This window comes from Coptis chinensis, chromosome 2 (genome assembly GCF_015680905.1).
Source record: "Coptis chinensis isolate HL-2020 chromosome 2, ASM1568090v1, whole genome shotgun sequence".
Taxonomy (NCBI): Eukaryota; Viridiplantae; Streptophyta; class Magnoliopsida; order Ranunculales; family Ranunculaceae; genus Coptis; species Coptis chinensis.
Window position 1 is genome coordinate 34782157 of NC_141457.1, and position 72089 is coordinate 34854245.

The 72089-nt window shown below is 37.2% G+C and overlaps 2 long non-coding RNA genes across 9 annotated transcripts; one reads left to right on the plus strand and one right to left on the minus strand.

Annotated features, from left to right (window-relative positions):
• Positions 1 to 19993: 19993 nt before the first annotated feature.
• LOC147515877 (uncharacterized) lies at positions 19994 to 22476 on the minus strand. Its single transcript, XR_015210820.1, has 2 exons — positions 22142 to 22476; positions 19994 to 20493 (listed from the first exon to the last, which is right to left on the minus strand). It is a non-coding gene; the product is annotated as an uncharacterized LOC147515877 (long non-coding RNA).
• Positions 22477 to 32543: 10067 nt separating this feature from the next.
• On the plus strand, positions 32544 to 36875 carry LOC147515878 (uncharacterized). 8 transcript variants are annotated; one of them, XR_015213542.1, is made up of 7 exons: positions 32544 to 32752; positions 34087 to 34143; positions 34251 to 34322; positions 34611 to 34703; positions 34935 to 35170; positions 36299 to 36398; positions 36656 to 36875. It is a non-coding gene; the product is annotated as an uncharacterized LOC147515878 (long non-coding RNA). The 8 variants fall into 8 exon arrangements; XR_015213541.1 differs by having other exon boundaries at positions 34938 to 35170; XR_015213544.1 differs by having other exon boundaries at positions 34087 to 34139; positions 34938 to 35170.
• Positions 36876 to 72089: the final 35214 nt, after the last annotated feature.

A 72089-nucleotide genomic window follows, 5' to 3' on the forward strand; every position in this document is an offset into this window, starting at 1 on the left:
TTTTAGATTTTTAACGTTTATTTGGCTATATCAATCCAAAAAGGGCCTAAATTCTCTCCTATGATATGGTGTGGTGATCAAGCAAGTGGGCGTGTTATCTTTTTATCTGAACATCCTTTGTGTCATCACTCAATAATCATTCAGATGAGGTTCTTGGCTAGATTCTCACAGGATATGGAACTTAATTGTTCTAACCTCGGTTTTCAAAACTTACTGCTATATACAATCAAATGTTGATGCATGCCATTCATGAAAAGATACATAAACTATTGTATGTATAGTATGAGCTCGAAGAACGAATCTTTACTCTATTGTTATAATGAGACTTCTAAACCATTTGTTCATCATAAGAAAAGGAAGACAATACTTTTAGTACTAAACAGAAAAATATTTTTGGTCTTTTCAAATTTTTTTTACTAAACAGAAAGAAAAAAATATAGAAATATACTTAATATATATAATATAAGAAATGCTATATAAAAAATGTCTAGTTTTTGCAAAATGTTACTATACCATCCCCAAACAGAAATATGTTTTGTCCTCAAAGTATGAAGAAAATGAAAGAGATTACCATAGAAATATGAACAAAAATGGCAGTAACATATACTCTGTTCTTCGTGTTGAGAATATAATACGCCCAAACAAGTTTGGAGCGTAGTTTTAATAGATATAGAACAAGAAATACATGGTTTATCTAAATAGTCAACTACGTAATTATTTTACCATGAAATATTTTGGGGGGGTTTTTTTTTTGGGAGACTTATTTTTCTCAAAAGGTATCTCTAACCATATAGAGGGTTTTTACAAGAAGATAAAATCATACGTTTATCCTGTATCATTTTGGTTACTTCGGGGCGTATAATATTTATTTTTATATCCTCAAGTTTTGAAAACTATGTAGAGATGTTAGTTTGAAAAAGCTGTGATTTTTATATCCTCAAGTTTTGAAAACTATGTACAAATCTTAGTTTACAAAAGATGTGATTTCTAAAGCTAAGTTTGAAAAACAAACCATAATAGGTGATCTTAGGAAACTTTAGTGTCGGCTTTTTATGAACCTAATCCAGTCAGACTGTGGTTTCAGTTATGTGTGTTGGAGGATTTACTGTTCAAGACATAAGATGTCTTGTACGAATATCATGGTGACATGGGCGACCCTTAGTAACACATAACTGATCCTCAAACCGCCCTTAGAAGAATGGAGATTGCGTACTTTTAAGGTTTGGTCTATGTGGAATCCATTGCGCGTTTTGTTTTTGGAAAATCATATAACTATTGATGTATCGAGAAACTCTATTATAAACACTGGAAAAACAAAAACTTTATTTTATGAAAGGGTGAGAGAAAGGTGTTTCTTTTTGGATTTTTGTTCCTAAATTACTTAAAACAGTAATAGAAAAAGAGAAAACTACCAAGAAAAATCACTATAAGGAGAGTGATCCACCCAATAGAAGGAAAAGATTTTGAAATTTGGTAACTCAAATTGCGAGCCATCCCATGGTTTGGCCTCTTTAGGTCTTCCACCTCTTGTTTTGCAAGTAGGCAAATCTAGGGAAGAGGACTAGCTCTATTTCTAGATAATCTAGTATCTCCTCTCCTACTCTCTAGTTAGCCCTAGTTAAAGCCATTCCAACTAGATTGTAAGACGAAACTCGAAAGAACTAGAATTCACCCACAGAAGGAAAAAAAAATTGAATTAAAAGGGCTACGTACAATTGCTAACCATCCCATGGTTTGACATGCCTATATAAGATGAAGCATGCTAAACAACCATGAAAACCAACAATAAGTCACCTTCACTCAATCACCATCTCACCTCTACTTTGTTTCATATCTCTTCTTTATAGAGGAAAGACTACTCAAGCATCAATAGTGAAGATTGAAAAAAAACTTATATAAGACAGAAAACTGGGAAATACAGAAAGCAGAAAATGTAAAGTAAATGACAGGAAAAGAAAACTATTTTAAAAATAATGTAAAATAAATAAATAAATAAATGTATACTTGCTCCATAGGGGTACACTACTCAAACTACGAGTAAAAGTGCTAACAAGGAATATACAAGGTATATGTGGACTCAAGGCTCCGGCACTTACAACCATACACTCCAAGTGGAGTGGTCCGGTTATCTTTTCTGATTTAGTCCATAGAAATAGATGTAAGGGAATGAATGGATTGGAAATACATCACGGAGCAGAGGATTTAATCCTCATAGATAGGATTGTCGAGAATGGTTTATTCTATATCTGTAAATCGTAACTCATGATAGTGTTTTAGGTGCTTGTAGCTTCCAAGGCTGAGTTTGCTTCTTTAGGATTAGGAACTACTTGTCCTGGGAACACACCTTTCTGGTCTTTCTCTTGAGTTAGGAGGTTTAAAGATTGTTGCATTAACACCAAGATTTGAGATTGTTGATGCATCAAAGATAAAATCATCTCTGATGTTTTATCTAATGGGACATTAGTAGGTTGGCAATTGGAACTAGGTCTCTTTGGTTGTTGATTGGTGGATTTTGGTAGTTCTGGTTAAAGTTGGATGGAACCATTGCTTTATTCTGATTGTTGTAGGTACCTTGTCCTTGTCTAAACTGATTGAATATATTTTGTGGTTTGACATGATTTATGAACCCTGGAGGTGGTTGGGTTTGTGGATTAGCATTGCATTGAAAATTTGGGTGTTGCCTCCATGGTGCATTTGGTACATGGAAAGCACAAACTTCTTCTGGTTGAAGTGATGTTATGTTGTTAAGCAAGGGATAATGGGTAGATACATGATTTAAATCGAGACAGAAAGTGCATGGTGCTATATCAATGTTCATGACTGGTTGGGGAGCATGGTCTTTTTGTTTTGTTGCAAGGGCATCTATCTTTCTTGTGAGGGTTTCGATTAATATTTTAATCTCTTGATCGGATTTTACCTCAAAGATACCATTGGCTTTAGAAGTACTGGGCTGGGATGTTCTGGAATTGTTTGTGTCGCCCCAATGAGTAATCTTTTCTGTCTTCAATAAAGGTTAAAGCTTCTTTAACACCTTTATCTAAAATGTTTCCATTATTCATGATATCCAGTATGACTTTGTGTTCTTGGAAAAGACCTTTGAAAAAACATTAGCCAAGAGTGGATTTTTCTAGTTTATGGTGAGGACATGAACGGAGCAAGTAAGAGAATCTATCCCATGCTTCATAGAAAGTCTCACTCAGACTCTGTCTGAATAACTGTATCTTGATTACTATCTCCTCTGTTTTCTTTGGTGGAAAGTACTTCATCATGAAGGAAAACACTACCTTTTCCATGTATCAAAATAATTGGGCTTCTGAGATAGAGGCCATGCGTGACTCTAGCTAGCTAGAGTGAAAGGAAACACTCTTAGTTTGACCTGAAAATCAGAAATGCCTGGATGATTGAAAGTACTGCATACTTCATGTATCCGACATATGTGTTCGTACGATAACTCATATTCGAAACCGTGAAAGATGGGTAAGAGATTGAACACGTTTGGTGGGATTCAGAAATCGCTAGTGAGCTGTGTGAGTCGTATACAAGATGGAGGGCCATCTTGTAACGGTGTGTAGAAACTAGAGAGAGGCTCTTCAGCTTGAAGTACTTCATGATCATAAGCCATCTTAGCAGTTGGGGGATGAAAAATAGATGTCTAGATCGACGTGCTCTCCTACGTGGGTTAGTTTTAAACGCGCTAAGCTTTATATAGCCTGAGCATAGTCTCATGCACGATTGCGAGACTATTTAGAATCTACTTAATCTATCTAAGACCCACAAGTCGGGTCGAAATGTGGCAAAGCCAATAAGATACAATTAGTTGCCTTCGTGGGCCTAAAATAAAGTTGCCTTCGTGGGCTTAAAACTATGAAAGCAGTAAATACGAAAAGTAACTATATTTAGCTAATTAACGATTCACTAATGATTAATTTAACAAAACATGTAAAAGCTTAGAAAGTGTTCATCAAAGATTGGAACCTCAACCTCCAAGTTGGGTTGAGATGCGCGAGCGTGATATTACACTACTCGCCTCGCACATCCAACCCGTCCAAGTTGGTTGAATCTCCAACTCTTGGTAAGTAAACTTAAACCAAAAGGCTAAACTTTCAAAATTAAACTATTTTGTATTTATCCTAATTAATTTTTTTTTTGTATTTTGACTTAACTATATGATATTATCTTAATCTAATCATGCATAAACAACAATAAATAGAAAATAAAATCTGAACATGCTACTAAACTAATTTTAATGTTTAACTTTACTGATGGATTACTAATTCATTTTAATTAATAAAAAAATTTAATTTTTAAATTCCTTTTTTTATTGAATTTTTGGTTTCGAAAACTCAAAACTTTGCAAATCTATCTACTTTTTATCTACTCACAGTTGAATTAAAATGACTAGGGGGAATTAAAGTTAACTTACACATGAAGATTCTGAGCCAACAAAATCTTCGTTGGAAAAAAACAAGGTACGGAGTGGGTTAACAAGGTGTGGGTGCAGGACGCACGCGGGCGCGTGTCTGATAGGTGCGGACGCGGCAAGCATGCGGGCACGTGGATATTGATAAGAGCCCAAAACTGTAGTTTTAACCCTGTAACAGTCATACTTTTAGACCAATTATGTGAGTAATAATTAAGAGTTAACACTGATTACGTGTTTTTATGCATTTCGGGTTTCAAAGTCCATTATAATGCGAAATGTGCCACTTTAGCGAGATAAAAGAGCAAGGGTCGGTTACTAAGGAGTTCCGTGATTAAAGGCCTAGATTCAAGAAGACAAAGCCTTCCTAAAGCCCGGTCAAAAGCTGAAAAGTCAACGCGGGAAACTTATAAAGACACAAGTTAGCAGAACTTCCGATGGCCGTATCTTTGGACTCAGACCTCGGAATGGGGCCTACCTTATGTCAAAACAACCGGCTCGGAAAGCGCTTTCCAATGGTCTAAGCCTTGACCCAATCAGAGGAGCAAAAGTGGACAAAAAGTCTGTTCAAGCCAACTACAGCTGAAGAGGCCTTTTTGAACTGAAAATATTGGGTTTTGGGCCTGATTCTCTGGCCCAAAACATGGCTCCAAGCCCATGCACGATTTTTGGATCTGGACATGTAAAAACAAAAGCTTAGCTCTTTGTTAATGGTAGCTAGTTAGACCTAAAATAATATAGAAAATTCTAGATCTAGTTTAATTAATAAAATTAAGTTTAGTCCTATTTTCAATTCTTGTTTTAGATTAAGTTTTTGAATCATTGTTCTTGATTGATTAGATAAATAAAATAGTTATTTTATCAATTTCGAATTGTGTTATTTCAATATATTAGATCTAGTTTTAATTATTGTTGGTTTCCATTTCTTAGTTGTTAATTAGAATTTAATCATTGTTTAATTAGATTAGTAAATTTCGAATCTTGATAATATGTTTAGTTTAGATTCATATGGGAATGATTGCGGAATGATTCAAGGCTAAAACCTCCATTAGAGGGGTTGATGAAAACTTAGTGGTATAGTGTAGAAGCATTGTAGAGTCTATTCCAATCTAGAAGGTCATGATTCGCCATGAGAATGGGTGGACGACCTCACATGCTAGTTAGTACTCGGTAGAAATGCCATGAACACTAGGGATTAGAACTCGAATTTCTTGCCGTAAGAACGTAAGAATCGAGATACAAGAATCTATGCTAGGCTATTAAGTTGGATTCGAGGTGGATTCAATTCCCCTCTAATCCTTTATCTAGATTCAAAACAATCATATTGCCATAGCATTCGCAGTTAGATTCAACATAATCAATTTCATATAGGTATCGTAGTATAACACACCTTCGTAAAGCTCTCATTGACTTAAAGACCGATTAATTAGATTAGAAAACAATTCCATGCTAGAGCACTAGGAGTGGAACGAACTTCCTACTCCACTATATCTCATAGGATTGAGAGTAGAGAAATCTTTGATAAGCATATAGGATCATAAGATAGTTTAGTTTACTTACGTTTTGAGTTTCATCATTCATTTCGTAGGTAGACTATTCAAAATTATCAATTATCAAATGGCGCCGCTGCCATCTTTAGTTGCACTTTAGCATTGTTTTCATAGTAGAATTAGTCATTTTTAAGTCCCATTAAACCCACCCACCCTTGTTTGATTCATACTGTGGTTATCCGTTTCAGCGTTGAAAAATACCGCGACAAATTTACACTGAGCGCGACCGCGCCTGTAAGGAGCGCACCTGCGCCCTATAGTCTGGAACACGAGCACGACCCGCCCTCAGATCGAGCGTGACCCGCCCTATTTTACTAGACCAGCGACCGACCGCCTTCACACCACCGGCGTGACCAGCTAAGTCATCGAACAAGGGAGCGACCGCTCCTATCCGGGGCACCCGCGCCACCGAAAAATTTTTCCGGATTTCTACTGAGGTTTGTTTGAACCCGATTTTTTAAGTTTTTCAGTGTTCTAACTTGTTATTTACACGAACACGCGTAAACAGGACGCTATTCATAAAGCGAAGCAAAAGACGCTATCAGGTATTCCTTTCTTCCATACCTCGTGATCTCCGGTTAGAGGTTCATACTAATATATCAAGATTGTTTGGATTGTTTTCGTGTTTAGACTTAGACTTGCATGAGATTAAGGTCTGGTCGGAAGAAAACAACCAACGTAAATAACCCTTCAACAAACAAACATATCGAGTATACCAATCACTACACCTCTAACTACTATCCCACCAACCATACCGACATAATGGCTGAAGAAAGAGAGACTCCTCTCCCGACTTCTACAAAGCTTTGGCGATGGCCCAAAATCTTGCATCGTTTAGCGGACCGATTGGGGATTTTCGAATTCCCCCAAACATATTTAATTTGTTACCCGTTTTCCATGGTTTAGGCCATGAAAAACCTTACCAACACATGCGTAGGATTGAACAAGTCCTTACAACATTCCATCATCCTACGGTTGGTGCGGAACAAATTAAACTGAGGGTATTTCCCTTCACCTTAGCCGATAAAGGCGTCTTGGTTAAGCGCCCAAAGCCTAATGCAATGGACTCGTGGGCTAAACTTGTTCAAATTTGTTTATGGAACATTTTACCCCCTTAAGACGGATGAGATGCTTTCCAAGATTCATTTTTTCCAACAGAATCCTCACGAATCATTTTCTGAGGCTTGGAATCGTTTCACCGATCTACTTATAGAGTGTCCACACCATAACCTAGCAAAAGACACGTTAGTTCGTGCCTTTTTCAAAGGACTTCAACATCACCATAAAGAAGTCCTTGACATAATGAATGGGGGTAGTTTCCTAAGTAAAGGAGCCTCGGAGGCTTACAAATTTTTAGAAGAACAAACTAAACGCAATAACAATTGGGGGTAGTGATGATATCCCCGCTCTCGCTAGTTCTTCTTCAACAGATTAAGGCCGCCCGGTATGTTTTAGATGAAACCCGATCCGAACTTAAAATTTAATCGAATCTCTAACTAAAAAGGTAGAGGCTATTTCTATTCAACACAATCCTATTCCCGTCATGAATGTCAACTCCAACCCATGTAATTTCTGTTTGAGTCCTGAGCACCCTGACTCCTATTGTCCTCTCGCCTATGAACAACAACAATTAGAGCAAGATAATGTTTGCTCCATTAATAACTATCCTATTCCTAATGCCCCATGGAGACAACATCCCAACTTTAGTTGGTGAAACAATCAACAAGTTTCACCTCCAGGGTCTAATAACCAAAATGTTAGGCAAGCAAACAACTATAATCAAGCTCCACCTAGGCAAGGCCAGGGACTAAGTCAGGGAAATTATAATAATTATAACAACCAAGCGCAACCACGACAAGGTTTAGCACAAGGTCAGGGTAATTATAATAGTTATAATACCAATAGAGGTATCGTTCCGGTTAACAATAGTAACTATCACAACCCACCCATAAATAATCAACGTGAGATAGTTCCAGTCACACCACCTGTGACTACTACACCTACACAACCGGACGATGATCGGCCTTTATCTGGTTACCCAACAACTTTTCCAATCAATGACTCAATCAAATCAACAGATCTTACAATCCATAAATCAGGGCATACAACAATTAGCCCAAGAGAAAGCCCAACCAAAAGGCGTGTTTCCAGGACAAGTGATACCAAACCCTAAAACAACCAACACAGCCTTTGAGGTAAACGGTAATACTAGTACGGAAACGACAATAGTAGGCGACCTAAATGCCATCACCACTCTCGGCCTCGGAAGAGTGGTTGATAACAAAGTAACTATGCCTATAGTTACCCCATCAAGATACTCCTACACCGGATATCGAAGTAGATATGCGAAATAGAAACTGAAGAGCCTACCAGCGTAGAGGTACCGGTTAAACCACAACCTAAGAAACGAAAGCCAAGGTAACACACCAAGTCGAGCCATACGCTAAATATAGAGCAAAACCACCATTCCCTCAGAAGTTAGCCATGCTAACCAGGGATACAAACTTTGAGGAGATTAGGAACGTTTTCAAGAATCTAACGATAAAACTTCCTTTTCTCGAAGCTATTAAAAAGCTCCCTAACCACGCTAAGTTTCTTAAAGAGTTGTGCACTACTAGGAGTAAGACTAAGATACCTAAAGACGCCTTTTTAACTGAACAGTTTCCAACTTTATCCGAAAAGAATGGAATCGTTAAGTACAAGGACCCTGGTCGTCCTACTGTAAAATGCACCTTAGGAGATTTCTACACGACGATCGCTTTATTAGACCTGGGGGCGAGTGTTAACTTACTCCCATATTATTTGTATAAGCAAATAGGTCTACAGGAAATGCAACCTACAAAAATAACGTTGCAATTAGCGGACAGGTCAATTAAGTATCCTAAGGGTGTAGTGGAAAACGTGCTTGTTAAGGTTCAGGATTTTTACTATCCTGCTGATTTTGTTATCCTCGATACAGAAGTTGCCAACGACTCTGTACCGATCATCTTAGGGCGGCCCTTCTTAGCAACTGCCAACGCACTTATAAATTGACGCGATGGTAAGATGTCCTTATCTTTTGGCCATCTTACAGTTGAGGTAAATGTTTTTAAAATGATGAAACAATTACCAGATTCGTCTATAGATGGGGAGGTTAGCATGATCGAGAGCTTAGCTCAAGATTATTTTAACAACACGTTTCCTGAAAACAATATGTACAAATTCCTTTCTTTTGGAACTTCAGATTTTGTAAATGACTCCTACTTAGAGGAAGTCAACACCATCCTTGAGTCCACCCCAATTGTAGACGCCGGTTGCTCCACATATTGAGTATGAAGACTTGCTACCTAAGCAAGTATTCATTATGCAAAATGAGGACCCGACGAAACATCTATTGATTTTCCTTCCACCCCAGTGCTTAAACCCCTTCCCCCAGAGTTAAAATATATTCAACTCGATCCGGATGGTAGTCATCCGGTAATTATATCTTCTCTGTTATCTAAGAATGAAGAGACAAGTTTAATCCGGGTGATTAAGGAACATCGGTCTGCGATTGGATGGTCCCTAGCCGACATTAAGGGAATTGACCCTAATATTTGCACTCATCGTATCCATTTGGAGGATAACGCGAAGACTTCTCGCGAACCTCAGCGTCGCTTGAACCCAGCCATGAAAGAGGTGGTTAGGGAAGAAGTCTTACGATTACTCGATGCGGGTATCATATACCCCATCTCTGATAGCGAATGGGTAAGCCCCATTCATGTAGTTCCTAAGAAATCGGGAGTTACTATGGTACGAAATGGGAAGGGTGACTATGTTGTCACACAAGGCCCTATGAAATGGAGGATCTGTATTGATTACAGACGTTTAAATGCTATGACAAGAAAGGATCACTTTCCCTTACCTTTTATAGATCAAATGCTCGAACGCCTAGCTGGTCATGCTTTTTATTGTTTTCTGGATGGCTACTCAGGCTATTTTCAGATTATTATTGATATTGATGACCAAGAAAAGACTACCTTCACATGTCCCTTTGGAACGTATGCCTATAAACGAATACCTTTTGGCCATTGTAATGCTCCTGGAACCTTCCCGGTGTATGCTTCATATATTTAGTGACATGGTAGAGCTTTTATGGAAGTTTTCATGGATGATTTTTCTATCTATGGAGACTCCTTCCGCGATTGTTTGTCTAACCTGTCTAAGGTTTTGACACGGTGTGAAGAAAAGAGCCTCGTTTTAAACTGGGAAAAGTGTCATTTCATGGTGCAAAAAGGGCATAGTACTAGGTCACATTGTATCTAGTGATGGCATCAAGTAGATAAGGCCAAACTAGATAAGATAGCGACTCTACCTAAACCCGGGTTGTCCGTGATATTAGAACCTTTCTAGGCCATGCAGGTTTTATAGGCAATTTATTAAAGACTTCTCGAAAATAGCTAGGCCTTTAACTAATCTGCTTTTGAAAGATGCAATCTTTGATTTTAATTTTAGCGTAAGTAGGCTTTTGAAACTTTAAAAGCCGCCTCTAACCTCTGCACCAGGTTATCTGACCTCCTCGATTGGTCTAAACCTTTCGAACTCATGTGTGGTGCTAGTGACTATGCGGTTAGTGCGATCTTGGGACAAAAACTAGATAATAAGTCCACTGTTATTTATTATGCTAGTAAAACATTAAACGATGCTCAACGGAATTATTCAACTAACGAAAAAGAATTCTTAGCCCGTCATTTATGCTTTAGATAAGTTTAGTCCTTATTTGGTTGGTTCTAAAACCTTAGTTTACCACGGACCATGCAGCCTTAAGTACCTTCTTGCGAAGAAGGATGCTAAGCGAGATTAATCCGATGGATCCTTCTCCCGCAAGAGTTCACATTAGAAATAAAAGACAAAAGAGGGTCGAAAACGAGTTGCCGACCACCTATCTAGACTCACAAAACGACGATCGATCGATTTCGAGTCCATACTAGACTCTTTTCCTGATGAGCATCTGTATGCCATTTTTTCAGCACCATGGTATGCTGACATTGTAAATTATTTAGCGGCTGATGTTATGCCTTATAATTGGTCAAGAAATGAACGTAAGAAGTTCTTGGCCAGAGTTAAGTTATACTACTGGGATGAGCCCTATCTTTTTAAGTATTGTGCGGATCAGATTATTCGTCGTTGTATTCCCCAGTGGGAATACAATGAAGTTCTATCGTTCTGCCATGACAGAGAGTGTGGTGGCCATTTTAGTGGGATGAAAACAGCCGCTAAAGTTCTTCAATGTGGATTTTATTGGCCTACCCTTTTTAAGGATGCCCAAGTGCATTGCAAGACGTGTATTCATTGCCAATAACTTGGACGAATCAGGAAGCGTAATATGATGCCATTAAATCCAATCTTGATAGTAGAAATTTTCGACATTTGGGGCATTAATTTCATGGGTCCTTTCCCAGTTTTCCACGGTTTCATTTATATTCTAGTTGCTGTGGACTACGTGTCTAAATGGATAGAGGCCCTAGCTTGCCGTAGCAATGACCATAAGACCGTTGTATTTTTTATTAAAGAATATATTTTCTGTCGGTTTGGCATTCCTAAAGCCATCATTAGTGATGGTGGAACACATATATGCAACAGAGTTGTTGCATCCCTAGTGAAAAAGTATGGAGTTACACACAAAGTAGTAACTCCTTATCATCCACAAACTAGCGGACAAGTAGAAGTTTCTAATAGGGAAATCAAAAGATTTTAGAAACAACTGTAAACCCCGATAGGAAAGATCTGGTCAAAGCGTCTATCGGATGCCTTATGGGGCGATAGAACTGCTTTCAAAACTCCTATAGGTATGTCTCCCTTTAGACTTGTATTTGGGAAACCATGTCATTTGACCGGATTGAATTAGAGCACCATGCTCGTGGGCTATAAAAGCCTTAACTTCAATATTGATGAGGCAGGTGTCAAACGCAAGTTACAATTGAATGAGCTTGAAGAAATCCGTGAGTGATTAGATGCGATCTCATGAAGGATTATAAAGCTAACATGAAAGCGTGTTCATGATAAGCATATCTTTGCGCAAAGAGTTTGTGGTCGGTCAAAAGGTCTTGCTTTACAACTCCCGCCTACATATTTTCCCGGAAAACTAAAACCCGTTGGTCCGGCCCCTTCTCGTTATGAAGTCACCCCTTACAGGGCAATCACCTTGGTAAATCCAAATGACAATAAAGTACCTTTCAAGTTAATGGTCAACGGTTAAAACATTTTCACTTAACTTCGTCCCCCTCGATGTAGAGGAAGTCCTTTTACAAGACCTGTCTATGAGGACTGACCTTGTCATTTGGTGTACTTCCTTTCACTACCATATAGTGGTAAGTGCACCATTCAGGTAACCGGGCCCTCCCTATGGAGTGTGTGGCTGTAAGTACCGGATCCTAAGTCCACGGTTAACATAATTTACGTTTTCCACCTTTGCATGTTTTCTCGGTTTTTGAGTCATGTTCCTCTATGGGGTGAATTATTTATTTATTGTTTTTTGTGTTTCTTATAATAAACTAATAAAAAATAAAATAAATAAAAATAAAAATAAAATAAAAATTCTAAAATCATAGAAATAGCAATCCAACAAGTCTTGGGAATCTGACTTTAAACGACCCACGTTTTAAACAAATTTTTTGGGTAGTCGATCTTTCCATTTGGATTGCTTGAACTTTCCATTTGTGTTGCTTAGGCCCATTACTTGTAGTTCAATTGGGTTGACGTAATCTAAACTTAGATTTCCTTCGTTCGCATAACTTACGTCACACACGCACTTCGAGGCGTTCTTCCACCCTCCCCCCGTCACCCATGGTTGGAATTGAATATTTTATGGATCATTGGATTGGAAATTCTCTACTGATCATTTCCATAACTCATTCGCCAAAATCGGGCCAGTAACGAAGCGGCAAATTGAATTTGAAGTTGCGCGAAAAATCGGAAAATTTCGGAATTCACATTGGGCTTAGGCCCAAACCGCACGCATAGTGCTTCCCTTTTGAATCCTGCCGGTTTCCAATTTTAAAGCAAACCTTGAACACCAAAATAAAAATAGAGATAGAGAAGAAAATCAAATCCACCTAAAATCTTCTCTAAACCATCATCCAAACCAACCCAACTCCGAAAAATAGCCACCAATTAAAGTCTCCACCACCGCTATCACCGCCACCAACGTTGTTTTTAGTTGTTTTCTTCAAACTCGCCTCCCCCACAGTCTACAAAACCATTAGTTGTCTAACAAAACTTCAATGGCGCTACGACGTAGAATTTTGCCGGAACACGCGTTTGCTTACGACAGTTATGCGCCATTTTATGACGCGGAGATGATTAAGAGGCATTGGAACGGTTGTGGTGGTTTTTATTGAGAGGAGTTCTATCACTATGATTTGGTAGAACAGTTTTATAAAAAGCGAGAATTGGAAGGGGATAGGATTTTCATAAAGTTAGGAGGAACGAGGAGGGAAGTAACGAGACAGTTGTTGGCCGAACTGTTAGGAATTACGCTTGAAAGCAACCTAGTAACGACAATTCAGGAATCCCGATATCTTGGAGTTCCCGCTTTGATGAAGAATACTACTGTCTGGAGGGTGAATACAATCCGACATCTCATTCGTCCCCGTCCACCACGAGAACCAATCAACCGGGCCGTAGCTCGGTGGATTGGTAGGAACGCCCTTCGGGAAAGACAAAGTCGATTGATATCGGCCCGCAATGTCCGCGACGCGTTCTCCGGATTTTGCAAACAAATAAGTATAATTTCTGCATCCTTGATTTAATGTTTAATGTGATTCGAGGAGTGGGGAAGAGCTTGGCGCCTCTTCCCGTATTGATCACTAAGATCATGCTCTCCTTTAGAGCTGTCGCAAGATCTGCTCCTATTAAGATCAAATTGCATTCTAATGCAAGTATCTATACGAATTTCATCCAAGAGACTTGGCCGTTGTCTGAAGAAAAAATGGTTGAGTCAGAGGATGAAAGGGAAGATATGACATGTCTGGATCAAGATGCATTAGATAATTGTAATTCTAATTTAGAACGCATGCAAGTGTTGCAAACTGCCTTGCGGTGCGTTTATGGTATTTGTGGAAATATTCGAGATAGACAGATTGTAGTTCAAAAGAAGCAAGGGAACCTTCAGAGGAGATTTGAAATGCTCGAAGGGGTTCTGGACGATATCTTGTCTAACATGGAGACTATCCACCAGCATCAACAAACCCAGTATGCAGTACTCGGTACTGAGATGGAAGCCCATCGCTTGTTCCAAATAGAGATGCTACGACGCATGCCACCCGTGGAAGACTCTGGTTCAACCGAGTCCGACAGGCATGAGCGTCGTCGCCAAAGGACAGATGGTTCAAGCCAATCTCCATCCCAGGGCCCATCATCATCACAGAACTAGGTGTTCACCATCAGTTGTGTTCGCTGTTATTTCATGATTGTTTTATTAGTTGAATTTTAATTCAGTAGTTAAATTTAAATAGTAATGTGTTTATTTAAGGTTGTTTGGATTTAAATTTTATTTTTAATATAATTGGTTATTTTCGAGTACTGCTTGTTTTATCATAAATCCCACCTTCCCGACTTGTTTGGGGGTGGAAATATTTATACCGAGCATAAGTCGTTATATGATCATCTGCTGTAAAGTTGTATTGGAGGAAAGGTTGATAATTTGGCCGATATTGGCATATCTATGATTTTTGTGGTGGTCATGAAATCTAGGAGAGTTTAGAAGTTACTATTCTAAATCAAGTATGAAAGATACCAGGATTTATAGAAAATCATGGAAATGGTTTGTTTCGTTTTGGGTTTGGAATTTTTCTATTTCCGGAAATTGCCTTCAAACAATTTGGGAACTTCCCGATTCGTTTTGGTAGCTCAGAACCTATTTAAACTCCTTTCTTTCTACACTAACAAACCACACTACATCCCACCATCATCCCGCACCTTCCACTCCAAGTTTTTCTTTCTTTTTGCTCTAAACTCCGGTTTCAGCACTTCAGAGCGCGCCTGCGCCCTTTACATTTTCGAAAAATTTAGTCAGAGCGCGACCCGCGCCCTCCTTGAGCGCGACCCACGCCCAAAACACTGTAAAAACATTAACACACGAGCGCGACCGCGCCCTGCCTTCTGTTAACGCGGAAAAATCCAATTTTCAGACGGTCATTCCAGGATTTTTGTGGAGCTATTCAAAGAGTTATTGTGATGACATCTCCTATAGTCATACCTGAATAGTCCTTCAAAGATGTGTTGGGCACCGAGACCTATGGACATTGGTTCCGACAAAGAATCCTGCAGTTAGGATGGCGTCATCTACTGGTAAGTGATGACGATTCATATTCACCACAGCTTACTACTTATTTCTACGACCATGTTAAATTCTATTGTAATCAGGATGGAGAACAAGAATTCTCTGTCGTAGTCGAAGACACGACACATCAATTTGATAAAAATGTGGTCGCTCTAGTTTCAGGATTACCAATACCTGATCCTGTTCACACATGGGCGTATATGACCGATAATGCATATCTTTATGATTATACATATTTCCATGAGTATTATTATGGGGGGAGGGTATTTCGAGTAATGGACCGTGGGCTTATATAGCATTGCCCTTGGTAGCCTTTTTCCTAAACGTAGGCACCACCATGTTATTCATCCCGATGAATATTTTGGGGAATGGCGGTTCATTTTCGCAAAGCGATCGCTGGTGACATTTTCCTCGCTTTAATGAGGGGCGTCGCCGATATGACATTTCAGTAAAGTATTAGTCGCTAGTCTTAAGAGAGCCCAAACCATGAGGCGTAAGTATCTTCTTATGCCTGTTTTAGTAAGCCGCATCATGCGTAGTTGTTTACCCGTATTCTGTGCACAATTCACAGATTGGAAAAGGGTTGAAGTCATGAGACCCACCAATCGGGTGATTCACTCGTTGCGAATAATGACTTGGCCGGGATGGCAGGTGCAGCCTCATTTGGTTGCCCCGTACATCCCATCAGACATGATAACACTTAACAGGTTAGCATTAGTAGATGATAACTGGCGGCAAGCTTGGCAAATTACAATGGACTGGCAGGATGCGAAGGAACCTCGTCTCACTAACGAGGAAGAGGATGCTTAAGCGGGAGATAAGGTAAGTTTTTAGTTTTGTTAGTGTCTGCTTATGTCCCAAGCAATTTAATTCGGTTAACCCCATAATGGGTGGAACTCTTATAGAGTTGCGTCAGTTTTTATTTCCTATATTAGTATGCGTTCTAACTTTGTTTTGCAGATGTTCCCGAATTTCACACGCGTTTCAATGGTATTTTTCCTACCCTCTTTATTTACAATACTTTGAGGACAAAGCATGATTCTTGTTTGGGGCATAGAAACACGTGTAATTAAGGCATCTGTTAGGATATAGATATGTATAATACGCATTTGTTTTCTAGTTAAAGTTTCAAATTTTTTTTTTTTAAAATATAAATAAATAAGTTTATGCTATACACTTAGGAATATTGGTATTGTTTTCTTTCTCTATGCTCTTAACAACCTAGAAGTCTCACGTAGTTTTTGCATCAGAATAATTCTTAGAAACTTAGGTTAATATGTAGGTAATAATCTTTGCATCTATCTATAAATATATTACATGAGTATCTATGATTGTTAGCAGTAAGTTTCTGAAATCTAGGCTAGAGTACTTATTCTACAAATCCTGTGAGAATATAGCCTAAAGCCTTATATGAGTTTAAACATTTGAGAAATGACACAAGGGAGAAGTAAAAATCGGATAGACAAATCACACGCCCACTTGCTTGATCACTATGCCATATCCTAAGCGAGAATTTAGGCCCCTCTTTGGATCGATATAGCCAGAAATTCAAACCTATGAATTATTTTAAGCTAGTAAGCCCCTCTGAGCCTTTCTTTAGCCTTTCATAAACCACAAATCCTTTACCCTGTTACAAACAAAACAAAATAAAAAATTCAACCTACCCAATTTAGATAAGTCTGAAAATAGAATGAGGAAGAAAGAAGAAGAGAAAAACCTGTGTATACAAAAGTTAGTTAATTGCTTCAAAAAATAAAGAAAAAGAAGTTTCCATCCAAAGAAAAGAAAAATAAAAATAGAAATAAAATAAAAACTCCAAAAATAGAATAAAAACGGAGTCAAAAGCCAAAGAAAAGAAAAAGAAAATAAAAATATATATAGCTAAGGATGGAAACAAAGTATAGAAGCAAAAGTAAATAACAAGGTTTTCTCTAGTTACATAATATGAAGACTCTATTATCTCAAACTTGTCCTTTTGAATATCCATTTCCTTCCTTCTTAAACCATCTCCTAATCCCCGCAACACCTAATAAATACCTCTAGCTCAATTAGGAATAGGTTAGTGTGATAGTAAGTGGCAGATGTGTTTGATCGACTCCGACTTTCTTGTTTGTCATTGAGATTGTAAGGTAAAGTGTGCCCCATTTTACTTGGAGTAAATGAAACTTGAGCGGAAAAATCAGAGTGGTTTTGTCTTGACATTTATGTGAGGACCTACTTAGGGGCGTTATTCGAAGTTTTCAGAAACGAACCTGCTAGGCATTTCATAGTATTACTCATAGTATATATATTTGTATCATAGATGATTGATTATTATGCATATATTAGTTTAGGTTTTTGACTTGGTTATTCTTATTCAATTGCTAGTGAGATGTATAGATAGTTGAGACATGAATGAGGAAACAATAGTTTTATTTCTTAGTCGTTGTAGTATAGATGAAGTTTGTGAGTACCTTCACTGGAAAACTCTCACGAGGCTATAACTCGTCCACTAGGGAATTCCTAGTGGTTTAAGGCCTTGTTGCATATGGTCAATGCAATCGCGACTCAAATAAACGAGAGTAGTTAGAACTCCATTTTTGGTCACTTATTCTAATTTCTCATCTTTGCTTGAGGACAAGCAAAATGCTGTTTGGGGGTGGTTTGATAAGAGCCCAAAACTGTAGTTTTAACTCTGTAACAGTCATACTTTTAGACCAATTATGTGAGTAATAATTAAGAGTTAACACTGATTATGTGTTTTTATGCATTTCAGGTTTCAAAGTCCATTATGTGCAGAAATGTGCCACTTTAGCGAGATAAAAGAGCAAGGGTCAGTTACTAAGGAGTTCCATGATTAAAGGCCTAGATTCAAGAAGACAAAGCCTTCCTAAATCCCGGTCAAAAGCTGAAAAGTCAACACGGGCAGAAACAACACACAAGTCAGCAGAACCTTCGATGGCTGTATCTTTGGACTCAGACCTCGGAATGGGGCCTACCTTATGTCAAAACAACCGGCTCGGAAAGAGCTTTCCAATGGTCCAAGCCTTGACCCAATCAGAGGAGCAGAAGTGGACGAAAAGTCTGTTGAAGCAAACTGCAACTGAAGAGGCCTTTTTGGACTGAAAATATTGGGTTTTGGGCCTGATTCTCTGGCCCAAAACATGGCTCCAAGCCCATGCACGATTTTTGGATCTGGACATATAAAAACCAAAGCTTAGCTCTTTGTTAATGGTAGCTAGTTAGACCTAAAACAATATAGATAATTCTAGATCTAGTTTAATTAATAAAATTAAGTTTAGTTCCATTTTCAATTCTTGTTTTAGATTAAGTCTTTGAATCATTGTTCTTGATTGATTAGATAAATAAAATAGTTATTTTATCAATTTTGAATTGTGTTATTCCAATCTATTAGATCTAGTTTTAATTATTGTTGGTTACCATTTCTTAGTTGTTAATTAGAATTTAATCATTATTTAATTAGATTAGTAAATTTCGAATCTTGATAATATGTTTAGTTTAGATTCATATGAGAATGAATGATCAAGGAATGATTCAAGGCTAAAACCTCCATTAGAGGGGTTGATGAAGCCTTGATGAAAACTTAGTGGTATAGTGTAGAAGCATTGTAGAGTCTATTCCAATCTAGAAGGTCGTGATTAAGCCATGAGAATGGGTGGGCGACCTCACATGCTAGTTAGTACTTTCGGTAGAAATGCCATGAACACTAGGGATTAGAACTTCGAATTTCTTGCCGTAAGAATGTAAGAATCGAGATACAAGAATCTATGCTAGGCTATTAAGTTGGATTCGAGGTGGATTCAATTCCCCTCTAATCCTTTATCTAGATTCAAAACAATCATATTGCCATAGCATTCGTAGTTAGATTCAACATAATCAATTTCATATAGGTATCGTAGTATAACACACCTTCGTAAAGCTCTCATTGACTCAAAGACCGATTAATTAGATTAGAAAACAATTCCATTCTAGAGCACTAGGAGTGGAACGAACTTCCTACTCCACTATATCTCATAGGATTGAGAGTAGAGAAATCTTTGATAAGCATATAGGATCATAAGATAGTTTAGTTTACTTACGTTTTGAGTTTCATCGTTCATTTCATTGTTAAGCTATTCAAAATTATCAATTATCAGATATCAGGCGCGGCGCGGGTTGATTTTCTTCGTTTTTGCTCATTTTTCTCCAACAATCTCTAGTGAACCATCTCGTGCTATTCTCGGGCTCCGTTTGCTCAGAAATTTACTGGAAGTACACGAAAAAGAATTATCAGTAATGAAATAAAAGAAAAAAAAAAACTTAAAAAACTTGAAAATAAGATTGAGAAGAAGAGTTCAAAGAGTGATTTTTTTCTCCATCTTTCTCTTTCCATTTGGATCCATGACGGCGGTGCCATTTGAAGATTTATAAATTGTGGTGTGTTGGGTTTTGTTGTTCATCTTAAATCCTTTGTTAGGAGGAATGGTTTGATGGTTGAAAAATCTCTTTCTAAACTTTCTAGTCTTTCTTTACTCTTGTTCTTGATGTTTTAATAGTGGAGACACTAGTTCTTTATCTAGAATGGGTTGAAGTCTTAAATAAACTATTGACTTGATAGAAAAACAAGTATGGAAATGGTTTTGATGAATATCTTGCTCACAAAGTTATGCTCATTTGAACTAGTCAAATGAGTATGACTAGTGTTTTTGGGGTTGAATCAAAGATTAGAGAAGTAATAAAAACTTTGTATTGAAGACAAGATTGAAAACTTGTATTGAAGATAATAAGAACTTGATTTAACAATTAAAACTTCAAGAACATAAAAATAGAAAACAAGTAAATAACAAATAACACTATTAATTTAAAATATATTATCTACTCCTAATGACCAAAGATTAATTCTAGGGTAAGGTTCTTTCTCCTCCTACTTTGGTTTATATAGGACACCAATTACATATTTGCCCCTTCTTCTAGAAACAACCTTGAGGATAAGATTAAGCTTTGTCGGTTTTTTACTTTAGCCCATATAATTGAATTATTGATTTGGCTTTAAGTCTTTGAGTCCATAGCTTTTAGCTTTTAGTCCTTGGGTCTTTAGCTTTTAGTCTTGAATCCTTGAAAGTTGACTTTGAGTTTTTGGCGCTATTGCTCTTAAACTAGAATCTTCCCAAGTAGCGTCAATGACAATCCTTTTTGCGCTAAAATGCACATTTTAGGAATATACGTCCTAAATGGCTTGTATCCTGCAAAAGGTAGCAAAAGCTATAAGTTGTCTGTTCATTAAGCATAAGAAGGGCATAATTGAAGCATTGTAAAGGTAATAAAATGCATATTTGGGGACTGATCACAGCACAAGACAAGTTTATATTCAGCCTTTTGATATCCCTTGGTCTGAACTTCTATACGAATAGAAATCCAGAAACATAATCTGAAAAAGAAGGCATTATAAACTTGAAAAGTTTAAAGCTACATTGAGAAAATTTAAACATAAGGGAAGTCACAATTAACACTTAAGCATACCTGCTTCTTATTTACCATTATAGCATATTTCAATCTATCCATCTCCTCTCCCCATTTCGGAAAATATAAATTTGACATTGTTTGCCAATGCCGGATCATGTGCATCCTCATTACTAATTGCACTAATAACAATAACCATTCACTACAGAGTTCATAATTTCAGTCATAATGTTGAGTAAATCTCAGTTCACTAAATGTTGCTACTACCTACATCACACCTTTATGAATTAAGAAGTGAAAAACACACCTTTTGATTTTGGACTCCATACTCTTCATCCATCACCAATGGTTATGTTTGTTCTACTAAGGTTGGACAGAAACATAGTTACCTTTAGCACCAAGGATGTTGTTTCTATGTTCTAACCCAATTGAAATCATGCAAGAAATAGTCTCTGAGCGGTTTCCGAATTCGTAAACACTTATTTTCTAAGTTACTAGTTTTTGCTATAACCCACTATATCATTCTTGCAATACATAATTTTATAAGAAAGGAGTCAAAGTTGGGTTACAATATAATTTACATATTAATCAAGGTTACATTACTTACATATTAAATTCAACAAAGTTGGGTTACATACTAATCATTTTGGGTTGCTAGATCCATTATTCTAAATTATTACAATTGGTGTAGAATGACATGATTTAGGGGTAAAAAGATGTACCAGATCCCACATCAGAACTGAGTTCTTACACATAAGAAGCTATTCTCTTTGAAGTCCTAGACTAGATATAAAAAGGTCACTAATTTCACATGAAAAGGTCAGCAACCCAGTACATCAAGAAAGCTAGAAAATATGATGGATCCCTAAAAGCACAATGCTTCGTCACTGAAATGGAAGAAATTGGAAACACATTATTGCAAAATACACTCAGTAATGGAAGAACATGATTGGGTTGCGGTAACATGCAATCCTCTTAAAGGTTCCCTAATATCTTCTTTATATGATTATAAAGTCTTAAGTATTAATTTCCTAATAACATATGCACAAACATCAGTAACATGGAATAGCTCACAACAACATACACATAATAAGTTCAACACGTTTCAATCAAATAATTTGCGTGCAACTTCATCCACTAGCTAGCATCTTAATTATTATTTTTTAACTAAGCAAACATCCATCGTACATCCCCAATCAAACAAGTAATCACAAATAAGCACCTACAAAAATTTTAAATTTCAATTCTCAGTTCTTGCAGAACAACCCAACGATTTATCACAAACAAGAACTCACTAAACTTCACAATTTTTCAGTTCTTGCAGAGAAAACCCTGGGATTTATCACAAATAAATGCAGCAAACTCAATTTCCCAAAAAAGACACAAATTTTGCAATTCATCAAACAAAAAAAAAATATATACAAGTTGTACCTGTTAATTGAATAATTGAGCGAGGGAGAGAGACGTGTAGGATCTTTGGAAGAACCAAAATCGAAATCTACCAAACCTGATAGCAAAAATTGAGAAAAATCTCTAGCGTCGAACGAATGATTGAAAGTGTAGAGAGAAAGAGAAAGATTGCATGATCGGAAAACTGGAGATAAAACTGATGATATATCGAAGTGAGAGCGGGAATATTAATCGATTTTTTCTTCCCTAGAACATACAGTTTGGTTATTTGGTCTTTCCCCTCAAATTTCTATTTTTCTCCTTCAAAACTGAGCACAACATATTTTAAGTTTTCACTAAACAAAGGGTGGGACCGAGCAAATAGAACATCCCCGGCCCTTCGATTATAATACAACGACTCAACACACTCGCTTAACAACAAGAGCTATTAACCGTCATTTATACCCAATGGTAAGTGTTGTTTTTTGAGCAAATTGGTGTAGTGGGTCTTGTTATCTGGGGACTGTTCTGTCTGAGTATAGACCTTCAGAGGAATCCCCAGAGCCTCACTCACCACCTCCTTAGTGAGCTCAAACGTGTGGCCATCCTTGACAACCATGACGCAATCATCCTCCCTTCATTGCATGTGCTTGTAAAACGAAAGAGTGAGAGAGGAAGAATAACTCCCACCTTCCAACAAAACCAAAGACTCCCATCCTTTTCTTCTAATCATAGCTTTGAAGTGTGCTTCAAATAGATCGGAATTGAAGAGGGGTTCGAAATTTGCTCCAGCACGATTTTTAGGACTCGAGCCATTTAGAGTAGGAGTTAATGAAATCGGAGTTTTTAGTTGGAATGAGGGTTGAAAATAGAGTTTACTGTAAAATTTGGAGGGGTAGTGTTTGTAGGTGGGAGGGCGGTCGCGCAGTGGAAGATGGTAGGCCCGTGCGCAGTTAGGTGAGGCTAGGGTTGGGAAATTTTGGGGAAGTTGAGGTCGGTCAGGTGATCGCATGGCTTAAAATGGGTTGATGGCATGTGCCTTTTAAGTTGTTTTGAAATTTTGGCCCAAGCCCAAATAAAATCAGGTAATTTCGATAATATCCTTAGTGCCTTAACAACTTCAACAACTGATCCACGCTTCGTTACTTGTCCAATCTTGACCCGTGAGATACCAAAATGATCAGCATCAGAAATGCTATGCAAAGCTATAAGGTACACTCACATCCAACGATGGATGAAAAATAGATAAAGGAAAGAACAAAAAAGAATTGAAGGGAAATATATACAAACAAAAGAAGGAAAAATTTTAATTTCTTTTTTTGGGTTTTGAATAAGTTTAAATTAAAATTTTTAAAAGGTGGGTCATTTTAAGTCAGATTCCCAAGACTTTGAAGTTTTTGAAAGCTTGAGTCAATCCCAACCATATAGTTAGATTACCCTCTTCAACTGTGCTCGGTGAGGAGGTGGCTGGCACATAAAAACCTTAAAAACTGAATTTTCACTATGAGGTTGAAGACCAAGACCAGTTGGTGTTTAACAGTTCGAGCACCAGCCTTCTCTCATAGCTCGTCTCTTATGTGCGTATGAACTTTTACCCAAACCAGGAATGGTTTTTGGTTTATGTGTCCATATCTTCAACTTCAGTTCTCTAGGAAGTACTTGTACACGATCATTGAAACTTATCCATCTAGTCTTACTAGGTGGGGGGGGGGGGGGTGTTTGTTTGTAACAGAAGATATTTTGGAAATTTTTTGAAAGTTTTTAGAAAGAGAGAGATTGAGAAGGGGAAAGATTTTGGGAAGAAAGGAAGAATTTTTTGAAAATTTGTACAAATTTGAGTCTTTTAACGTCAGATTCTCGAGACAAATAGAGAGGTAGAGGCAAAAGGTAGAATTAAACAGAGAATAATATCACTTTGAGTTACTCTATTTGTTTAATTCTCGTTTGGAGACGCCTAATTTTTATTTTCTTTTTAGGTGGTTTTCCCCAACAAAAGATATCTATAACCATATAGAGGTTTTTGACAAGAAGATAAAATTATACGTGAATCTGATATCATTTTGGTTACTCTGGGGCATATAATTTTCATTTCTATATCCTCTAGTTTTGAAAAATATGGAGAGATGTTTTGAGATACTCGTACTAAAAAGTCGTGATTCTGAACGCTAATTTTTTAAAACAAACCATAACAGGTAATCTCAGGCAAATTTTGTGTCGAATCTGGGCTGAACCAAATCTAGATAGACAGAGCTTTACCTATGCGAGTTGGGGGATTAACTATGCATGACATCGAATGTCCTAACCTGTGCGAATAGCACGGTGATATAGGCAACCCTTAATAACCAAAACTAATCTCAAACCACCCCTAGATTATGCTGTTCTAGGGGTTGGTATGTGTAAAATCCATTACCTATTTTGTTTTTTTGGAAAATCACACGACTATTGATATATCGAGAATCTTGCATTAATATAACAGAGAAAACAACTATTTTGAAAAAGAAATGTAAAATAAAGATAAGAAAATTTTGTATACTTGCTCCATAGGTTCACACTTACACAAACGACGAGTGAAAAATGTTTTACAAAGAATATGCGATATATATGTGGACTAAGGCTCCATAACTTACAACCACACACTCTAAATGGAGGGTCCAGTTACCTTATTATTGTACTCCCTTTAAATAAAAAGGTGTAACAGAATGGGGAAGGAATACATCGTGGAAAAGAGGATTTAATCCTCTTAGATAAGATGATCATGAAAGAATTTTTAGCGCTCCAGCTTCGTTCACATCACTTGTTGCTTCAAAGGTTGTGTTTGTTGGTTTAGGGTTTGGAATAGATTGTCCTGGGAACACTCCTTTTTAAGTTTTGTCTTGGGCTAACAAGTTCAATGATTGTTGCATGGATGCTAACATTTGAGTTTGTTGTTGCATGACAGATAACATTATCTTGGTGGGCTTATCTGTTTGGACACTAGTTGATGGTGTAACTAGAACTAGGTCTCTTTGGTTGTTGATAGGTAGGTTTTGGTAGTTCTGGTTAAAATGGGATGGAACCAATGCTCTGTTCTGATTGTATAGGTACATTGTCCTTGTCTGAATGTATTTAGTGGTTTTTTGAAACCTGGAGATGGTTGGGTTTGTGGATTATTAGTCCATGCGAAGTTAGGATGTTGTCTCCATGGTGTATTTGGCACATTGAAAACACGTACTTCTTCTGGTTGAAGTGATGACAGGTTTGTGATCAAAGGACAGGTGACATCTATATGATTTAAACTTAAATTGAAATTGCATAGTAATATATTTACGTTCATGACAGGATAAGGAGTTTGGTCTCTTTGTTTGGTTGTGAGGGCATCTATCTTTCTTGTGAAGGTTTCGATTAAAGTTTTGATTTAGGGATCATATTTCACCTAAAAAATACCACTAGCCTTAGATGTACTGGGTTGGGTTATTCTGGAATTGTTTATATCGCCCTAATGGGTACTTTTTTCAGCTTGGTTTTAAAGAAAAGTTAAAGCTTCGGTTGCACCTCTATCCAAAAAATTACCAATACTCATGATGTCGAGGGTTACTTTGTGTTCTTGGAGAAGACCTTTGACGAAACATTAGACAAGAGTTGATTTTTCTAGTTTATGGTTTGGACATTAATGGAGTAGGTTGGAGAATCTATCCCATGCTTCAGAAAATGTCTCACTCAGACTCTGTCTGAAGAACTGTATCTTTATTCTTATCTCTTCTGTTTTCTTTGGTGGAAAATACTTCTTCATGAAGGAGAACACAACCTTTTCCCATGTATCGAAGGAATTGGGCTTCTGAGAAAGAAGCAAAGCGTGACACTTACCCGCTAGAGTGAAAGGAAAGACTTATAGCTTCACTTGATCATCGGTGACGCCCGGATGGTGGAAAGTATTACATACTTCATGTATCCGGCATAGATGTTCATACGGTAACTGATAAAAGATAAAATTGATTAGTCTACCTACGAAATAAACGATGAAACTCAAAACGTAAGTAAACTAAAACAATTTATGATCCTATATGTTTATCAAAGTTTCTACTCTCAAATCTATCGCAATAGAGTGGAGTAACAAATTGGTTCCACTCCTAGTTCTCTAGCATGGAATGTTTTATAGTCTAATTTGTCGGTCTTAAGTCTAATGAGAGCTTTACGAAGGGTGTTATACTACGATACAATATGAAATTGATTATTTGAATTTAACTACAAATGCTATGGAAATACGATTGTTTTTGAATCTAGATAAAGGATTAGAGGGGAATTGAATCCACTACGAATCCAACTTAATAACCTAGTATAGATTCTTGTATCTCGATTCTCACGTTCTTACGGCAAGAATTCGAGTTCTAATCCCTAGTGTTCATGGCATTTCTACCGAATACTAACTAGCATATGAGGTCGTCCACCCATTCTCATGGCGAATCACGACCTTCTAGATTGGAATAGATTCTACAATGCTTCTACACTATACCACTAAGTTTTCATCAAGGCTTCATCAACCCCTCTAATGGAGGTTTTAGCCTTGAATTATTCCGCAATCATTCCCATATGAATCTAAACTAAACATATTATCAAAATTCTAACTTTACTAATCTAAATTAAATAATAATTGAAATCTAATTAATTAACTAAGAATGAAATAAGAATAAGAATTTAAACTAGATCTATAAATGCAAATGACAAAAATCGAAATTGAATAATAATAACTATTTTATTTATCTAATTAAATGACGAACAATCATTCAAGGAATTAAATAAAAACAAGATATGAAACTAATTAAATTAAACTAATTAAATCTAAGGAAAACTAGATCTAGAATTAATTAATGGAGGCTACTAATCTAATCTTTAATCTAGGTCTAACTATCTACCATTAACAAAGAGGTAAGCTTTTGTTTTTATACATTCAGATCCAAAAATCGTGCATGGGCTTGGAGCCATGTTTTGGGCCAGAGAATTAGGCCCAAAACCCAATTCTTTCAGTCCAAAAAGGCCTCTTCAGCTGCAGTTGGCTTCAATAGAATTTTCGTCCACTTCTGCGGCTTTGATTGGGTCAAGGCTTGGACCATTGGAAAGCTCTTTCCGAGCCAGTCGTTTTGACATAAGGTAGGCCCCATTCCGAGGTCTGAGTCCAAAGATACGGCCTTCGGAAGTTCTGCTGACTTGTGTGCTGTTTCTACCAGCGTCGACTTTTCAGCTTTTGACAGGGCTTTAGAAAGGCTTTATCTTCTTGAATCTTGGCCTTTAATCACGGAACTCCTTAGTAACCGACCTTTGCTCCTTTATCTCACTAAAGTGGCACATTTCTGCACATAATGGACTTTGAAGCCTGAAATGCATAAAAACACGTAGTCAGTGTTAACTCTTAATTATTACTCACATAATTGGTCTAAAAGTATGATTATTAAGGGGTTAAAACTACAGTTTTGGGCTCTTATCAAACCACCCCCAAACAACATTTTGCTTGTCCTCAAGCAAAGATAAGAAATTAGAATAAGTGACCAAAAATGGAGTTTATCTCTACTCGTTTATTTCGGTCGCGATTGCATTGACCATATATGCAAAGGCCTTAAACCACTAGGAATTCCCTAGTGGGCCGAGTTATAGTCTCGTGAGAGTTTTTCGATGAAGGTACTCACAAACTTCATCTATACTACAAATGACTAAGAAATAAAACTATTGTTTCCTTATTCATGCTCTAAATTAACTATACCTCTCACTAGCAATGCATATAGAGTAATCAAGTGAAACCTAAGCTAATATATGCATAATAATTAATCATCTATGAATAAACATATATACAATGAGTAATGCTATGAAATGCGAGAATAGTCCGTTTGAAACTTTGGAATAAGCGTCCTTAAGTAGGTTCTCACATAAAAGTCAAGACAAAAATCACTCTGATTTTTCCACTCAAGTTTTGCTACTCCAGTGTGCAATGGGCATACTTTACCTTACAATCTCAATGACACACAAGGAAGCCGAAGTTGATCAAACACATCTGCCACTTACTATCCCACTAACCTATTCCTAATTGAGCTAGAGGTCTTTATTAGGTGTCGCGGGGATTAGGAGATGGTTTAAGAAGGAAGGAAATGGATATTAAAAAGGGACAAGTCTGAGATAATAGAGTCTTCATAGTATGTAACTAGAGAAAACCTTGTTATTTACTTTTGCTTCTACACTTTGTTTCCATCCTTAGCCATATTTTTTTTTTTTTTTTTCTTTGGCTTTTGACTCCTTTTATTCTATTTTTTGGAGTTTTTATTTTATTTCTATTTTTATTTTTCTTTTCTTTAGATGGAAACTTCTTTTCTTTATTTTCTAAAGCAATTAACTAACTTTTGTTTACACAGGTTTTTCTCTTCTTCTTTCTTCCTTATTCTATTCTCAGACTTATCTAAATTGGGTAGGTTGATTTTTTTTTTTTTTTTTTATTTTGTTTTGTTTTGTAATAGGGTAAAGGATTTGTGGTTTATGAAAGGGCTAATAAAAGGCTCAGTGGGGCGACTAGCTGAAAATATACTTAGGTCGGAATTTCTAGCTATATCGATCCAAAAAGGGCCTAAATTCTCTCTTAGGACATGGTATAGTGGTCAAGCAAGTGGACGTGTGATTTCTCTATTCGGAATATACTTCTCCCTTGTGTCATTTCTCAAATGTTTCACTCATATAAGGCTTTAGGCTATATTCTCACAGGATTTGTAGAATAAGTACTCTAGCATAGATTTCAGAAACTTACTGCCAAACAATCATAGATACTCATGTAATATATTTATAGATAGATGCAACAATTATTACCTACATATTAATCTAAGTTTCTAAAAACTATTCTAATGCAAAAGCTACGTGAGACTTCTAGATTATTAAGAGCATAGAGAAAGAAACAATACCAATATTCCTAAGTGTATAGCATAAACTTTTTATTTTTATTTTTATTTTTATTTTTATTTTTATTTTTATTTTTTGTTAAGACAAATAATACATAATATAAAACCTAATATGTGCTTAACATTTACATCGTGTTTCTATACCACCCCCAAACAATTTGGGAGAAGGGGGTTCATGAAACAATTCAATAGCACAATTAAATTATGTAACTAACTAATTTTTATAATTTTTAACATTTTATAAATAAAATGCATAATTTACATCCTAAAAGTGTCTAATTTTTGCAAATGTTTCTATCCCACCCCCAAACAATCGAACGCTTTGACCTCAAAGTGTAAAGAGATAAGGAAAGAATTTACCATAGAAGCGTGGCAAAAAATTGGCGATTACTCAGAATGTAAATATTGTAAAGATGATATGATAATATGAAGCACAATTAAACATTACGTGCTAACTAACACAAACTCTCTTGGAGTAAACATGACAGGGCTTAGGGTGGCAACAAGATTTGAAATGAATACCAAAATCGCCACCCCAAACAAAATTGGAAAACTCTTTTTAAGTTTGAAATTTTTGTTTGGCCTATACTCAGAAAGTTAGTATTGTCACGAAAACTTGGGTCTTTTAAGGTCGATTCGAGACTTGCTAGATTACTATTTTTATAGCTTTAAACTTTTTACTTTTTATGAATTAGGTTTAATATAAAGGAAAACAATAAGCGATAAAGACATAATTCACACCACGAGAAACATGACTCAAAACCAAGAAAACATGCAAGAGTGGAAAAGCGTGAATTATGTGAACCATGGACTTAGGATCCGGTACTTACAACCACACACTCCATAGGGAGGGCCCGGTTACCTAAATGGTGTATTCACCAATATATGGAAATGAAAGGAAATGCACCAAACACAAAAATTGAGTCGTTTATAGTCAGATACTCGAGACTTTATCTAAATATATGTATGAATATGCAGTTTATCATATATCAACAACTGAAATAGTTGTGGATCGTTCCATAAATAAATATCACAGAAAACATATCCAAACACAATCAAGCACCAAGATTTCCTACGACGCAGCCTAGTGGAATGAAAGCGAAGTCGGATAGACCTATAACATAACCGAGCATGCACCTTATGTTTCATCTTTAAACGAGAGGGTGTCCTAGTGAATAAGTGTGGAAAAGTGAATGGTTGTGGAAAATATGGTGGATTAGGATAAGTTTTAGAGGGAAAGCATGGAAAAAATGAGGATGTGGGTTTAGCACAAAACTAATTCATGGTGTAGTTAGGGACTGTCTCAAGTCTGAAAATGAAGGTGTCAAGTGGTTTATCCTTGGGAAGTATTTGTTTACTAGGTGGATTTAAAAAATCATGAAGCACAGGAGAAACTAAAGGACCGAGTGCAAACTCGAGGTTCCTTTGAAAAGGTGGAGGGTGGGGAATATTGGTGATGGAAGGTGAATGATTCTCAGCTAGAGCTCTCAAGTCCATATCATCAGAAATCTTGATATATGCAAGACATTCCTCGTAGGTGGGTCAAAAGGATCACTTTGGGATAGAGATTGAAAAATTCATCTTCCGTCATATAGCATCAAGGGATGAATGGTTGTTGGCAAGGGGACTCGTGAAGTGGTAAAGAAGCGGTGCAAAAGAGGTGTAGAATTCTTCTTCGATTTCGATTTACTACTACCAGGAGTCATTGTTAAAGTCGAATTTCGAAGGAAAGGAATTTGTTAATCTGTTTCTCGGAAACATGTTTTTGAAGTAATCTTGAGCTAAGCTCTCGATCATGCTAACCTCGCCATTTGTAGAGGAATCGGGATATTGTGTCCTCGTTTGAAAACATTTACCTCAACCGAAAGATGGCTAAAGGACAAGGACATCGAACCATCGCTGGGCAGTTTATAAAGCCGCCGTTGGCAGAGCCAAGAAGGGACGCCCTAAAATGATAGGTGCAGTCGTTAGTGACTTACGGTCGAGGATAACGAAGTCGTTTGGGTAGTAAAAATTTTGGACTTTAACCAAAGACGTTTTCAACCACACCCTTAGGATACTTAATAGACCGATCGACTAATTGCAATATCATTTTAGTAGGTTGCATCTCCTCTAGACCTATTTGTTTATACAAATAAAAGCGGGAGTAAGTTAACACTAGCCCCCGTGTCTAGTAAGCGATCGTCGTGTGAGAATCTCCTAAGGTGCATTTATGCGATAGGGGCGACCGGGGTCCTTGTACTTAACAATTCCATTATTTTTGGATAAAGTTGGGAACCGCTCAGTTAGAAAGGCATCTTTAGGTATGTTGGTCTTACGCCTAGTAGTGCACAACTCCTTAAGAAACTTAGCGTGGTTAGGTAGCTTTTTATAGCCGAGAAAGGGAAGGTTTATCGTTAGATTTTTGAAAATGTTCCTAATCTCCTCAAAGTTAGTATCCCGGTTAGCATGGCTAATTTCGAGGGAACGGTGGTTTCGCTCTCTATATTTAGCGTATGGCTCGACTTGATGTGTAACCTTGGCTTTCTGTTTCTTAGGTTGTGGTTTAACCGGTACCTCTACGGTGGTAGGTTCTTCAGTTTCTATTTCGTATCTAGTTCGATATCCGGTGTAGGAGTATCGATGGGGTAACTATAGGCATAGTTACTTTGTTATCAACCACTCTTCCGCAAGCGAGAGTGGTGATGGCATTTAAATGACCCCACGGATGTAGTTTCGTACTAGTATTACCGTCTACCTCAAAGGCGTGTTCTTTGTTCTAGGGTTGGGTATCGCTTGGCACGGAAACACGCCTTTTGGTTGGGCTTTCTCTTGGGCTAACTGTTGGTTTAAATTATTAACGGATTGTAGAATGTGTTGGTTAGATTGAGCCATGGTTTGGAAAAGTTGTTGGCTCACTTGTATGAAGGTGTCAAGACGATCCGGTTGTGTGGGTGTAGTAGTCACGGGTGGTGTGACTGTAACTATCTCGCGTTGATTATTTATGGGCGGATTGTGATAGTTAGTATTTACCGGAACGATACCTCTATTAGCATTATAACTATTATAACTACATTGACCTTGTGCTTGACTTTGTCGAGGTTGCACTTGGTTGTTATAATTATTATAATTATCCTGATCCTGTCCTTGTTGTGGTGGAGCTTGGTTATAACTGTGCGTTGGCCTAACATATTGATTATTGTACCCTGTAGGTGTGACTTGTTGGTTATTTCTCCAACCAAAGTTGGGATTTTGTCTCCAAGGGGTGTTAGGTTCACTATTAATGGAACAAGAATGTTCATAGGCTATAGGACAGTGCACTACTACAGAAATGCACATTAGCCACGGTATACCAAATGGTATATACCACTGTTTTCACAATAACGGTGGCTAATAGTCAATAACCACGGTAAATAAGGCTTTTCTAATTTTAATACAATCAAATACCACTGGGCTAGTAATACAGTGGGATATAATATGCCATATACCACGGTCCAACCCAAAATTCCTAAGTTGTTTTCTCACATTAATATACCCCCACCGTTTCTATAGAAAAGGTGGCTAATGCTTTACCAAAAAATAGACCTACCGTGGGTAAAGCAATCCAACAAAACCCGAAAATCTGTCTCACGCTTAAACAGAGTCTTTTCAACTTCCAGAACTCTTCTCAAGTCTTAACTTCTATCGGCCTCTCTTTTCAACTAGGGATTTGTACAAAGGTTTCAAGTAGTAAGTTTGTTCATCTCTCCCCAATTTCGACTATGAGGTATTTTTTTCTCTATTTCTCTCCTGATTTTGGCTGTAATATAATTAGTTTTGATGTTAGTAAGGTTTTCTAAAAGTTTGATTTTCTTCTCCAAGCACAGAATTTTGATAAAAAAAATTGGTACTTGTTTTGTGTTAGTCCCAACGAAGTGAGTATTACCGCAAGGAGGGGTTAAACCTGCCCACTTGTGGATGGCTTAGAATTCCAGTTCCATTGCCACTACTCACATCTCTTCTTCTGTCTCTTCTTATGATCTTGCCCTCTCAAGTCCATTTAATTGACTCCTTGATAGCACTCAAACTATCAGATGCAACAGACTCTTTGTTGCTGCTACCAGAGAAAGCCAAGACAATTACATCATTTCTTAGCCTGATTGTACCAACAATCCCAGCTCTACTGTCAGTCACTGATCCACCCACATTCAGTTTGGCTATCCCTTCTTCCGGGTTTGACATTCAGATATCGTAAATGGGGGTGCGGGGTAGTGGGTGTGAGTACTTCTACAATGGTAGTATAATTCATTATGTATTTGGAGGTTTAGGGAACAATCTTAATGCTCATTTGGTTGCCCCCAAGTTGAAATGGTTAGTGGAACACATCAGGAAAGTGATTGTTTTGGGCTTTGTGGAAGGATAAGAATGGTGGGATGTTCTAACTTGAGGAAAGAGACTTGCAAAAGATCATCCTTAATGTTAGGGAGCATCTCTTTGAATTGGCAGTGGGAAATTCAGCTTTTAGGTGGCTGGAATTTCAAGACTTTGGGATGCTATTGGGTTGGAGGCATATATTGTGAGACCACTTTTTTATTATTTAGTTAGTGCCTTGTGAAGGGAGCAGCAAGTGGGATGGCAAGGTGTGAGCACCTAATTAGGACTTCTTAGTTTCCATGCAGTCATCCTTCATTTACAGAAATGTACTTTGCTTGTACATGGATGAGATTATTTTTGTCAACAAGGGAAATATATATTCTTCCTTATTTTGGTTTGTTGAAATGTTGTGTATGGTAGCTAGAATTCTGAATGTGTTTTTGATTCAATTAATTAATTGCATTTGCAGCATTACCTTTCATTTGGGGGAATTTTATTTTATTTTTTTTAAAAGAAATCGATAGACTATAGGCTATGGACAGTTTGTTTTGAAGTCTCATTGTGAAATTATGCAAACTCATTCTAAACTTTACTGCAACTTTCCAAGCATTAAACTACAAATAACTTAGTTTTCCCCACCATGCAGTTACTTTTAAGTGAGATTTTATACCAAGAAATGACCACGCACTTAACCCCCTGGAAATAATCTATTACTTTATACTAAGCCTATGGGAATTGAATTTATAGGCTCTCGAAAGACGGGATACTAAGCCTATAGGAATTGAATCTCAAGAGTACACGTAGGTATTACATAACTCTTTTCGTTGTCGGTGTTTTTTCTTGGTTATATGTTGTGACTTGCCTTGTTATAAATCATTAAGGCCTTTCTTGTATTTAATTTTGTGGTGCAGATGGCAACTTGGATAGAGATGAAGGATACTTGAAGCAATTAGTAGTCGGTTAGGGTATACGTAATCCCCCTGGTTAGTGTTTTCTCTTAGCTATTTGAATAGGAACTTTTGGTGTATTTTGCGTGATGCATGTGAGGTTCGCATAATTGGAATTTATTATTGTTATCGCCACTCATGACTATGAGAACACTCTGGTACATACTTTTTTCTCTTGCAATTCCTTATTTATAAGATTGTACCATGGATCACTCTCTTTTATGATTTTCATATATAATTGGTTAAGTTAAAGAGGAGGCCGGTGGCTATACTAGTCTTCTGTGTGGGCAATTTCTATTAGTGACTTGCTAATGCCTACCACAGAAGCAGAGCATCTGATTCATGCCTGGATGGAGGACAAGGTAAAAAAAAAAGATTAGCTGATCACGGCAGTGTACGCGAGCCCTTGTTTGCTATGTAAGTTTTTTATAGTCTTATGTTTTTTCAGTGACATTTTTCTGGTCAAGTATGTTGTGATGAGCTCGGCAGCATCAATTTTTTATAGTGCTGGCCTGGTTGTGCTTTCTTTTACAGTTGCGATAGCAAATCTTGTGAGTGCAACTTCTTGTATACAATATCTTATTCTTGCTTCTTTGGACCACGACTTCTCTTCATATTATTTAATTCTGTCCTTTCTTTTATATTCAGCAGAAGAGACTACCAAATGCATCCAAGAGCTTCGTATGTTGTTTTTAAATTTATGAGAATCTGGCATACACTTAAGACAGTAAACAATCTATCTTGGAATACAAGTTCAGGAGTTCAATCCCAATCCTGGAGCTCCACAAGAACTAATTAATGGAAGTTGATAAAGCTCGTGAAGTTTCAAAACCATCGGTTTCAGATGAAAAATAGTTCAGATCAATCTCCTCACGAAGCTTCAGGTACTCGACGAATCTATTTATTACTTACATTGCATGTTCATCTAGAATGAGACCAAATAGATCTAGATTAATGTTCCCCTGCTTTTTAGTGTTATGTTGGGTCCATGGCTTGCTAGTACATTTTGATGCACGAGAATTGTTTTTTGGACAGTCCTAGGTTTGTAGAAGTGGTGTTTTTGTTTCTAAATTATTTTAAAACCTTCTATAATAGTTTGGTAAATTAATCTTTTCACATTGGCAAGTTCTTTCTGTAAAACCCCACATTTTTGGGCTTAAGAATGAGTTGGGCCATTACTTCCAGTAATGGGCCTAAGGTGGATTTAGGGGTGCAATAGAATCCACGGGAAAAAGGGGGGAGGGAGTGCTGGAAAGGGAGGACACGAACTCTCTCTCTCTCTGGTAATTGGAGGGGTTTCTCTTCCTTGGTCTCCCTCTCACAATTTCGAGGGTACACTCATCCACCTCAATATAATTACATGAAAAGGTAGGAGTGGGCAGCAAGAACACAGAAGAAGAAAGTGGAAAAGAAAGCTTTGAATGAATTGGTGCATCTAATTCTTTTTATTTTAATCTTGTCATATATTGGGTTTCACTCTTTGCTGAAAGGTTTTACAAGAGTTTGTTGGTTAAAAGTATTAAAAGGTGACTAAGGTTCGTAGCTATTATCTTTGAACGTCTTTCGTATCTCATTTAGAAATTTTTATAGTAAGTACTATTTGTTAAGGATGTAAACTTTTTGATAGTTATGGGACTTGGATGTATATATTTAACTTGTGTTTTCGATAATGATTTTGTACGAAGTGCTTAGATGATCTGGCATTAGTCGAGACATTCAAGTACTTTGGCGTACTAAGTCGCAGTGATCTCATTTTGCAAACCGGTTACTTAACTGCTCTGGCATTGGTCGAGACGGTTAAGTAGCTGGGTTAATCAATGAGAAGTATATTGCTTAAATTTTCAGGTTATGACAGGATTTTTATTTATGAAATGTTGAAAATACAGAGGAGATTCTGCTAAATTTTTTCCAGAAAAAGTCATGTATCTTAGGTATATAGTTGTTTGAGATTTGGGGCGTGACACTTTCCTAGCTCGATAGATCATTTTGTTGTTGTTGGGTGTGTTGTGTAGGGTATCAATTCGATGAAGGGGGAAAAGCAAGAAGACCAAAAGAAAAAAAAAAGAATTGCATGCTCTCCAATCTGACGATCATCACTGCTATTTGAGTAAGGTATTATCCGGGTTCTTTATGCTTATATTATCCGAGCTCTATGTACTTGTAGCATATTTATTTATATCATGCATTCACTGACCTTCGTCTGTTAGAAAGGTGCCAAATGCTGCATTTTTTTTTGTAAGCTTGCTTGTTAAAGAGTCCACAGGGGGGTAAATTCCTTGAATGAATATATGCCACCGATTTTAATTGTTTTGATCCTTGAATGAGTACTTTTTTATTTTATTTTTTAATCACGACTATTTCTTTTGTAGGGTGACCAAATTTTGTTTAATCTTGGCTGAATGTTCTTGGGACGAGAATGCCAACATAGAGGAGGATGTTCTTGGTGAAGTTATTTCGAATACAAAACAAAATAGAATAAGTTGGTTTGGAGGTTTTTTATAATATATTTGTATTGATTATAATTTTGATTTTCGATTGGGAATGGATTGTTTTCAAATTGTGTTAGCAAATCAATGTCTTTGTGTTGGATGTGTAAATTTATTTATTTTGTTTGTGTTGCACTATGAATTGTTTATTTGAGCAATGTGTTTTTAAATCCAGTGTGGATATATATGGTGAAAATGGGCAGGTTGCAGGTTGAATGAATATGATTAGAATCAAATAATTAGGGGTTTTTATAAAAAAAAATAAAATAAAAAAAAACTATAAACCACTGTTTGATAAGAACCGAGGTATAAGCAATTTATATAACCCACGGTTTGTAATGACTATACACCACGGTTTGATAAGAACCGAGGTATAATTAGTTTATATAACCTACGGTTTGTGTCCAACCGTCGTATATATTATCACTATTTCCCACGGTTTGTAAATATAAGACCAAACTTTTTAGACTATTAACCACGGTTTGTAAATCCTAATACCACTGTTTTACTTAAAACCGTGGTATATAAGAGGTACTTTTCCCCACGGTTTTGTTAGAAGTATTTGTCACGGTGGTTGTTACCACGGTATGAAAACAGTGGCTAAAGGCTTTTTACCACTGTAAATAACAGTGGTATATGAGCTTTTCTGTAGTAGTGGTGGGAGTCGGGATGCTCAGGACTCCAACAGAAACTACATGGATTTGAATTTACATTCATTACGGGGATAGGCTTTTGTTGTACAGAAATGGCCTCTACCTTTTTTGTGAGGGATTCAATTAGAGTTTTAAGCTCAGGATCTGATTTAACCTCAAACATACTGGTAGCCTTAACTGTTGAAGAAGAACTAGCGGAGCGGGAGTAATCGTCACTACCCCCCCAATTATTATTACGCTTAGTCTGATCTTCCAAAAATTTATATGCCTCTGAGGCTCCTTTTACTTAGGAAACTACCCCCATTCATTATGTCTAGGACTTCTTTATGGTGGTGTAGAAGTCCTTTGAAAAGGCACGAACTAACGTGTCTTTTGCTAGGTGATGGTGTGGACACTCTATAAGGAGATCGGTGAAACGATTCCAAGCCTCTGAAAATGATTCATGAGGATTCTATCGAAAGAAGTGAATCTTGGAAAGCATTTCATCCGTCTTAAGGGGTGGGTAAAAATGTTCCATAAACAGCTGAACAAGTTTGGCCCACGAGTCCACAGAATTAGGCTTTGGGCGTTAACCAAGGCCGCCTTTATCGCCTAAGGTGAAAGGGAATACCCTCAATTTAATTTGTTCCGCACCAACCGTAGGATGGTGGAATGTTGTAAGGACTTGTTCAATCCTATGCATGTGCTGATAAGGTTTTTCATGGTCTAAACCATGAAAAACGGGTAACAAATTAAATATATTTGGGGGGATGCGAAAATCCCCCACTGGGTCTGCTAGAACGATGCAAGATTTAAAGCTATCGCTCAAGGCTTTATAAAAGTCAGAGAGAGGAGTCTCTCTTTCTTCATCCATAATATCAGGTGGTGTATGTGAAATAGTAGCTAGAGGTGTAGTGGGTGGGAAACTAGATAGACTTGTTTGTTGACGTTGCCGTATAATTACGTTAGTTGTTTTTCTTCGACCAGACCTTAATCTCATGCAAGACTAAGTCGAACTTAACTAAACATGCAACACTCCAAACAATTCTGATATACTAGTAGAAACCTCTAACTGGAGATGTGAGGTGTAGAAGAAAGAAATACCTGATTGCGTCCTTGCTTCGCTTATGAATAGCGTCTTGTTTACGCGTGTTCAGTGTAAATAACAAGTTAGAACACTGAAAAAACTTAAAAATCGAAGTTTGAAACAAACCTGTTAAAATCAGGGATTTTTGGCTTAGAAGTATGAGTGCGCCGCATAGAAGCGGTCGCTGGCTCCTTGTTCGATGACTTAGCTGGTCGCGCTTCGTGGTCCAAGAACTTAGTATGGTCGCCAGTCGTGTTCCAGACTATAGGGCGCAGTGCGCTCCTTATAAGCGTTGATCGCCTTCGGTGTAATTTTGTCGCGGAATTTTTCGACGCTAAAACGGATAACCACAGTATGAATCAAACAAGGGTGGGTGGGTTTAATGGGACTTAAAATTGACTAATTCTACTATGAAAACAATGCTAAAGTGCAACTAAAATGGCAGCGGCGCCATTTGATAAAAGGTAAAATTGATTAGTTTACCTACGAAATGAACGATGAAACTCAAAACGTAAGTAAACTAAAACTATTTATGATCCTATATGTTTATCAAAGTTTCTACTCTCAAATCTATTGCAATAGAGTGGAGTAACAAATTCGTTCCACTCCTAGTTCTCTAGCATGGAATGTTTTATAGTCTAATTTGTCGGTCTTAAGTCTAATGAGAGCTTTACGAAGGGTGTTATACTACGATACAATATGAAATTGATTATTTGAATTTAACTACGAATGCTATGGAAATACGATTGTTTTTGAATCTAGATAAAGGATTAGAGGGGAATTGAATCCACCTCGAATCCAACTTAATAACCTAATATAGATTCTTGTATCTCGATTCTCACGTTCTTATGGAAAGAATTCGAGTTCTAATCCCTAGTGTTCATGGCATTTCTACCGAATACTAACTAGCATGTGAGGTCGTCCACCCATTCTCATGGCGAATCACGACCTTCTAGATTGGAATAGATTCTATAATGCTTCTACACTATACCACTAAGTTTTCATCAAGGCTTCATCAACCCCTCTAATGGAGGTTTTAGCCTTGAATTATTCCGCAATCATTCCCATATGAATCTAAACTAAACATATTATCAAAATTCTAACTTTACTAATATAAATTAAACAATAATTGAAATCTAATTAATTAACTAAGAATGAAATAAGAACAAGAATTTAAACTAGATCTATAAATGCAAATGACAAAAATCGAAATTGAATAATAATAACTATTTTATTTATCTAATTAAATGACGAACAATCATTCAAGGAATTAAATAAAAACAAGATATGAAACTAATTAAATTAAACTAATTAAATCTAAGGAAAACTAGATCTAGAATTAATTAATGGAGGCTACTAATCTAATCTTTAATCTAGGTCTAACTATCTACCATTAACAAAGAGCTAAGCTTTTGTTTTTATACATTCAGATCCAAAAATCGTGCATGGGCTTGGAGCCATGTTTTGGGCCAGAGAATCAGGCCCAAAACCCAATTCTTTCAGTCCAAAAAGGCCTCTTCAGCTGCAGTTGGCTTCAACAGACTTTTCGTCCACTTTTGCTGCTTTGATTGGGTCAAGGCTTGGACCATTGGAAAGCTCTTTCCGAGCCGGTCATTTTGACATAAGGTAGGCCCCATTCCGAGGTCTGAATCCAAAGATACAGCCTTCAGAAGTTCTGCTGACTTGTGTGCTGTTTCTGCCCTCGTCGACTTTTCAGCTTTTGACTAGGCTTTAGAAAGGCTTTATCTTCTTGAATCTTGGCCTTTAATCACGGAACTCCTTAGTAACCGACCTTTGCTCCTTTATCTCGCTAAAGTGGAACATTTCTGCACATAATGGACTTTGAAGCCTGAAATGCATAAAAACACGTAGTCAGTGTTAACTCTTAATTATTACTCACATAATTGGTCTAAAAGTATGATTATTAAGGGGTTAAAACTACAGTTTTGGGCTCTTATCAGTAACTCATGTTCAAACCCGTGAAAGATGGGTAGAAGATTCAACACGTTTGGTGGAATGCAAAAATCACTCGTGAGCGGTGTGAGTCGTATACAAGATGGGGGTTCATCTTGCAATGGTATGTAGAAGTTGGAGGGAGGCTTTTCAGCTTGCATGACTTTGTCGGCCATCTTAGAAGGCGGGGGATGAGAAATTGGAGATTGTCTAGGATAACGTGCTCTCCTACGTGAGTAAGTTTTATTCTCGCTATGAACTAGTACTCTAAATAGTTGAGGATCAATCCATAAAAACATATAGAAGCACACACCCCCAAACAGAATGAGATGATGCATGTGGAGTATAAGATGCAAAATGATAAGAGAAAGCTTATATAACCTATCATAGAACTTATGCAATAACCCATCAAAGTTGACTTGTCTAAAAGAGTAAGAGGTTGGTCGTATATGTCCTTCATGAGGGTCAAATGATGGGAAATAGTACATACCAGGTTTCTCAACTACTGAAATGATGGACACTTGTTTTTGTATATTAGGCAAAGTCTCTTTACTGGGAAGGTTTAGAAAATTATGAATGATCTCAAAGGCAATTGGCTTAAGTGCAAATTTGAGGTTTCTTTGAAATGGTTTCGTGGTGCCGTCCTCAGAAATTGGTGGGTTTTTTTATGAATGGAGGTTAGATTTCAAGAGGTGTTAAATTGGGATGGTGATGGTTGGGTGGTGGTTCTTCACATGATCTCGAAGACTTCGAGAATTCTTCATTTAGTTTTGGCGTTTCCACAAGATTGTGGTTCATATCTAAAATAGTAAGGATGTCATAAATTTGTTCTATCGATAAGTCTTTAACGACCAAACTAAATTGAAATCCACTTTCTACCATAGATTTTATTCCCTCTTTTCCAAGCACTTTATTTTCTTTGTCCTCTCTACCTAGATCTTCATAAATTTTCTCAATAACATTTTCCAAGTGTGTCAAGTCTAGTACATGCTCTTGAGTTTCTTCTGCCAGAGTTTTCTTATTTATGGGTGATGATGCATTAAAGCATGTGAGAGAAAATGTGACCTCGGGCATATAGTCATCATCATAAGATTTGGAATTCTCACGATAGTCAGGTGGATGGTGATGGGTTTGTAACTGGTCATGAGTATCAAGATGGTCTTTAGTAATTAACTTTGTTATAGTAACACCTTGTTTCTCTTTTCGGTTGGGTTCTGGACTGGTGGGAAGAATATTAGTGTCAGATGTGGCATCATTTGAATCGGATTGGAGAAAACATAAGGTAGTTGCTATTTGCTAAGTTAGTATTGTTTGATTGACCATTTCCTGGGAAAGTTGGTCTATGAAAGATGGTGGAGTGGGATATGAATTTGATATGGGTGGTGATATAAATGGTAATTGGCTTTGGGTGAAACCGTATTCTGATTGACCATATAGATACATGAATGGTGGTTGACTATTTGTAGTGGAACTCCATGAATTATCGGCACGACTGAAAAAACTCTTGACTGTATTGGGTACTCGGGAAGTTTGAAAATTGAGGTTTGTAATCGTAAGGAATTCCCGTAGTAGAGTCGAATTTGGTATATGATGGACAATGAGATAACTAGTGATAAGGACTATAGCAAAAAGAACAAGGTTCTGGGTTTGTATTGTAATTCCATAATAGTTGCGATGCATATTGATAAGACAGGAATGCTCAATCAATGCTGATGCACAAACAGTAAAAATTCATTTTTTTGAATTTTTGAAAATATTTGTTTGGTCTATAGATTATTATGCCATGTTCAAACGAACAATTGGGCTCCAAAATAGGATGGATATACTACATGGCTTAGAAGAGTAAGAAATCACTTCACTAAGTAGTATGCTACCAAAAATCTCACTCACGATGAATCTAGGGGAGGGGAGTGAAGAAAGTAGTTGGTCCATCAGAATCTGGTAACGGATTACTCTAAATCCACTTGGCTATATTTTTGTCTTTTTGTTGGAGGAGTGTGACTACTTTAGGCTCTAGTTGATTAATTTTAAATTTGATTAATTGGTCTAGTACTTCAAGAATCAGGCAACGTCCGATTTATCTACATTAGGGAATGACTTCCGAATGGTTGTTATGTGGCTCGAGTCCAGCCTGATGCTTGAATTGAAATTGCATTGCGGAAATTAAAATTCAAACAATCACGTAAACATGCTTAAACACACAAGGTATCCTCTTACATGGGCTTTGAGGAGGTATATATACAATTTACCTCTCAAGATGTGCTTACACGCTGCTTGAGGAGAAGGCGGTGTTAGTTGGTGCATGATTTGAGAATCAAGTCCAACCGTTCGAGCGTTCCATATTGTAGGTTACAAAAAATGTCTACTTAAAAAGCCCACAATCCGGGTTTTTAATAATTAAACAACTTTGCCTACAAGGGCCCAAAATATAATAGTAAATTAACACTAATACTAAGACTAATAGATTAACTAGATTACCTTGATTACCTAGATTAACTAGAGTTAATTATAATTAGAGTGTTGAATACCAAGTTGATTCAAAGTACGCAAGCGTATGATTCACGACTTGCCTCGCACACTTGAACTTCCCAAGGCAATGAAAACTCTAAGCCTTGTTAAGTTTCACAACTTCAACCAAGTGCTCAACTCATGCTAATCTACATAACTAACAAAAACTATTTTTTTTTGTTTATTTTATTTATTTATTTATTTTTCTTATCTCTATCTATTACAACAAAGTCCAATGATTTATACTACTCTATTACAAAATCGGGATCTCTAGTTACGACCACACCTCAAAAATGATCGAACTGTGAAATAAATGGAAATCAAGTGTCTTGAGGTGCCTGGGCGATCGCGCACCAACAGATGTGCGGTCGTGCGGGTGGTCGCCTGATCGGTTCTGGACAAGTTCAGTCAGCTTCTGGCAGCAGCTTCATCTTTTCTCCAGCAATTGAACCTCGAACCTAGATTTGAAATAAAACATATCAGTATTGATAAATAACAAAATATATTGACAAAAATTTTTAAAAAAAAACAAGAAATGAAAGGGATAGAATGGTGCTTCCCTCAGAGCTCAACCAAGAATCCATGTTCTTTCAATCCATGGCGGCGGTGCCATTTGAAGTAGTTGAGTGGTAAATATTTCAAAAATTATTTGAATGAGGTTCACCATCAAATGTTTAGAACTTAGATTGAATGGGAGTTGTGAAGGAGAAAAGGTAGTACTCTTAGGTTTTAGGACTTGTTTTTTTAGACTCTAGTTGTATTGAATGAACAAACTCAAAATAAAACAACTTGATTGAAGATTGAAAACTTGTAGTGAAGATGGAAACATAAACTTGAGTCCTTGACCTTTGACATTTGACTTTGACTTTGACTTTTCAGCACTTTTTTAAGTTTTCATAATAATCATAAATAAGGCTCCTTTTGGTGCTAAGATGCAGCTTTTATGATAAGTGTCTGAATTGCTCTGTAACCTGAAAAAAGAAATAAAGGCTATGAGTTGTCTTTTCATTATGTGTAAGAAGGGGTATAATGCAGTAATGTAAGGGTAATGAAATGCATATTTGGGAGCGAATTTGTGGTATAGTAACATTTTGCAAAAACTAGGCATTTCTTATATTAGATATAGTAGTGTATTTCTTTCTTTCTTAATTTTTTTTTCGAAACAGACCAAAAATATTTTTCTATTTTAGTACTAAAAGTCTTGTTTCCTTTTTCCATGATGAATAAATAGTACGTCTAGAAATCTCATTATAGCAATACAATAATGATTCGTTCTTCGAACTTAGACTAATATACGTACAATAGTTTCTGCATCTTTTCATGAATGGCATGCATAAGCATTTGATTGTATATAGTAGTAAGTTTCCGAGACCAAGGTTAGAACAATTAAGTTCCATATCATATGAGAATCTAGTCAAAAGCCTCATTTGAATGATTATTGAGTGATGACACAAAGGATGTCCAGATAGAAATACCACACGTCTACTTGCTTGATCACCATGTCATATCCTAGGAGAGAATTTAGGCCATTTTTGGATCGATATAGCCAAATAAACGTTAAAAACCTACAAAAATAGTTTTTCTCTAGTTACCCCTTCTGAGCCTTCAAAAATGTCTAAAAGCCTTTTAATTATTCGCCATCAATCCCTGATCCATTACAACACACAATAAAAAGCTTACTTAGCTGATGGTTTGAGAATTGGATGAGTATCAGAAAAGTGAAAAGAAGACCTTGTACAAAAACAGATAAATTAGTTGCTTCGAAAAAAAAAAAAGAAAATAATAGAAAGACCCATCAAAAACCAAAACTCCAAAAAATCAAAGGAGTCAAAAATCGAATCTCCCAAAAGTTCAAAATCGAAAGGAGTCGATATTAAGAAATAAAAGAAAAGTTAGAACTCACAAAATTCAAAATCATATGGAGTCACAAAGCCAAAGGGCTAAAGAATGAATCAGAATTAGGAAGCAAAGAATATAACAAAGTTCTTCTCTAGTTACAAGTATCACGAAGACCCAATTTCTCAACTTATCAGATTTTGTTTTTCCTTCATTTTTCTTTCTAAACCATCACCCTAGCCCTGTAACTTCTAATAAAATACCTCTAGCTCGATTAGGAATAGGATGGTGTGATAGTATGTGGCAAGTGTGATCAATCGACCCCGATTTACTTTAGACGTCATTCATGTATGTAAGGAATATAAATTCCCACTACATTTGATAGAACAAAACTTGAGTGAATCTATCAAAGAGATTGTGTTTTAACACATTCCTGTGAGAACCTACCTTAAGGACGCTCTCCAAAAGTTTCAGAAATAACTCTGCTTTTGTATTTCATTGCTCATGTTTGTGCATTTATCTTTAGATGATTTAATTACTGTAGATATGTTGTTCTAAGTTCAAAAGAGCTTGTCCTTATTCCCCGCTAATGAGATGTATAGACTTTTGAGAATAAATAAGGAGATAAGACCCTTTATACTAGATAGAGGAAGTTTGTGAGTACCTTCTCTGTAAAACTCTCACGAAGCTTAAGCTCGTCCATTAGGGAATTCCTAGTGGTTTAAGGCCTTGTTGCATATGGTCAACGCAATCCCACTCCGTAAAACGAGATTTGGGTACTAAATCACACATTTGTGATCTTAGTTTTTTCTATCATATTTGCTTGAGGACAAGCAAAATGCTGTTTGGTGGTTGTTGATTAGCACCCAAATGTGTGTTTTGTTACCTTTACATTACTGCATTACAACCCTTATTACGCATAATAAATAGACAATTCATAGCTTTTATTGTCTTTTGCAAGTTACAGGCCATTTTAGACCACTTATCATAAAAGATGCATTTTAGTGCCAAAAGGAGCTTTATTAACGCTTCTTATGAAGACTCAAGCTGCTATAAAAAAGTGTTGAAAAAGTCAAAGTCAAAGGTCAAAGGTCAAGGACTCAAAACCAGAAGACTGAAAGTCATGCCCTTAACTTAGAAGACTGGAGATGGATGACCTTGTCACAAAAGAAGACTTGCACAAAACCTAGCTTGCTCAAAAAGAAAAAGAAAAAGCATAAACAAAAGCATAAAGTAAAAGTAAAAAACAAAAGAGTAAGGTGTCTTGATTGTAGAGGGAGAGGGCAAATCAATCATTGTAAAAAGTAGGAGTATAAAAGCAAAAGCTAGAGAGAGAAATCATTATCCAATATTTGGTTTGACAACCCAAAAATTGAGATCAATTTTATTATGCTTTCTTAGGTAGATTTACATTATTACATTTTATTTTCTTGTACTCTTATTTCTTTATTTCAATCTATCTTGTTTTCTTGTTTTATGTTCTTGTTTTCATTTATTTCATTACATTTATTCTTTCATTCCAATCAACTTGTCTCTACATTTCTTCTCATTCAATATCAAGAACACTAGTTGCACTCATTGAAGTTATCAATGAGTGTAACTTGGTGATAAAGTTATCACCTTTCCTCTTCATTCTTCATGTTTTAATCCTACAACTTCATGTTTTCATGTTTTTCTCTCTTTAAACACTAGTCCTTCAACACTCATTAGAACTAGAAGAAAAGGATGAATAAGAAAAGTTAAAAAGTTGTTGTTTTCACTCATCAATCATTCCTCCCATCTTAAGATTTAGGATAGAAACTTCAACTCATCAAATAATATACTCGCCACACAAAAATCAACTTCAGTTACTATTGAACTCTCTACCCGATAGTTGGGAGACTTTGACAGTTTCTCTTGGTGGAGCCGCTAAAGATGGAATAATTCCAATGGAAATGGTTACTGGGGCATTATTGAATGAGGAGACAAGAAATGGATCGGAGTAGCTCCTCTCACTCAGAGATCTTTGTCACAGAAAAGTGGGGGATAGATAGGAGTAGAAAGACAGAAACAAATCTAGGGGTGAATCTAGAACTCCTAAGAAAGAGAGACAATGTTACTATTGTGCCACCAAGGGTCACTTTAAATATGAGTGTAGAACACTGAAGAGAGATGTGAAGAATAACTGTGTACATGAAGACATGGTAAAGAGGAATGGAAGCACAAGTAGAGATACTACCGCAGTAGTAGATGATGATCTAGTGGTAATTGTGTAAGATTGTGGTGAGTGTTGTGTTAGTACCTCATGTCAAGACACAGAATGGGTGATAAATACCAGAGCGTCGTATCACGTCACATCGCACATGAGTTTCTTTACTACCTACAATTGTGGTGATTTTGGTGAGGTGAAGATGGGTAACAGTGGAGTATCGAAGATTACAGGCATTGGTGATGTTCATGTAGAAACTAATGTCGGTTACACCTTGACACTCAAGGATGTAATACATGTCCCTGACATTTAACTAAACCTAATTTCCGTTGGGAAGTTAGATGATGATGGTTTCCAGAGCTCATTTGGTAATGGGGTATGGAAACTAAGCAAAAGTTCCTTTGTGTAGCCAAATGAAAGCAAAGTTATTTGTTTTACATGACACAAGCTAGTTTGTGTAAAGCAAAGTTAGATGCGGCACAAGAAGAAGCTTCCACCGCACTGTGGCATAAGAGATCTTGTCATATGGGAGAGAAAGGCATAGAAGTTCTTGCCAAGCAAAAAGTTTTGCCAAATATCAAAGGTACACATTTAAATAGATATACTCACTATTTGGTTGGAAAACAACATAGGGTATTTTTCCAAAGATTCCCCTCTCACCGAAAGGAGAATAGCCTTGAGCTAGTACACTCGGATTTATGTGGTCCCATGAAAATGAAGTCCCACGGGAGAGCTTTGTACTTCTTGACTTTCATTGATGATGAGTCAAGAAAGGTATGGGCATATGGTTTGAAGACCAAGGATGAGGTTCTCAGTGTGTTCAAAACTTTCCATAGTATGGTGGAAAAAGAGACTGGGAAGCCTTTGAAGTCTATCCATTCAAATAATGGGGGAGAATACATTGGGCCATTTGAAGAGTATTGCAAGAGTCATGAGATTCGTCGTGAGCAGATAGTGCCCAAGACGCTACATTTCAATGGTATAGCCAAGAGGATGAACCATACCATTATAGAGAGGATGAGATGCATCTTGTCTCATTCTAAGTTACCAAAGAGTTACAAGGTAGAAGCAATACGTACAGCCGTACATGTGATCAACCTATCGCCTTCAAAGCCTCTGAATAGTGATTATCTAGAAAGAGTATGGTCAAGCAGAGATGTTAATTATGGATACTTGATGGTATTTAGGTGCAGATCATTTGTTCATATTCCCAAGGATGAGAGATCCAAGCTTGATGACAAAACCAAACAATGCATTTTTCTTGGTTATGGGGATGAGAAGTTTGGTTAAAAGCTTTATGATCCGATTAACAAGAAGGTAATTTAAAGTCGAGATGTTGTGCTCTTGGAAGATCAAACAATAGAGGACTTTGAGAATGGGGAGAAGCTAGAAGCTTTTGTTAATGACCTCGTTGATTTAGAATTGGAAGTTCCGGCAGTGGAACAAGCTAAGCGACAGATGGCATTGAGAATGCAGAGAACCATGGGTTTGAGGCTCATGATGATGATCCTATTGTTCATGATGGGATTGAACCTATTGAGATAGATGATGCAGATAAAGTGCATAACCCACCACCTAAGCAAGAAGAAGTGCATCATCCTGAGCCACAAGAATAAGATGAGGTGAAGAGATCCGAGAGAGAAAAACAAGCTTCAACTAGATACCCACCACATACGTATGTATTACTATATGATGGTGGAGAACACATGTACTATCAAGAGGCTCTTGAAGGTATATATGGAGAGAAATGGTTGAAGGATATACAAGATGAGATGGGTTCTTTGCATAAGAATCGCATAATATCGCACACACCTGCAAATCTGTAAAGGCATAAAATCGCCCAGCAAGTAATAGCCATAAACAAATCTTTTCAATTCAAATCTAAATAAAATATACCAAGCATATGAAATCAAATAGAGTAGTCACACACTATAACTCGTTACATCAATAGTAGCAGAACCCATAAATTCACTCTTTTATAATCTAAGATTATACTAAAGCAATTCCTTTTTATTTAATCTCACAAAACCAAGTAGTTCAAAACTTAACCTTATACATAATGTGTATATAGCTCAAAACTTTGAAAATACATCACTGCACATATATACTTAAATCAATCAATAACTCACTCATCACTACAAGTCTGGATACAGGACCAAAAGCATAACAACACAAACAAAACAAACTTCAAGTTAACCTAGATGTTCAACCAAACAATAATAACCAAACTCAACAAGGAATACCAACATACTAATTAACCTAGTCATGCACCAAATCTCAAAATAAAGTACACACACAGTAATAGTGTCGACAAAGTCGAAACTATACTTGGTCATAGTTTATTTAAACGAAAGATAAGCTTGTAGACATACTTGCCTCAAATCCTTCAAGGTCCCAGCAAGAAAGCCATGTAGGCTCCAACGACCTGAATCAATTCCACCAAAACTTCTCACCTATTAGAGCAAGGTGGTCAAGGTTGTTGACAGTTTTTAACCCCCCAAAAGAACTGAATTTCTGACTTCTCAAACTAAACCACCAAGTAAACCATATGTCAAAACAAAGCCCTTCAAAACTAGATTATGAGGATCCAAAGGGCATCCAAACCCGATTCTTATAGAGAAAGCTATCATTGTTATGGTGACAGATGCCAAAACTGATCAAAAACTGATTTTGTTCTTTTATTTCTTCTTTCTAGTATATATTGAATTAAATGGGTGGTCCTACCTTGAACAACCATAACCCTAGCCTCCTCTCCTCTTTTATCATCAGATGATCGGTGAGTATTGTTAGTAGAAGAAAATGATAACATCTCTTAAATCTTTGGTCATTCAAAGAAGGTGAAGAATCTCCCTGATTATCTTAAGTTTTCCCATCGATTTTTGTCTTGCACCACAGCCATATAGGCTTTCATAAAGAACGAGATAAATCTGGGGTATTCCCTCTCAAAGTTTATTGAGTTGCACTAGTTGGTTTCGTAGGTCAAACTAAACCATGGGTTGTTCACTAACCCAACCTCTTATTTAATGGACATGTTTTAACTTCTCAAAGCCCACTAGAAGTTTAATACCAAACCCAAAAATATGGGATTTTACAAATGTTGATTCGATGAAGTCCACTTCTAGTTATCTATTTACATTTGTAGGGGAGCAGTTTTATGGTAATCGAAGTTGCAAAAATGTGGTGCCCTCTCTACTACAGAAGTCGAGTATATTGCAACTATTGAGTGTTGCAAATGTTTTCGGTCTTACATAAGTTCTTTCCTTCAATCTTCACTATTGACGTTTGAGTAGTCTTTCTTCTATAAAGAAAAGATGTGAAACAAAGCAGAGGTGAGATAGTGATTGAGTGGAGGTGTGCTTTCCATGGTTGTTTTGCATGCTTCGTCTTATATAGGCATGCCAAACCATGGGATGGTTGCCAATTGTAGCCCTTTTAATTCAATTTTTTTTTTCCTTCTGTGGGTGATTTCTAGTTGTTTCGAGTTTCGTCTTACAATCTAGTTGGAATGACTTTAACTAGGGCTAACTAGAGAGTAGGAGAGGAAAAACTAGATTATCTAGAAATAAAGCTAGTCCTCTTCACTATATTTGCCTACTTGCAAAACAAGAGGTGGAAGATCTAGGGAGGCCAAACCATGGGATGGTTCGCAATTTGAGTCACCTAAATTCAGAAATCTTTTCCTTCTATTAGGTGGATCACTCTCCTCATAGTAATTTTTATTAGTAGTTTTCTCTTTTTCTATTATTGTTTTAGAAAAACATGCATAGATGGGTAATGAATTATACACGAAATCAAATATTAGTGTATAAACTTTTTTTTGAGCAAATTTAGGTAACGAAGTGTACCACGTTTTTCATTTTTTTTCACATGTGTCAAGTTTTTTTTCTTTTTCTCTAATTATGTGTCACTTATTTTCCTATGTGGCAACCTAGTGGCAATCTTACACGTATGAAAAAATTGGAGGAAAGTGAAATAGAACCCAATGTTGCAAAACGTTGTACACTTCATTACACAAATTTGCTAAAAAAAAAGTTTATACACCAATGTTTGCTTTCGTGTATAGTTCGTTACCCATCTATGCATTTAATCCTATTATTTTAAGTAATTTAGGAATAAAAACCTAAAAAAAAAAAAAAAAAAAAAAAAAAACCTTTCTCTCACCCTTTCATAAATGTTTGTTTTCTCCGTTCTTTTAATGCAAGATTCTCGATATTTAATATAGTTTTGTGAACTTTTTAATAAAACAAAACGGGCAATGGATTCTACACAAACTAACCCCTAGAAAAACGCAATCTAGGGGTGGTTTGAGATCAGTTTTGCTTACTAAGAATCGCCTATATCACCGAGCTATTCACATGGGTTAGGACATTCCATGTGTTGCGCAGTAAATCTCCCAACTCACGTATTTAAAGCTATGTCTGTCTGGATTAGGTTCGCCCCAGAGTCGATACGAAAGTTGCCTAAGATTACCTGTTATGGTTTGTTTTACTATTAAAGTCAAGAATCACAACTTTTTGAATACGAGTATCTTTAAACATCTCTCCACAATTTTAAAAACTAGAGGATATAAAATTGAAAATTATATGCCCTGGAGTAGCAAAAATGATACCGGTTTCATGTATAATTTTATCTTCTTGTCAAAAACTCTATATGGTTAGAGATATCTTTTGCATGGGGAAAAAAAAAACCAGGTGTCTCCAGACGAGAATTAAACAAATAGAGTAACCCAAAGTGCTACTATTCTCTATTTAATTCTATCTTTTTGCCTCCACCTCTCTATGTCTCGAGAATCTGACGTTAAAAGGCTCAAACTTGTACAAATTTTCAAAAATTCTACATTTCTTCTCAAATTGTTTCCCCCTCTTAATCCCTTTTTCTCACAGCTTTCAATTTTTTTCTAAAATGCCTTTTGTTAAGAACAAAAATGTTCCACCTAGCAAGACTAGATGGATTAGTTTCAAATACCGTGTGCAAGCACTTCCTAAAGAACTGCAGTTAAAGATATAGATACTTATACTAAAAACCATTCCTGGTTTGGGTAAGACCTCATACGCACATAAGAGACACGCTATGAGAGAAGGCTGGTGCTTGAATTGTCAAACACCAACTTGCCCTTGTCTTCAACCTCATAGTAATTATGCTTTAAAATTCTACACGTGTCTTCCTCTAGTGCATCACGCTTAGTCTCATGGAGTTATTCAGCCCTCTAGTTGGGATTAACTCCGGCTTTTGAAGAGTCTTTGGAATCTGACTTAAAACAATCTACCTTTTGAAATTCTAGTTAAAAAATTATCCAAAACCCAAAAAAATTAATTAAAATTTTCTTTCCCTTGTTTGTATATATTTCCATCCAGTTCTTTTTCGTTTATTTCATTCATATGTTTTTCATCCACCGTTGGATGTGAGTGTACCCTATATCATTGTGTAGCATTTTTTGATGCTAATTGTTTTGGTACCTCATGGGTCAGGATCGGACGAATAACGAAGCGTGGATCGACTTTTGATGTTGGGAAGGCACTAGGGACATGATCGGAATTACCTGATTTCATTTGGGCTTGGGCCAAATTTTTGAAATAACTTAAAAAGGCATGTGCCTTGCACGTGCCATCTTCTCGTATATATAACTCGCGTCTACCCAACTTAATCATCGTCCCAAAAATTCCCAAACCCTAGCCGTACCAAACCAGCTCGCACCCGCCCCTTATAAACTCGTGACCGCCCACCCACCTTCAAACACCACCACTCCAAATTTTCACAGTAAGCTCCATTTTCAATCCCCATTCCAACTAAAAAAAACCTCAATTTCATCAATACCTACCCAAAATGGCTTGAGTCCTAAAAATCGTGTCAGAGCAAAATTTTGAACCCATTTTCAATTTCGATATATTTGAAGTGCACTTCAAGGATGATATTAGAAGAAGAGGATGGGAGTCTTTGGTTTTGTTGGAGGACACAAGTTATTCTCCCTCTCTCACTTTTTCATTTTACATCGATATGCAATGAAGGGAGGATGACCGAGTCATGGTTGTCAGGGATGGACACACGTTTGAGCTGAATAAGGAATTAGTGAGTACGATTCTGGGGATTCCTCTGAAGGTCTATACTTAGACAGAATAGTCCCCAGACAAAAAGACCATCGATGTTATGATGGCAGAGACATTCCTCAAGGGCAGGTAGAACCCTACTTCACATTGCGCGTTTCACAGGTTGCTGCGAAGAAATCAGTTGGCGATATTTCAGTGGACAACCTATAACTTGATAGGCTCAGCCAAGCCTTTTGATATCGGTAAGGCGATGCTCCACATCCTGTGGATTCTTTAGGAGTAGAATAACAACTTTTGCATCGTCACCTTCGTATGGGAGCAACTCTACAAACCCAAGAGATCCACTGTTTCTTTACTAGTGTTAGTTACGAAGATCATGCAGCACTGGGGTTTCGCTGCTACTGACGCTCTAGGGGAGGTAAGGGACACTACCATTGGTCCTATTTATGCCCAATGCGTCCAGCGAATATGGTATCGACTTGTAGCCAGAGCCGCTGAGCACGCACGAGATACTGCCGCACCTATTCCAGTGGACTACTTCGTTGAAGGTGCTAAAGTTATAGTATATGTGGTGGTCTTCAAAAGAGTGGAAGTGAGGTTCACCATAAATTGTTTGGAGCTTAAATGGTTTGGGAGTTTAGGACAAGTATTTGTTTACTAGTTTATGAATAACATTGAAAGAAAATCTTAAGTGAGTTTAATGATTGTAAAACATAACTTGAAAGCAATGAAAGGAAATGATTGATGGAAGAAAGAACAACAACGAAAGATGATTGATTGATTGAAATATCGAAGCAAATAACAAGATTGAAATGAAGAACAATAAAGTAAATGAGTTGAATGTAAAAAGACTAGAAATTAAATCCTATATGACACTAGAATAAATCTAGGTCACACTACTCTTACAAACCAAATGGTTTGGACCGTAAATGCAATGGATGCCTAATTCTCTACATCTCTTTGGCTTATATATGACAACATTTACAAAACTACCCCTCTCCTATAGATTCATGATACCTCAGAACTTGCTTTTACTTTATGTTTTTCTCTTTTTCCTTTTGCTTTTTGATTTCTTCTTGATCAAAATAGGTTTTAGAGAAAGCCATATTTTGTGTTAAGGATATCTATCTATGGTCTTTTGAGTTGAGGACTTCGAATTTTAGGTCCTTGGTTATGAGTCATTGACCTTTGACCTTGGACCTTTGACTTTGACTTTGACTTTGACTTTTTCATTGTAGCTTCCAGTCTTTATAATAAGCGTAACTGAGGCTCCTTTTGGTGGTAAGACGCATCTTTTATGATAAGTGGTCTGAATTTCACTATAACCTGAAAAAGGCAATAAAAGCTATGAGTTATATTTTCATTAAGCGTAAGAAGGGCTGTAATGCAGTAATGTAAGGGTAATAAAATGCACATTTGGGAGCTGATCACCACCCCCAAATAGCATCTTGCTTGTCCTCAAGGAAGGATGAGAGAAAAAACTAAGATCACAAATGAGTGATTTATTATAAGTTATATTAATCTCATTTCGCTGAGTGTGATTGCATTGACCATATACAACAAGGCCTTAAACTACTACGAATTCCCTAGTCGACGAGTTTTAAGTCTCGTGAGAGTTTTCCAGTGAAGGTACTCACAAACTTATTCTATTTAGTACAAAGGGTCTTGTTTCCTTATTTATTCTCAGAAGTCTATACATCTCATTAGCGGGGAATAATGATAAGATCTTTTGAACTTATAATAACATATGTATAGTAATTTAATTACCTAAAGATAAATGTGCAAAACATTAGCAATGAAATGCAAAAGCAGAGTTGTTTCCGAGACTTTTAGAGAGCGTCCTTAAGGTGGGTTCTCACAAAGGTGTGTTGCAATCACAACTCTCTGATAGATTCACTCAAGTTTTGTTCTTTCAAGTGCAGCGGGCACTTATATTCCTCACATACTCAAATGAAGTCCAAAGAAACCAGGGTCGATGGATCACCCTTGCCACTTACTCTCACAGCATCCTATTCCTAATTGAGCTTGAGATCTCTTATTAGGAGTTACGGGGCTAGGGTGATGGTTCAGAAAGATAAAGGAAGGAAAAAAATATGATAAGTTAAGAAACTGGGTCCTCAAGATACTTATAACCAGAGAAGAACCTTGTTTTGGTCTTTGCTTTCGAATTGTGGTTCATTCTTTTATCCCTTTGGCTTTGTGACTCCATATGATTCTTAATTTTGGGAGATTCCTTTTGGCTTTGTGACTCCTTTTGATTTTGAACTTTTGGGAGATTCGATTTTTTTGATTCCTTTGATTTTTTTTTTTGGAGTTTTGGTTTTTGGTGGGTTTTTCTTTTCTTTTGTTTCTTTTTTTTCGAAGCAACTAACTGATCTATTTTTGTACAAGGTCTTCTATTCTCTTTTTCTAATATCTATCCAATTCTCAACTCATCAGCTGGGTAATCTTTTTATTATGTGTTCTAACGGGTCAGGATTTTATGGTGAAGAAAAAATAGACTTTTAGAAAATGTTGAAGGTTCAAAAGGGGTAACTAGAGGAAAAACTATCTTTTTGAGTTTTTAATGTTTATTTGGTTGTATCAATCCAAAAAGGGCTTAAATTCTCTCATAGGATATGGCGTGGTGATCAAACAAGTGGACATGTGGTCTTTCTATCCGGATATCCTTTGTGTCATCACTCAATAATCATTCAGATGAGGTTTTTTTCTAGATTCTCACAGGATATGGAACTTAATTGTTCTAACCTTGGTCTCGGAAACTCACTGCTATATACGAACAAATGCTGATGCATGCTGATAAGAGCCCAAAACTGTAGTTTTAACCTTGTAACAATCATACTTTTAGACCAATTATGTGAGTAATAATTAAGAGTTAATACTGATTACGTGTTTTTATGCGTTTCAGGCTTCAAAGTCAATTATGTGCAGAAATGTGCCACTTTGATAAGATAAAGGAGCAATGGTTGGTTGCTAAGGAGTTCTGTGATTAAAGGCCAAGATTCAAGAAGACAAAGCCTTTCTAAAGCCCGGTCAAAGCTGAAAAGTCAAAGTCAACGCGGGCAGAAACAACACACAAAGTCAGCAGAACTTCCGATCGTCGTATCTTTGGACTCAGACCTCGGAATTGGGTCTACCTTATGTCAAAACGACCGGCTCAGAGAGAGCTTTCCAATGGTTTAAGAATTAGCCCAATCAGATGAGTAGAAGTGGACGAAAAGTCTGTCGAAGTCAACTGCAGCTGAAGATGCCTTTTTGGACTGAAAGAATTGGGTTTTGGGCCTGATTCTCTGGCCCAAAACATGGCTCCAAGCCCATGCACGATTTTTGGATCTGAAACATATAAAAACAAAAGCTTAGCTCTTTATTAATGGTAGCTAGTCAGACCTAAAACTATAGATAATTCTGGATCTAGTTTTCATTAAATAAAAGTAAGTTTAGTTCATTTCAATTCTTGTTTTAGATTAATCTTTAGAATCATTGTTCTTCATTAGTTTGATAAATAAAATAGCTAGTTTGTCAATTTCGATTTTGTCATTTCAATTTATAGATCTAATTTTAATTCTTGTTGAGTATCATTTCTGAGTTGTTAAATTAGATTGAAGTATTGTTAGTTAAATTAGCCAAGTTAGAATTTTGGTATGATGTTTAGTTATAATTCAATGAGAAATAATGGTTTGATGAATCAAGGCTAAAGCCTCCATTAGAGGGATTGATGAAGCCTTGATGTAAACTTAGTTATATAGTGTAGAATTGTTTTAGAGTCTATTCCATTCTAGAAGGTCGTGTTTCGCCATGAGAATGGGTGGACGACTTCACATGCTAGTTATAATTGGCAGAAATGCCATGCTAATTAGGGATTAGAACAAGCAATTCTTACCGTAATAACGTAAGAATTGGATTACAACAGTCTATGCTAGGTGATTAAGTTGGATTCGAGATGGATTCACTTCCCCTCTAATTCTTTATCTAGATTCACATTTCAGTATTCCGTAGCATTTCGTTATTCGTAACTTGTCAATTGAATCCACCCCGTAGTATAGAATTCCCCTCGTAAATCTCTCACTAGACATAAGACCGATTAGTTAACTACGAAATCATTCCTTGCTAAAGAACTAGGAGTGGAACGAATTTGTTACTCCACTCTATTTCGATTGAATTGAGAGTAGAAAACTTGATAGCAATTAGTAAAAATAAGATTTAGTTTACTTACGTTTTGAGTTTCATCGCCCATTTCGTAGGCAAACTTTATCTTGTTACATTTATCACATGCCATTCATGAAAAGATACAAAAACTATTATACGTATATTAGTCTAAGTTCGAAGAACAAGTCCTTACTCTATTACTATAATGAGACTTCTAAACTTTTTATTCATCATAGAAAAGTGATAAGAGCCCAAAACTGTAGTTTTAACCCCTTAATAATCATACGGTTAGACCAATTATGTGAATAATAAGTAAGAGTTAATACTGATTACGTGTTTTTATGCATTTCAGGCTTCAAAGTCCATTATGTGCAGAAATGTGCCACATTAGCGAGATAAGGAGCAAAAGTCAGCAGAACTTCCGAATGCCATATCTTTGGACTCAGACATTGGATTGAGGCCTACCTTATGTCAAAACGACCGGCTCGGAAAGATCTTTCCAATGGTCCAAGCCTTGACCCAATCAGAGGAGCAGAAGTGGACGAAAAGTCTGTGGAAGCCAACTGCAGCTGAAGAGGCCTTTTTGGACTGAAAGAATTGGGTTTTGGGCCTGATTCTCTGGCCCAACCCATGGCTCCAAGCCCATGCACGAATTTTGGATCTGGATGTATAAAAACAAAAGCTTAGCTCTTTGTTAATGGTAGCTAGTTAGACCTAAATTAAGATATAGAATTCTAGATCTAGTTTATTTAATTAAATTAAGTTTTAGCTCCATTTAAATTCTTGTTTTAGATTAAATCTCTGAATCATTGTTCTTGATTGATTAGATAAATAAAGTAGTATTTTTATCAAGTTCGAATTTGTCATTTCCATTTTAGATCTAAATTCAATTCTTGTCATTGTTTTATTCCAGCCATTAAATTAGATTCATTATTGCTAAATTAAGTAATTCTCAATTTCTCACATTATGTTTAGTTTAGATTCAATGGTAAATGTTAGATTGATGACTCAAGGCTAAACCTCCATTAGAGGGGTTGATGAAGCCTTGATGAAAACTTAGTTGTTTAGTATAGAAACGTTGTAGAATCTATTCCACTATAGAAGGTCGTGTTTCGCCATGAGAATGGGTGGGCGACCTCACATGCTAGTTAGTACTTGGTAGAAATGCCATGAACACTAGGGATTAGACTCGAAATTCTTGCCGTGAAAACGTAAGAATCGAGATACCACAATCTATGCTAGGTCATTAAGTTAGATTCGAGGTGGATTCAATTCCCCTCTAATTCCTTTATCTAGAGTCAAACAATAGTATTTCCATAGCATTTGTAGTTAATTTCTAGTAATCATCTTAATTAAGTATCGTAGTTTAATATTTCGTAAATCTCTCATTGACTTAAGACTGATTTCTTAGACTTAGAGAACAATTCGTGCTAGAGAACTAGGAGTGGAACGAACTTCCTACTCCACTTAGTGCAATTCGCATCGAGAGTAGAAACTTTGATAATAGACTCGTAAAAGGATAAGTTATAGTTTACTTACGTTGTGAATTCATAGTTCATTTAAGTAGGTAGACTATTCATTTTACATTTATCAAAATGGCTGCCATCTTAGTTGCACTTTAGCATTGTTTTCTTTGTAGAAGTAGTTATTTTAAGTCCCATTAAACCCACCCACCCTTGTTTGATTCATACTGTGGTTGCCGTTTCAGTTTTGGAAAAATTCGAGAAAATACGAAGGGCCAAAAAGAGAGAGCGACCCGCTATCTTCTCGAATTTCGTTTACAAGAGAGCGCACCCGCTTCAAAGAGAGCGCGACCAGCTTATCTTACATCGAGCTCGACATTGCCTTGAGCGCCAGCAATACTTCAATGGCCCCCGCCCGCTTCTCACGAAAATTCAGGATTTCCACAGTTTGATTCGAACTTCGAGTTGTCAAGCTTTTCAGTGTTCTAATCTCTTATATACACTGAACACAGCGCATACAAGACGCTATTCATAAAAGCGAAGCAAGGACGCTATCGGTATTCCTTTCTTCCACACCTCGCATTTCCGGTTAGAGGTTTTCTACTAGTATATCGTAATTGTTTGGAGTGTTGCATGTTAGTTAAGCTCAACTTAGTCTTGCATGAGATTAAGGTCCGGTCGAACAAAACAACAAACGTAATTACACCACAACAAACAAGTCTATCTAGTACACCACCCACGACACCTCTAACTACTATCACACACACCATACCGACATAATGGTGAAGAAAGAGAGACTCCTCTCGACTTTTACAAAAGCCTTGAGCGATAGCCCTAAATCGTGCATCGTTCTAGCAGACCGATGGGGGGATTTTGAATCCCCAAACATATTTAATTTGTTACCCGCTTTTCATGGGTTAGACCATGAAAAACCTTATCATTACATCGTGGGATTGAACAAGTCCTTACAACATTCCACCATCCTACGGTTGGTGCGGAGAAAATTAAACCGAGGGTATTCCCTTTCACCCTAGCCCGATAAGGCGTCTTGGTTAACGCCCAAGCCTAATTCGTGGACACGTGGGCTAAACTTGTTCATTTGTTTATGGAACATTTTTACCCACCCCTAAAGACGGATGAAATGCTTTCCAAGATCCATTTCTTCCCGTAACCCTCATGAATCATTTTTCGAGGCATGGAATCGTTTCACCGATCTCCTTATAGAGTGTCCACACCATAACCTAGCAAAAGACACGTTAGTTAGGTTTTTTTTTCAAAGGACTTCAACATCACCATAAAGAAGTCCTTGACATAATGAATGGGGGTAGTTTCCTAAGTAAAGGAGCCCCGGAGGCTTACAAATTTTTAGAAGACCAAACTAAACGGAATAATAATTGGGGGTGATGATATCCCCGCTCCGCTAGTTCTTCTTCTTCATCAAGGTCATTGGTATGTTTGAGAATAAAACCGATCAGAACTTAAAATTTACTCGAATCTCTAACTAAAAAGTAGAGGCTATTTCGTTCAACAAAAGCCTATCCCCGTCATGAATGTAAACTCCAACCCATGTAATTTCTGTTTGAGTCCAGAGCACCCTGACAATTATTGTCCTCTAGCTTATGAACAACAACCACTAGAGCAAGATAATGTTTACTCTATTAATAACTATCCTATTCCTAACGCCCCTTGGAGACAACATCCCAACTTCAGTTGGAGAAATAATCAACAAGTAACGCCTCCAGGGTGCAATAATCAAAACGTTAGGCAAGCAAACAATTATAACCAAGCTCCACCTAGACAAGGACAAGGTCAAGGGAATTATAATAATTATAACAACCAAGCGCAACCACGACAAGGTCAAGCACAAGGTCAGAATAATTATAATAATTACAATACCAATAGAGGTATCGTTCCGGTTAATAATAATAACTATCACAACCCACCCATAAATAATCAACGAGAGATAGTTCCAGTCGCACCACCCGTGACTACTACACCTACACAACCGGATCGTGATAGGCTTTTTATACAAGTTACCCAACAACTTTTCCAGACAATGACTCAATCAAACCAACAGATCTTACAATCCATAAATCAGGGCATACAACAGTTAGCCCAAGAGAAAGCCCAACCAAAAGGCGTGTTTCCAAGTCAAGCGATACCAAACCCTAAAACAGCAAACACAGCCTTTGAGGTAAACGGTAATTCTAGTACGGAAACTACAATCGTAGGTGACCTAAATGCCATCACCACTCTTCGTTCTGGAAGAGTGGTTGATAACAAAGTAACTACGCCTGTAGTTACCCCATCAGTACTCCCTACACCAGATATCGAACTAGATACCGAAATAGAAACTGAGGAGCCTACCACGGTAGAGGTACCAGTTAAATCACAACCAAAGAAACAGAAAGCCAAGGTTACACAACAAGTAGAGCAATATGCGAAATATAGAGCGAAACCACCGTTCCCCCAAAAATTAGCTATGCTAACTAGGGATACAAACTTTGAGGAAATTAGGAACGTTTTCAAGAATCTAACGATAAACCTCCCTTTTCTCGAAGCTATTAAAAAGCTTCCTAACCACGCTAAGTTTCTTAAAGAGTTGTGCACTACTAGGCGTAAGACGAACATATCCAAAGACGCCTTTTTAACTGAACAGTTCCCAACTTTATCCGAAAATAATGGAATTGTTAAGTACAAAGGACCACGGTCGCCCCATCGTAAAATGCACCTTAGGAGATTCCCACACGACGACCGCTTTATTAGACACGAAGTGTTAACTTACTCCCGTGATTACTTGTATAAACAAATAGGTCTACAGGAAATGCAACCTACAAAAATAACGTTGCAATTAGCGGACAGGTCAATTAAGTATCCTAAAGGTGTAGTGGAAAACGTGCTTGTTAAGGTTCAGGATTTCTACTATCCTACTGATTTTGTTATCCTCGATCTGAGAAGTCGCTAATGACTCGCATACCCGATCATCTTAGGGCCCCTTCTTGGCAACTACCAACGCGCTTTATAAATTGTCGCGATGGAAAGATGTCCTTATCTTTTGGCCATCTTTCTGTCGAGGTAAATGTTTTTAAAATGATGAAACAGTTACCAGATTCGTCTATAGATGGGGAGGTTAGCATGATCGAGAGTTTAGCTCAAGATTATTTTAACAACACGCGTTTCACGAAAACAATATGTACAAATTCCTTTCTTTTGGAACTTCGATTTTGTGAATGATTCCTACTTAGAGGAGGTCAACACCATCCTGGAATCCACACCAATTGTAGACCCGTCGGTTGCTCCATATACTGAGTATGAAGACTTGCTACCTAAGCAAGTATTCATTACGCAAGATAAGGACACTTATGAAACATCAACGGACAGTCTGTCCACACCAGTACTTAAACCTCTTCCCCGAGTTAAAATATATTCAACTTGATCCGGATGGTAGTCACCCGATAATTATATCTTCTCTGTTAACTAAAGATGAAGAGACATCGTTAATAAGGGTGATTAGGGAACATCGGTCTGCGATTGGTTGGTCCTTAGCTGACATTAAGGGCATCGACCCTAATGTCTGCACTCATCGTATACATTTGGAGGATAACGCGAAGACTTCTCGAACCTCGCGGCCGTCGCTTGAACCCCGCCATGAAAGAGGTGGTTAGGGAAGAAGTCTTGCGATTACTTTCGATCGCGGGTATTATATACCCAATCTCCGATAGCGAATGGGTAAGTCCCATTCATGTAGTTCCTAAGAAGTCGGGAATTACCATGGTGCGTAGCGGGAAGGGTGACTACGTTGTCACTCAAGGTCCTATGAAATGGAGAATCAGTATTGATTCTGACGCGTTTAAATGCTATGACACGAAAGGATCACTTTCCCTTACCATTTATAGATCGGATGCTTGAGCGTCGGCTGGTCATGCCTTTTATTGTTTCTGGATGGCTACTCGGCTATTTTCAGATTATTATTGATATTGATGACCAAGAAAAGACAACCTTCACATGTCCCTTCGAACATATGCCTATAAGCGAATGCCTTTTGGCCTTTGTAATGCTCCCCGGTACCTTCCAAATGTATGCTTCATATATTTAGTGACATGGTAGAGCTTTATGGAAGTTTTCATGGATGATTTTTCTATCTATGGAGACTCCTTCACGATCGTTTGTCTAACCTGTCTAAGGTTTTGACACGGTGTGAAGAAAAGAGCCTCGTTTTAAATTGGGAAAAGTGTCATTTCATGGTCAAAAAGGGCATAGTATTAGGTCATATTGTATCTAGTGATGGCATCGAAGTAGATAAAGCCAAACTAGATAAGATAGCGACCCTACCTAAACCACGGACTGTCCGTGAGATTAGAGCCTTTCTAGGCCATGCAGGGTTTTATAGGCGGTTCATTAAAGATTTTTCGAAAATAGCTAGGCCTTTAACTAACTTGCTTTTGAAGGATGCAATCTTTGATTTTAATTTTAACTGTAAACAGGCTTTTGACACCTTAAAAGCCGCCCTAACCATCGCACCTATTATACAGACCTCGATTGGTCAAAACCTTCGAACTCATGTGTGATGCTAGTGACTATGCAGTTGGTCTTTGTCTTGGGGACGAAAAATAGATAATAAGTCCATTTTGTTATTTATTATGCTAGTAAAACATTAAACGACGCTCAACGGAATTACACAACAACTGAAAAAGAATTCTTAGTCTGTCATTTATGCTTTAGATAAGTTTAGATCCTTATTTGGTTGGTTCTAAAACTTTAGTTTACACGGACCATGCGAATTCTTAGGTACCTTCTTGCAAAGAAGGATGCTAGCGAGATTAATCCGATGGATTCTTCTCCCCGCAAGAGTTCACATTAGAAATAAAAGACAAAAAGAGGGTCGAAAACGTAGTTGCCGACCACTTATCTAGACTTACAAATGACGATAGTAGTGATTTCGAGTCCATACCGACTCTTTTTCCGATGAGCATCTGTATGCTATTTTTTCATCACCATGGTATCCGGACATCGTAAATTATTTAGCGGCTGATGTTATGCCTCATAATTGGTCAAGAAATGAACGTAAGAAGTTCTTGGCCAGAGTTAAGTTATACTATTGGGATGAGCCCTACCTTTTTAAGTATTGTGCGGATCAGATTATTCGTCGTTGCATTCCCCAGTGGGAATATAATGAAGTTCTATCCTTCTGCCATGACAAAGAGTGTGGTGGCCACTTTAGTGGAATGAAAACAGCCGCTAAAGTTCTTCAATGTGGATTTTATTGGCCTACCCTTTTTAAGGATGCCCAAGTGCATTGCAAGACCTGTATTCGTTGCCAACAACTTGGCGAATCACGAAGCGTAATATGATGCCATTAAATCCACTCTTAATAGTAGAAATTTTTGATGTTTGGGGTATTGATTTCATGGGCCCCGTTCCTCGTTTCCCACGGTTATATTTATATTCTAGTTGCCGTGGACTACGTGTCTAAATGGATAGAGGCCCTAGCTTGTCGTAGCAATGACCATAAGACAGGTTGTATTTTTATTAAAGAATATATTTTCGTCGGTTTGGCATTCCTAAAGCCATCATTAGTGATGGGGAACACATTTTGCAAACAGAGTTGTTGCATCCCTAGTTAAAAAGTATGGAGTTACACACAAAATAGCAACTCCTTATCATCCACAAACAAGCGGACAAGTAGAAGTTTCTAATAGGGAAATCAAAAAGATTTTAGAAACAACAAGAAACCCCGATAGGAAAGACCGGGTGAAGTTGCCTATCGGATGCCTTATGGGCATATAGAACTGCTTTCAAAACTCCTATAGGTATGTCTCCCCTTTAGACTTGTATTTGGGAAACCATGTCATTTGCCGTTGAATTAGAGCACCGTGCTCGTGGGCTATAAAAAGCCTTAATTTCAATATTGATGAGGCGGGCGCCAAACATGAAGTTACAATTAAATGAGCTTGAAGAAATCCGTGGCGATTCTTACGATCTCATGAAGGATTATAAAGCCAACATGAAACGTGTTCATGATAAGCATATCTGCGTAAAGAGTTTGTGGTCGGACAAAAGGTTTTGCTTTACAACTCCCGTCTACATATTTTCCTGTGGAAACTAAAACCCGTTGGTGCGGTCCTTTTTCGTTATGAAGTCACCCCTTACGGGGCAATTACCTTGGTAAATCCCAATGACAACGGTACCTTTCAAGTTAATGGTCAACGGTTAAAACATTTTCACGAACTTTTGTCCCCTCGATGTGGAGGAAGTCCTTTTTACGGGACCCGTCTATGAGGACGACCTTGTCATTTGGTGTACTTACTTTCATTTCCATATCTTGATAAGTACACCATTCAGGTAACGGGCCCTCCCTATGGAGTGTGTGGCTGTAAGTACGGATCCTAAGTCCACAGTTCACATAATTCACGTTTTCCACTTTCGCATGTTTTCGTTTTTTTTTGAGTCATGTTCCTCTATGAAGTGAATTATGTATTTATTGTTTTTCGTGTTTCTTATAGTAAACAAATAAAAATAAATTAAAATTCATAAAAATCATAGACATAGCAATCCAACAAGTCTTGGGAATCGACTTTAAAGCGACCCTGACGCGTTGTAAACAAATTTTGTGGTTAAAAATTTGTTTGGGGTGGAAATCAGTCTTCCCATCCGGATTGCTCGAACTTTCTAGTTGTGTTGTTTAGGTCCATTAGTATAGTTCATTGGGGTTGACGTCATCTAATTTAGTGTTCATTAGTTCGCATAACTTACGTCATGCACGCTACTACGAGGCGTTTTCCACTATCTTATTCGTCACCCCCGGTTGGAATCGAGTGTTTTATGGATCATTGGATTGGAAATTCTCTCCTGATCATTTCCATATCTTATTCGCAAGAATCGGACCGATAACGAAGCGGGAAATCTAGTTTGAAATTGCGCTAAAAATCGACAAAAGTCGAAAAATACGAATTGGGCTTGGGCAATGACTCAACTCACCTCACCTAAGCCATTCTTTCCAAAACCAAATCGCGATCTTCTTCTTCTCCAGCCGCTTGACACAAATGTTAAATCCAAACCCTATCAACTGATAACTGTGAAATGAATAGTCTACCTACGAAATAAACTATGAATTCACAACGTAAGTAAACTAAACTTAATACTTTTACGTGTCTATTATCAAAGCTTCTACTCTCGATGCGAATTGCACTAAGTGGAGTAGGAAGTTCGTTCCACTCCTAGTTCCCTAGCATGGATTGTTTTCTCACGTCTAACTAGTAAGCTCTTAAGTCAATGAGAGCTTTTTACTGAAGGGTGTTATACTCACGATGAAACTAAAATGAGTCTACGTTGAATTTAACTACACGAATACTATGGAAATATGCTTGTTTTGAATCTAGATAAAGGATTAGAGGGAATTGAATCCACCTCGAATCCAACTTAATAACCTAGTATAGATTCTTGTATCTCGATTCTCTCGCGTTCTACGGCAAGAAATTCGAGTTCTAATCCCTAGTGTTCATGGCATTTCTACCGAAAGTACTAACTAGCATGTGAAGTCGTCCACCCATTCTCATGGCTTAAAACACGACTTTCTAGAGTGGAATAGATTCTACAACCAATTCTATACTAACCACTAAGTTTTCATCAAGGCTTCATCAAACCCTCTAATGGAGGATTTAGCCTTGATTCATCAAACTAACAATTCCCATTAAATCTAAACTAAACATAATGAAAAGATTCTAACTTTATGCGATTTCACTAAACAATAATCGAAATCTAATTAATAACTATGAAATGATAACAAACAATAATGGAATTTAGATCTATAAATCGAAATTGACAAAATAACTATTTTTATTTATCTAATCAATCAAGAACAATAATTTGAGAGTTTAATCTAAAACAAGAATTGAAATGAAATTAAACTTAATTAATCTAATGAAAACTAGATCTAGAATTAAGGTTTAATGGAGGCTAACTAATCTAATTTATTTTCTAACCTAACTATCTACCATTAACAATGAACTAAGCTTTTGTTCTTATACATTCAGATCCAAAAATCGTGCATGGGCTTGGAGCCATGTTTTGGGCCGAGAATCGCCCAAAACCCATTCTTCAAATTCAAAAAAGGCCTCTTCAGCTGCAGTTGGCTTCCACAGACTTTTCGTCCACTTCTGCTCCTCTGATTGGGTCAAGGCTTGGACCATTGCAAAGCTCTTTCCGAGCCGGTCGTTTTGACATAAGGTAGGCCTCAATCCGAGGTCTGAGTCCAAAGATATGGCATTCGAAGTTCTGGCGACTTTTTGCTCCTTTATCTCGCTAAAGTGGCACATTTACAAGATAATGGACTTTGAAGCCTGAAATGCATAAAACACGTAATCAGTATTAACTCTTACTTATTATTCACATAATTGGTCTAACAAGATGATTATTAAGGGGTTAAAACTACAGTTTTGGGCTCTTATCAAACCCACCCCAAACACATTTTGCTTGTCCTCAAGCAAATATGAGAAATTAGAATAAGTGACCAAAATGGAGTTCTACCTAATCTCGTTTTTAGCTGAGTGCGATTGCATTGACCATATGCAACAAGGCCTTAAACCACTAGGAATTCCCTAGTGGACGAAGTTATAGCCTCGTGAGAGTTTTCGATGAAGGTACTCACAAACTTCATCTATCTTACTGGCGACTAAGAAAATAAAACTATTGTTTCCTTATTCATGCTCAACTATCTATACATCTCTCTAGCAATTACATAAGAATAACCAGTCAAAACCCTAAGTTAATATATGCATAATAATCAATCATCTACAATAAACATATATACAATGAGTAGTACTATCAAATGTTTAGCAGGTTTGTTTCTGAGAACTCGGAATAGCGTCCTTAAGTAGGTTCTCACAATAATAGTCAAGAAACAACACTCTGATTTTTCACTCAAGTTTCGTTACTCCAGTGTACAGTGGGCACACTTTACCTTACAATCTCCATGACAACAAGGAAGCCGGGGTCAATCAAACACATCTGCCACTTACTATCACACTAACCTATTCCTAATTGAGCTAGAGGTCTTTATTAGGTGTTACGGGGATTAGGAGATGGTTTAAGAAGGAAGGAAATGGATATTCAAAAGGACAAGTCTGAGATAATAGAGTCTTCGTATTATGTAACTTAGAGAAAACCTTGTTATTTTCTTTTGCTTCTACACTTTGTTTCCATCCTTAGCCGTTTTTTTTTTTTTTTTTTTTTTTTCTTTTCCTTGGCTTTTGACTCCTTTTTATTCTATTTTTTGGAGTTTTTATTTTATTTCTATTTTTCTTTTCTTTGGATGGAAACTTCTTTTCTTTATTTTTTTGAAGCAAGTAACAATTTTTGTTTACACAGGTTTTTCTCTTCTTCTTTCTTCACTCATTCTATTCTCAGACTTATTCTAAATTGGGTAGGTTGATTTATTCTTTTTTTTTTTTTTTTTTGTTTTGTTTTTGTAACAGGGTAAAGGAATTGTGGTGTATGGAAGGCTAAAGAAAAGGCTCAGAGTGGTGACTAGCGGAAAATAATTCATAGGTTTGAATTTCTGGCTATATCGATCCAAAGAGCGGCCTAAATTCTCACTTAGGATATGGTTTAGTGATCAAGCAAGTGGACGTGTGATTTCTCTATCCGGATTTTACTTCTCCCTTGTGTCATTTCTCAAATGTTTCGCTCATATAAGGCTTTAGGCTATATTCTCACAGGATTTGTAGAATAAGTACTCTAGCCTAGATTTCAGAAACTTACTGCTAACAATCATAGATACTCATGTAATATATTTATAGATAGATGCAAAGATTATTACCTACGTATTAACCTACGTTTCTAACAATTATTCTGATGCAACAGCTATGTGAGACTTCTAGATTGTTAAGAGCATGGAGAAAGAAAACAATACCAATATTCCTAAGTGTATAGCATACTTTTTTATTTATATTTTTGAATTTTTGAAATTTTAACTAGAAAACAAGTGCATATTATACATATCTATATCCTAACAGGATGTCTTAATTACCGTGTTTCTATGCCCCCCAAACAAAAAGCATGCTTTGTCCTCAAAGCGTTGTAAATAAAGAGGGTAGGAAAAATACCATTGAAGCGTGAAATTCAGAAACATCTGCAAAACAATGTTAGAGCGCACTAATATAGGAAATAAAAAAATTGGAACTCTCTATAAGAGTTCCACCCATTATGGGGTTAACAGTAATTAAATTGCTTGGGACATAAGCGACACTACACTAAGAAACTAAAACTTACCTCCACTCCGGACATGCATATTATCTACCCAATAGCATCATGGGTCTTGTATTTCAGCGGGCATGGCAAGTCCAAGAACAATTGCTAGCAAGACCCATAAGCGGTTCCTAGCCTACGTGTGTGATCACCTCGCGAAACCAAGCACCATAAGTAGTGCTTTGGAACAAATCTTTGAAAGACTGCGTTATTATTATTATAGGAGATGTCATCTCAAAATTACGCTCTGGAATAGCTATGAATGATCTGGAAACTACCCGTAGAAAACTGGAATTTTTCTGGTCCACGGAAGTCAGCTGGCTGGCGCTTCATTATATATTATGAAGTCGCTCTGAAATTTTTAGAATTCCAGTGTTTTAGCGCGGGTCGCGCTCAACTTGGGCGCGGGCGCGCTCTAGGTCCAGTAGATGAGGGCGGGTCGCGCTCAGCTTGGGCGCGGGCGCGCTCTGAGCAAAATTCAGAACAAAAATATACAGAGCCTTGAAAGTGCGCTGTAGTAGGCATGAAAAGTCTTCGGAGTTGCTGAAAATTGAAAAAATGAGACTAAAAGCGTGGGAGTGAAAGGTGAGTGATGGAAATTAGGTGTAGTGTGGGTTGTGAGTGTAGAATGAATGAAGTTTATATAAAATCATCTTTGGAATAGATAACACCACCCCAAAAACAGTTTGGGAAGGTGGGATCAACATTAACTAATCACGACAATGAAAATAACGACATTATATTCATATTGTCATTCAAACAACATTTCACTACAAAAGTCAAAATTAACTACGGAATTTAACAACGTAACATCCTATCTACTAAAAATAATAAAAGACAACATCAAAACAACAAACAAGTAGAAATCTAGCTACTCTTCAAGGGAGCGAGGTGGGGTAAGAATAGGAATTTAAGTGATCAAGAATGGAAAAACCAAACACCCCACCCCCAAACAAATTTTTGAAAACAGGTTTGTAAAAATTTGTTTTAAAACGGGGGTCTTTTAAAGTCAGATTCCCGAGACTTGCTCGATTACTATTTTTATAGCTTTAAACTTTTTTACTTTTTATGAATTAGATTTAATATAAAGGAAAACAATAAGCAGTAAAGACATAATTCACACCATAGAGAAACATGACTCAAAAACCGAGAAAACATGCAAGAGTGGAAAACGTGAATTATGTGAAACGTGGACTTAGGATCCGGTACTTACAGCCACACACTCCATAGGGAGGGCCCGGTTACCTGAATGGTGCACTCACCAATATATGGAAATGAAAGGAAATGCACCAAACACAAAAATTGAGTCGTTTATATTCAGATACTCGAGACTTTATCTAAATATATGTATGAATATGCAGTTTATCATATATCAACAACCGAAATAGTTGTGGATCGTTCCATAAATAAATATCACAGAAAACATATCCAAACACAATCAAGCACCAAGATTTCCTACGACGCAGCCTAGTGGAATGAAAGCGAAGTCGAATAGACCTATAACATAACCGAGCATGCACCTTATGTTTCATCTTTGAACGAGAGGGTGTCCTAGTGAATAAGTGTGGAAAAGTGAATGGTTGTGGAAGATATGGTGGATTGGGATAAGTTTTAGAGGGAGAGCATGGAAAAAATGAGGATGTGGGTTTAGCACAAAACTCATTCATGGTGTAGTTAGGGACTGTCTCAAGTCTGAAAATGAAGGTGTCAAGTGGTTTATCCTTGGGAAGTATTTGTTTACTAGGTGGATTTAAAAAATCATGAAGCACAGGAGAAACTAAAGGATCGAGTGCAAACTCGAGGTTCCTTTGAAAAGGTGGAGGGTGGGGAATATTGGTGATGGAAGGTGAATGATTCTCAGCTAAGCGCTCTCAAGTCCATATCATCGAAATCTTGATATATGCAAGACATTCCTCAATAGGTGGGTCAAAAGGATCACTGGGATAAAGATTGAAAAATTCATCTTCCGTCATAGCATCAAGGGATGAATGGTTGTTGGCAAGAGGGGACTCGCGAAGTGGTAAAGAAGTGGTGCAAAAGAGTTGCAGGAATTCTTCTTCGATTTAAATCTACTACCCGAGGGAGTCATTGTTAAAGTCGAATTTCGAAGGAAAGGAATTTGTTAAGCTTGTTTCTCGGGAAACATGTTTTGAAGTAATCTTGAGCTAAGCTCTCGATCATGCTAACCTCTCCATGTGTAGATGAATCAGGATACTGTGTCCTAGTTTTAAAACATTTACTTCAACCAGAAAGATGGCCAAAGGACAAGGACATCGAACCATCGTGGCTTTATGGCGTTGGCGTTGGCGTAAGAAGGGGGGCCCTAAAATGATAGGTACAGTCGTTAGTGACTTACGTGTCTAGGACAAAGTCGGCCGGGTAGTAAAATTTTGGACTTTAACTAGCACGTTTTCAACCACCCCCTTAGGATACTTAATAGACCGATCGACTAATTGCAATGTCATTTTAGTAGGTTGCATCTCCTCTAGACCTATTTGTTTATACAAATAAAAGCGGGGAGTAAGTTAACACTAGCCCCCGTGTCTAATAAGCGGTCGTCGTGTGAGAATCTCCTAAGGTGCATTATGCGAGAGGGCGACCGAGGGTCCTTGTACTTAACAATTCCATTATTTTCGAGATAGCATTGGGAATTGTTCGTAAAAAAGCGTCTTTTGGTATATTGGTCTTACGCCTAGTAGTACCACAACTCCTTAAGAAACTTAGCATGGTGTGGTAGCTTTTTAATAGCTTCGAGAAAGGGAAGGTTTATAGTTAGATTTTGAAAACGTTCATAATCTCCTCATAATTTGTATCCCTAGTTAACATGGCTAATTTTTGGGGAAACGGTGTTTTCTCTCTATAATTAGCATATGGATCAACGGGATGTTTAACCTTGGCTTTTTGTTTCTTAGGTTGTGGTTTAACCGGTACCTCTACGGTTGTAGGCTCTTGGTTTCTATTTCGGTATCTAGTTCGATATCCGTTGTAGGGAGATCTTGATGGGGTAACTATAGGCATAGTTACTTTGTTATCAACCACTCTTCCGAGCGGAGAGTGGTGATGGCATTTAGCTCACCCACGTTTGTAGTTTCATTACTAGTATTACCGTTTACCTCAAAGGCCGTGTTCTTTGTTCTAGGGTTGGGTATCGCTTGGCCCGGAAACACGCCTTTTGGTTGGGCTTTCTCTTGGGCTAAGCTTGTTGGTTTAAATTA